Genomic DNA, 72,089 nt, shown 5'->3' with positions numbered 1-72,089 from the left:
TCGCCACGGGTCTCACACCCGCACCAGCTACGCCGTAGAGGGCAAGCAATCAAGGCCACGAGCTCCGGGGGGCCACCCCAGGTCGGCGGGGTGGGACACAGCCGGCAGGCAGGCAGGGTCTCCCAGCGAGGCCACACCAACACAAAGAGCTCCGCGATCTCACTTGCAGAGACGGCAAGGGGGTGCGAAAGTGAAAGCAAAAGTGCGGGGTACGCGACTCGCCAGGCCCAGCCCGCCGTTGTTGTTCACTTTGCCACTGGGTCACCCCCCAGCGCAAATCCGTGGTCCGGCGAGAAGTAGGCCGCAAACTTCAATCGGTGCTCACTCCGGTACCCGAAGTCCGATTCAAGAACGGGGAACGGGTACCACCTCAGCTCAGGCTCACCGACACAGTCCCCTCAACCGAGGCAGGATGAAGACAGGATAAACGTAGGAGGTTGCGGAGGTCCTCGGGAGCCTCGCACCTACGCGGCCATCTTGGTTGCGCGCTAGGCTCCTCCTGTTTTCAGAATATATTGCATTTCACTATAAATCGTGAAAGCAATTGCATTCATCACTTAACAGCGGGCAAAAAAAAAATAACAATCTCAAAGATTGTTTAAAAAAAGCCCAGAATCAATTCTCAGTTAAACATAACATTATCGAAATGCAAAATATTATTCATTTAAAATATCATCTAATAACAAAAACTATTTCTAAAAAATACCGTCTGACAATTTTCTTACAGAAGCATAATCTCAAAAAAAATATATCTCAAATAAATCCACAATACATCTAGTTTCCTTTCCTTTAGGCCAAATGGTAATTTTTGAAATTATTTTTTGATTAAATTTCCAACGATAATCCAATAAAATTCCAAAATTTAAATTGTACAGATGTTACCGATTCTCTCTAAAATTTTGGTTTCCGAAAAATTAATTAGGATTTAATTAAGTCCACAATACAATTGGATACCTTTCCTTTAGGCCAAATGGTAATTTTAATAATCTTTTTTGATTAAATTTCCAACGGTAATCCAATAAAATACAAAAATTTAAATTGTACAGATGTTACCGATTCTCTCTAAAATTTTGGTTTCCGAAAAATTAATTAGGATTTAATTAAGTCCACAATACAATTGGATACCTTTCCTTTAGGCCAAATGGTAATTTTAATAATCTTTTTTGATTAAATTTCCAACGGTAATCCAATAAAATACAAAAATTTAAATTGTACAGATGTTACCGATTCTCTCTAAAATGTTGATTTCCAAAACATTAATTAAGAATTATATAAGTCCACAATACAATTGGTTACCTTTCCTTTAGGCCAAATGGTAATATTAAAAATCTTTTAATTTGTAAATTCCAATGGTAATCCAATAAAATGGTAACATTGTTTTGTACAGATGTTGCCAATTCTCTCTAAAATTTAGGTTTCAGGAAGATTAGATAGGAATTTGCTAAATCAAACGGCAAACGTTGCTTAAAAACCAATTGACAATCATTACACATTGTCCAGCCTTTTTTACATTTTAGATAAACTGTGTAATGACCAGAAGTTACAGTAGGTCCATCATGGAAAATTATTGCAACTGTTACAAAAGTTTTTCCTGAAATTGATAATTGCTGTCCTGTAAACTTCTTTATTAAAGTATCCAATTTTGAACCATCAGCTCTACATCGTTGCATCATTAAAATTACATACTGTCCGTATTCCTTTAAAATTAACGTTGAAAACATGTCAGATTTACACTCACCGCATTGCATGCTATGATTAGCATCTTTAACTAATTTAGCAAAAGTGACTGTTTTACTCTCTGGCAATGTTAAATAAATAAACCTTTCAGAATCAACATTAGAGCCACATGTATTGTAACAGTTTACACAACTATGTTCCCATTTATAAGAGAGACCAAACAAATTTTCAATGTGTACACCTTCTTCTTCCAGTACCTGAAGAAAATACAACAAGAATTCATGTGCGTCTTGCTGTACATTTTGAGAAAACTGTGTACATCCTGAACATACATCTAAAAGTTTTCTAATTTCAGTAGCACTTTCTATTTGAGTTTTATCATTACTCAGCTTTTGAAAAAGGAGACTCAACTCAGAACAGAATCTTTTTCTCTGATTTACTATTATCTGCTCTTGCAAACTTTCCAGATAAAATGCAACATTCAGCACTACATTTGCATAGCAGTTGACACCAGAGCTATTTTCAAAATGACATCCTACAACCGCTTCTTCATTTTCCTTTTTCATTTTGCTTGCAATTACATCACTCCTCTTTTTTTCCTCCTCTCTACATCCTCATTACAGATATTCTCATTTCTCCTTTTACGAGAAACTACACGTTTCTCTAACACAGGATACTGACCTAAATGAGGAGCATAGGTTCTTCTTAATCTATTGTACTCCTTTACACAATTTGCATCAGCACTAACTTTTGAATCATCAAAGTCTATCATGAATAAACCAGATAATGTTTTCACTCGTGACAAAGCTACATGAGCCATACCTTCTTTGAACACAGTTGAACCAATGTTTACAAATGCACAATCTACAGTCAATCCTTGAGACTTGTGAATAGTTACAGCATATGCTAGAGAAAACGGAAACTGTTTCCTTTGTACATATAAGTCTTTCACAAGCATAAAACGAACTGTACAACGACAAATGTCTATAACTTCTTCTATCTGATCAAATTTTATTTTTAAACATTCAATTCCATCTTTTTTCTGATAATTAATATAACCCACAACTCTTCCCATAGCTCCATTAACTAAACCTTTTTCAACATCCAAATTTCTCCTTAAAAATACTCTACAGTTCATGCAAACATATAGATTTTTTTCTAATCCAGCAGTTTTGGAAATGTTCTTCTCTAGTGAATCCAATTTATTTTTCAGTTTGCCTGTTAATGTGATAGTAATTCTTCCATCCTGAATTTTGTCCACTGCTTCCAATTTCCTGATATCTTCCTTTTCCAATTTCAAAAGCTCCTCATTGAATATTGAGCATTCACGTAGAGTTGGCATTAAGCAGATGACACTTTTCTTTTCTGCAATGTTCTTGTATATCTTCTCTGCAACTATTTCTTCCTTTGGAAATAAATTATGTAGCAACCGACTCTGTAATGCTTTTGTGCCAGCTTCAGTGAGTAGTCCAATTCTGATATCTTTCAGAATACTTCCATATTCTTCATCGTTTGCTTGTCTCATATTAGTAGTAAGTTCCTTGTACTCAAAGAAGGACCAAATATTTGCATTACCAATGCTTCCCATTGACTTCTTTGTGTCTTCATGTGTCACAGTATTAAACACTGGTTGTCCTTTAACTGGAGTAAGCTGTAGAAGATCCCCAAAAACTATGACATGTTTTCCACCAAATAACACGTCATAGTCTGTCCTTGGAGTTTGCTGCATTCTTAAATGCACAAAGGCAAGCATTAAGTTTGATACCATGCTCACCTCATCAATAATGAGAACTTGCATCTTCTTCAATACTCTTGAAACTTCCAAGCATGCTTCTCCAGTTAGCTTGTGGTATTGTATTTTGTTCTCATGCTCCACTGGTAACATTAGCAAACGATGTAAGGTGATTCCTTTTATGTTATATGCTGCTAACCCAGTTGGAGCAGTAACCACACAAGACAAAGTAGAATCCGTTTTTTGCTGTAGGTAGCTTCTGATGACTTTTATTAGGAAACTTTTTCCAGTTCCAGCATGTCCGCTTACATACATCCTGATTGGATGAAATGATGTGCATGAGCACTCTTTTTTTTCATGTAGTAATCCGTGATCAATTTTGTTTCTGATTTCTTCATAAATTTGTTGCTGCTCTTCATTCAGTTGTCTTTCCAAATTTGGTAAGTCTATAAATTCTTCTTGAGCTTGATTCATAGCCGTTTCCACTTCATTCATGGCTATTGCAGCTTCATTTTCAACGATTGGTTGTCCTAGGGGATCTTGACTGAGTGTTCCTGAACTTTGGCTGTCTTGAGAACTGTCTCTAGCTACTTCAGCTGCAATTGTAGTTTCCTGTTCAATTTCTTCATTTAACATTTGCACATAAGTTGTGAATGTACTGCATTGTATGCTGTCTTTGCAAGCATTAAATGAATCTTCATAGCTTTGAAATTCTCCCAGTAGTTCATCCTCTGTACGCCATGGTTTAAATAGCTGTAAAAGAGCCAAGTAGTAAAATTCCTTTTTGTCAGTAGTGTCGCAACTCAGCTTCCTGTGATTTATCAAACTTCCTTTTGTTTGCTTCACCAAACATCCTTCCTCACCAATGACTTTATATTTTCCATTGTTGATGTCTTCTGCAGCTTTCCGTGAATAAATGTAGTTCTGCAGCACTTCATAGAGACACATGTTCTCCAGATGATGACTTCTCTTGGGATAATATGTGTCCAACATGTTTGATTTCAAAATATCTGTACTTTCTGGGTCATTCTCGGCCAAATATTCAATTTCTCCAACAGATTTCAGTACCCGATTTCTCATTGCTGCAAGGCCTAAACTTGCCCAAATTATTCTTCTTGATTTCGAGTAGAGACTTGCAGAAGATAACCTATCTGAACATTCGTAGGATCCAATTTCTCGATGCGATAACATCTTTAAACTGAAACTGTACAGCTTCTTACTGACAGTCTTCTCGTGAGAAATCTCTTCCCACATTTCTTTCAATTCAGTTTTTTCTGATTTAGTAATGTAAGACGTTACATATCGAGCAACAGCAATGGAATTGTCAGCTACATACTGTATATCCATGTTAGCATTCCACATGGATAAAATGACTGGGTTGTAGTCATTTATATTTTTTGATTCTTCTTTTCTTTTAAGGTTGTAGGTATTCTTAGGTGATTTTCTTGTAATAGTATGTCTCACAGAAGACATAAAACTGTTTACTCTTCCATTTGAAAGAACAGGTCTAGGAAATCCAAATCGACATTTAATGTAGTATTTACCTTTGCTCTTGTATTTCCGTCGACAGTATTTTCCACACCGATGACTTTGGAAACGTAAAACTTGCTCCTTTAACTTTTTCTCTTCTGTGCTTTTTGGTATAGCACATGTTGCATATTCTTCAATGAAAGATAACACTGCTTCATCAGTATCTGTTCCAAACTTTGGGGCATCCTAAATCCACAACAGCATATGAATATGAGGAGCACCTCTTGCCTGGTACTCTTTTCTCCAAAAGAAATCCTCTACTTCTCCAAGAGGTGGATTTTTTTTATTGCAGATGAAGGACATCATAGCCTCAAATCTATGATTGAAATATCTGCAAACAGTAACCGGATCCAATGAGCACAGTTCTCCAGCTGTCTTGTATTCGATGTTTTTAATGTTTGAGTTTGCCTCTCGTAGAAAATCCAGTAAATCATCCCAAGCGTACTCAGCACAGCTTAGGGTAAGGAACCATGTTGGTGTTCCTAAATTTCGTAACATGCATTTTAATTCACCATGGCGTCGGTACCAATATTCATTTGTCCCACGCTGACAAGCCATCAGATTGATCAGTTGTGTTTCCAAATGATCATCTCGGTGCTGCACTTTCTCCATAAAATCCTTAGCAGACACATTTTGTAAATGTACTCCACTTTTTAAAATGTGATTTACTGCATATGATAATGCAGACAAGTCGCTTTCAAATAAAAGATGAAATAAATAAGGAATACTTTGTCGAAGTCTTGGATCTTCTGCATATAGTCTTGTAGTCCGATACTCAGAAGCTGGAATCTGTTCTGGACGTTCATCGTATCGTCCTCCTTTTCCTGTAGGAAACAGCTGGGGAAAACATCGAGCTTCCAAGCTCTCCTCCCATACACTCACGGGAGTTCCTTTTGCTTTCTTCATCTGAAAGAGATCAATATTGTCTCCCATAACTTCTTTTGAATGAAGAGGATGTATGCTAAAATGTTCATACATTTCTTCTTCCTTTGACTTGTCCACTTTTTCAATTTGTCCAGTTGGTGTTTCTGTGTCTTCTTGTAAATCTTCTTCTTCTTCTTCTTCTTCTTCTATATAAATTGATTCATACCATTTGTTATTCCTTTTCAAATACAAATTTGCTCTTTGTACTTTCCGTACATCTACCAGCTCCTGCCAAATCGTCTTATTCTTTGTAGGTACACCATTAAACAGAATAACTAATGGTTCAGTTTCCAAAGTATCTGCATCAATAGTTTCCATATTTTTTTTCAAATCCAAGGGCAAATACACCACTCTACCTTTTAAACCTCTCAGTAAATCTGAAGGAGGTAATTTACCAGTTTTGGGCTCCATACGTACTATGGTCTGGAACGGATGAACACATTGAATAAGTATAGACTCATATGTATTTAATTCAGAAAGTTCGGCAGGAATAACATCCAATTCTAAATTATTATGTACAGCTCTGGTCGGCATTCTATTTTCCTCTAACTTTTTGTAACAGTATTTACAAATACGCTGATCTTCACCCAATTCAAAACAATTTTCAAGAAATATATATGTGGCAAAATCCTTCCACTTATAATTACCTTCATTTTCACTTTTTCTGTAGAGATCAACATTCCTGGTTTGTTTTCTATAATGAGTTCTGCGGCAACAAATACAAGTAACATTTGGTCTTTCATTAGAGATTATTGCAAATTTTGTTATGTGATCATTAAATGTCTTACTTACAGAGGGTTCTACATTCTCTTCCACTTCTTCCTCATTTACTGTGTCCTTTTCTGCACTGTCTTGTTCAGGACCAAAATAACAAAACTGAATTTCATCAATAACCTTCTCTACATCTGATACCGTTCCACGGAACAGAGCCCTATTCAATTCATCTAACTTTATTGCTGGACTTTTAGCAAAATACAACCGTCTCACAAACTTTCTCATTTCAGTATGATGAACAGCCAGCATCCTAAAATGATGAAAAACACTTTTACACACTTTTCTAGATAGACAAGCCAGAGAATGACCCTGCAAACCAGTATTCTCTCTCACTCTGCATGGATCTAGACTTTGAAGCACCTTAATCTTCTGTTTCACACTTTTTTTACTATATTCTCTTAGAAACTCACGAAATTTATCAATAGATTCCTGACGCACAGTGAAAATACTACTACATTTCCAAGTGTACACTGGGGCTTTAGGACGTCTCCCCATAGCCTCATCCGCCATCACTTGTACTTCATCTCTTGGAACCATTTTCTCCTTCTCCATTATGCAACCATTTTTCACTTCGTAAGCACGACCTCTGGTGTCAACTGCATGCAGCAAACTATTACTTTGAAAATAACTCTCTTCATTAAAAAAAGGTTCACTACTTGACCTATGCATCCATTCTCCTAAAAACACTTTACAAAAGTTTGTTCTTTTCACTACTCTTTTCCTTTTGCTTTGTGATTTCAGTACATTGACCATTTTATCTAATGTACGCATCCTATTCAAAATTAAAATGAATAGTTTCCTTTTTAATTCTAATCCCTTAGCTGCAATGGCTTCAATTTCTTTTTTTCTCTTATAAAATTTAGCCTTTTGCTTATATTTCTTCACATCCTTTATCAAATTGGACATAACTCTTCTCTGAAACATTTTTCTACGTATCTCTTTAAACGCTGTTTTTCTGTTTCAGTTAATTTTTATTGTTTCTGAAGGTATATTTGCATTAACTAAATGCTCAATTTTTTCCTGTTCTTTTCTTTTTAAAACATTCTTTCCAGTACAGACATTTTGTACATTTTTCCTTTTTTTGAAGATGTTCTTTAAAAAACTCTTTTGTCTGCTTACCAGAAGACTTTCTCTTTTTCCCAACATGAGCATCTCCAACTAACTTAGGTCCTCCAGTTGTCTTCAAATATAGTTTTTTTTTGTGGTTTTTCCTTAGTCTGGATTTTGTAGGCATCTTAAATTTTGTTCACTGCTCTTCAGCAATACCTGAAAAAAACTGTAAAAAAATTCCTTAATTTTATTTAAATATATTACTACATTTTTTATGATCTTTTCAAATCTTAAAATACTAAGTACCCCTTTCCTACAAGTAAAAATCACAATAACACCTTCACAAACTAAATATCTAAAAACAATTCCTGTGTGCACACAGAGTCATGGATTGAAATTAGGCAGAAAACGAAATTTCTTTGCCAATTTGAAAGCACACGTACTACTCTTTTTTTTGGCAAGTGATAAGTACTTTTACAGTCTGTCACATTTTGAATCCACTTTTCAGATTCTTAAAAAAGCACATGTCCAAACAGCTTTCTGAGACCAGCAACATGTGTAACCTGGGTGACTGACTACACTCCAGCAAGGGCAACCAGCCTTAGTGATGCTAAATGTATTTGCATTACTGACTGCAACCTCAAACCCCACTCCGTTGTGAATACTGTGCATGATTCCACAGGATAAGCAGCTGGCTGTGTGCTAAGAGTCTGCTTCTGCAGAAAAAAATAGCTCCCCCTTTCCATCTAATGCAAATGTAAAATCACCAGAGCAATACGCAATAAATCTCTGCCTGTAATTCCTCTTTCCACACAGAGTCATGTTTTCATGTTAGTCAGAATACGAAATTTCTTTGCCAATTTAAAAGCACACTTACTACTCTTTTTTTTTGGCAAGTGATAAGTACTTTTACAGTCTGACACATTTTGAATCCACTTTTCAGATTCTTAAAAAAGCACATGTCCAAACAGCTTTCTGAGACCAGCAACATGTGTAACCTGGGTGACTGACTACACTCCAGCAAGGGCAACCAGCCTTAATGATGCTAAATGTATTTGCATTACTGACTGTAACCTCAAACCCCACTCGGTTGTGAATACTGTGCATAATTCCACAGGATAAGCAGCTGGCTGTGTGCTAAGAGTCTGCTTCTGCAGAAAAAAATAGCTCCCCCTTTCCATCTAATGCAAATGTAAAATCACCAGAGCAATACGCAATAAATCTCTGCCTGTAATTCCTCTTTCCACACAGAGTCATGTTTTCATATTAGTCAGAATACGAAATTTCTTTGCCAATTTAAAAGCACACTTACTACTCTTTTTTTTTGGCAAGTGATAAGTACTTTTACAGTCTGACACATTTTGAATCCACTTCTCAGATTCTTAAAAAAGCACATGTCCAAACAGCTTTCTGAGACCAGCAACATGTGTAACCTGGGTGACTGACTACACTCCAGCAAGGGCAACCAGCCTTAGTGATGCTAAATGTATTTGCATTACTGACTGCAACCTCAAACCCCACTCGGTTGTGAATACTGTGCATGATTCCACAGGATAAGCAGCTGGCTGTGTGCTAAGAGTCTGCTTCTGCAGAAAAAAATAGCTCCCCCTTTCCATCTAATGCAAATGTAAAATCACCAGAGCAATACGCAATAAATCTCTGCCTGTAATTCCTCTTTCCACACAAAGTCATGTTTTCATATTAGTCAGAAAACGAAATTTCTTTGCCAATTTGAAAGCACACTTACTACTCTTTTTTTTGGCAAGTGATAAGTACTTTTACAGTCTGTCACATTTTGAATCCACTTTTCAGATTCTTATAAAACCACATGTCCAAACAGCTTTCTGAGACCAGCAACATGTGTAACCTGGGTGACCGACTACACTCCAGCAAGGGCAACCAGCCTTAGTGATGCTAAATGTATTTGCATTACTGACTGCAACCTCAAACCCCACTCGGTTGTGAATACTGTGCATGATACCACAGGATAAGCAGCTGGCTGTGTGCTAAGAGTCTGCTTCTGCATAAAAAAATAGCTCCCCCTTTCCATCTAATGCAAATGTAAAATCACCAGAGCAATACGCAATAAATCTCTGCCTGTAATTCCTCTTTCCACACAGAGTCATGTTTTCATATTAGTCAGAATACGAAATTTCTTTGCCAATTTAAAAGCACACTTACTACTCTTTTTTTTTGGCAAGTGATAAGTACTTTTACAGTCTGACACATTTTGAATCCACTTCTCAGATTCTTAAAAAAGCACATGTCCAAACAACTTTCTGAGACCAGCAACATGAGTAACCTGGGTGACTGACTACACTCCAGCAAGGGCAACCAGCCTTAGTGATGCTAAATGTATTTGCATTACTGACTGCAACCTCAAACCCCACTCGGTTGTGAATACTGTGCATGATACCACAGGATAAGCAGCTGGCTGTGTGCTAAGAGTCTGCTTCTGCATAAAACAATAGCTCCCCCTTTCCATCTAATGCAAATGTAAAATCACCAGAGCAATACGCAATAAATATCAGCCTGTAATTCCTCTTTCCACACAGACTCATGTTTTCATATTAGTCAGAAAACAAAATTTCTTTGCCAATTTAAAAGCACACATACTACTCTTTTTTTTTGCCAATTGATAAGTACTTTTACAGTCTGACACATTTTGAATCCACTTTTCAGATTCTGACAACAGCACATGTCCAAACAGCTTTCTGAGACCAGCAACATGTGTAACCTGGGTGACTGACTACACTCCAGCAAGGGCAACCAGCCTTAGTGATGCTAAATGTATTTGCATTACTGATTGCAACCTCAAACCCCACTCAGTTGTGAATACTGTGCATGATACCACAGGATAAGCAGCTGGCTGTGTGCTAAGAGTCTGCTTCTGCATAAAAAAATAGCTCCCCCTTTCCATCTAATGCAAATGTAAAATCACCAGAGCAATACGCAATAAATCTCTGCCTGTAATTCCTCTTTCCACACAGAGTCATGTTTTCATATTAGTCAGAAAACGAAATTTCTTTGCCAATTTAAAAGTACACTTACTACTCTTTTTTTTGGCAAGTGATAAGTACTTTTACAGTCTGTCACATTTTGAATCCACTTTTCAGATTCTTAAAAAAGCACATGTCCAAACAGCTTTCTGAGACCAGCAACATGTGTAACCTGGGTGACTGACTACACTCCAGCAAGGGCAACCAGCCTTAGTGATGCTAAATGTATTTGCATTACTGACTGCAACCTCAAACCCCACTCGGTTGTCAATACTCTGCATGATACCACAGGATAAGCAGCTGGCTGTGTGCTAAGAGTCTGCTTCTGCATAAAAAAATAGCTCCCCCTTTCCATCTAATGCAAATGTAAAATCACCAGAGCAATACACAATAAATATCAGCCTGTAATTCCTCTTTCCACACAGACTCATGTTTTCATATTAGTCAGAAAACAAAATTTCTTTGCCAATTTAAAAGCACACTTACTACTCTTTTTTTTTGCCAATTGATAAGTACTTTTACAGTCTGACACATTTTGAATCCACTTTTCAGATTCTTATAAAAGCACATGTCCAAACAGCTTTCTGAGACCAGCGTGTAACCTGGGTGACTGACTACACTCCAGCAAGGGCAACCAGCCTTAGTGATGCTAAATGTATTTGCATTACTGACTGCAACCTCAAACCCCACTCAGTTGTGAATACTGGCATGATTCCACAGGATAAGCAGCTGGCTGTGTGCTAAGAGTCTGCTTCTGCAGAAAAAAATAGCTCCCCCTTTCCATCCAATGCAAATGTAAAATCACCAGAGCAATACGCAATAAATCTCTGCCTGTAATTCCTCTTTCCACACAGAGTCATGTTTTCATATTAGTCAGAAAACGAAATTTCTTTGCCAATTTAAAAGCACACTTACTACTCTTTTTTTTTGGCAAGTGATAAGTACTTTTAAAATCTGACACATTTTGAATCCACTTTTCAGATTCTTAAAAAAGCACATGTCCAAACAGCTTTCTGAGACCAGCAACATGTGTAACCTGGGTGACTGACTACACTCCAGCAAGGGCAACCAGCCTTAGTGATGCTAAATGTATTTGCATTACTGACTGCAACCTCAAACCCCACTCGGTTGTGAATACTGTGCATGATACCACAGGATAAGCAGCTGGCTGTGTGCTAAGAGTCTGCTTCTGCATAAAAAAATAGCTCCCCCTTTCCATCTAATGCAAATGTAAAATCACCAGAGCAATACCAAAAAGCTTTCTGAGACCAGCAACATGTGTAACCTGGGTGACTGACTACACTCCAGCAAGGGCAACCAGCCTTAGTGATGCTAAATGTATTTGCATTACTGACTGCAACCTCAAACCCCACTCGGTTGTGAATACTGTGCATGATTCCACAGGATAAGCAGCTGGCTGTGTGCTAAGAGTCTGCTTCTGCAGAAAAAAATAGCTCCCCCTTTCCATCTAATGCAAATGTAAAATCACCAGAGCAATACGCAATAAATCTCTGCCTGTAATTCCTCTTTCCACACAAAGTCATGTTTTCATATTAGTCAGAAAACGAAATTTCTTTGCCAATTTGAAAGCACACTTACTACTCTTTTTTTTGGCAAGTGATAAGTACTTTTACAGTCTGTCACATTTTGAATCCACTTTTCAGATTCTTATAAAACCACATGTCCAAACAGCTTTCTGAGACCAGCAACATGTGTAACCTGGGTGACCGACTACACTCCAGCAAGGGCAACCAGCCTTAGTGATGCTAAATGTATTTGCATTACTGACTGCAACCTCAAACCCCACTCGGTTGTGAATACTGTGCATGATACCACAGGATAAGCAGCTGGCTGTGTGCTAAGAGTCTGCTTCTGCATAAAAAAATAGCTCCCCCTTTCCATCTAATGCAAATGTAAAATCACCAGAGCAATATGCAATAAATCTCTGCCTGTAATTCCTCTTTCCACACAGAGTCATGTTTTCATATTAGTCAGAATACGAAATTTCTTTGCCAATTTAAAAGCACACTTACTACTCTTTTTTTTTGGCAAGTGATAAGTACTTTTACAGTCTGACACATTTTGAATCCACTTCTCAGATTCTTAAAAAAGCACATGTCCAAACAACTTTCTGAGACCAGCAACATGTGTAACCTGGGTGACTGACTACACTCCAGCAAGGGCAACCAGCCTTAGTGATGCTAAATGTATTTGCATTACTGACTGCAACCTCAAACCCCACTCGGTTGTGAATACTGTGCATGATACCACAGGATAAGCAGCTGGCTGTGTGCTAAGAGTCTGCTTCTGCATAAAAAAATAGCTCCCCCTTTCCATCTAATGCAAATGTAAAATCACCAGAGCAATACGCAATAAATCTCTGCCTGTAATTCCTCTTTCCACACAGAGTCATGTTTTCATATTAGTCAGAAAACGAAATTTCTTTGCCAATTTAAAAGTACACTTACTACTCTTTTTTTTGGCAAGTGATAAGTACTTTTACAGTCTGTCACATTTTGAATCCACTTTTCAGATTCTTAAAAAAGCACATGTCCAAACAGCTTTCTGAGACCAGCAACATGTGTAACCTGGGTGACTGACTACACTCCAGCAAGGGCAACCAGCCTTAGTGATGCTAAATGTATTTGCATTACTGACTGCAACCTCAAACCCCACTCGGTTGTCAATACTCTGCATGATACCACAGGATAAGCAGCTGGCTGTGTGCTAAGAGTCTGCTTCTGCATAAAAAAATAGCTCCCCCTTTCCATCTAATGCAAATGTAAAATCACCAGAGCAATACACAATAAATATCAGCCTGTAATTCCTCTTTCCACACAGACTCATGTTTTCATATTAGTCAGAAAACAAAATTTCTTTGCCAATTTAAAAGCACACTTACTACTCTTTTTTTTTGCCAATTGATAAGTACTTTTACAGTCTGACACATTTTGAATCCACTTTTCAGATTCTTATAAAAGCACATGTCCAAACAGCTTTCTGAGACCAGCAACATGTGTAACCTGGGTGACTGACTACACTCCAGCAAGGGCAACCAGCCTTAGTGATGCTAAATGTATTTGCATTACTGACTGCAACCTCAAACCCCACTCAGTTGTGAATACTGGCATGATTCCACAGGATAAGCAGCTGGCTGTGTGCTAAGAGTCTGCTTCTGCAGAAAAAAATAGCTCCCCCTTTCCATCCAATGCAAATGTAAAATCACCAGAGCAATACGCAATAAATCTCTGCCTGTAATTCCTCTTTCCACACAGAGTCATGTTTTCATATTAGTCAGAAAACGAAATTTCTTTGCCAATTTAAAAGCACACTTACTACTCTTTTTTTTTGGCAAGTGATAAGTACTTTTAAAATCTGACACATTTTGAATCCACTTTTCAGATTCTTAAAAAAGCACATGTCCAAACAGCTTTCTGAGACCAGCAACATGTGTAACCTGGGTGACTGACTACACTCCAGCAAGGGCAACCAGCCTTAGTGATGCTAAATGTATTTGCATTACTGACTGCAACCTCAAACCCCACTCGGTTGTGAATACTGTGCATGATACCACAGGATAAGCAGCTGGCTGTGTGCTAAGAGTCTGCTTCTGCATAAAAAAATAGCTCCCCCTTTCCATCTAATGCAAATGTAAAATCACCAGAGCAATACCAAAAAGCTTTCTGAGACCAGCAACATGTGTAACCTGGGTGACTGACTACACTCCAGCAAGGGCAACCAGCCTTAGTGATGCTAAATGTATTTGCATTACTGACTGCAACCTCAAACCCCACTCGGTTGTGAATACTGTGCATGATTCCACAGGATAAGCAGCTGGCTGTGTGCTAAGAGTCTGCTTCTGCAGAAAAAAATAGCTCCCCCTTTCCATCTAATGCAAATGTAAAATCACCAGAGCAATACGCAATAAATCTCTGCCTGTAATTCCTCTTTCCACACAAAGTCATGTTTTCATATTAGTCAGAAAACGAAATTTCTTTGCCAATTTGAAAGCACACTTACTACTCTTTTTTTTGGCAAGTGATAAGTACTTTTACAGTCTGTCACATTTTGAATCCACTTTTCAGATTCTTATAAAACCACATGTCCAAACAGCTTTCTGAGACCAGCAACATGTGTAACCTGGGTGACCGACTACACTCCAGCAAGGGCAACCAGCCTTAGTGATGCTAAATGTATTTGCATTACTGACTGCAACCTCAAACCCCACTCGGTTGTGAATACTGTGCATGATACCACAGGATAAGCAGCTGGCTGTGTGCTAAGAGTCTGCTTCTGCATAAAAAAATAGCTCCCCCTTTCCATCTAATGCAAATGTAAAATCACCAGAGCAATATGCAATAAATCTCTGCCTGTAATTCCTCTTTCCACACAGAGTCATGTTTTCATATTAGTCAGAATACGAAATTTCTTTGCCAATTTAAAAGCACACTTACTACTCTTTTTTTTTGGCAAGTGATAAGTACTTTTACAGTCTGGCACATTTTGAATCCACTTCTCAGATTCTTAAAAAAGCACATGTCCAAACAACTTTCTGAGACCAGCAACATGTGTAACCTGGGTGACTGACTACACTCCAGCAAGGGCAACCAGCCTTAGTGATGCTAAATGTATTTGCATTACTGACTGCAACCTCAAACCCCACTCGGTTGTGAATACTGTGCATGATACCACAGGATAAGCAGCTGGCTGTGTGCTAAGAGTCTGCTTCTGCATAAAAAAATAGCTCCCCCTTTCCATCTAATGCAAATGTAAAATCACCAGAGCAATACGCAATAAATCTCTGCCTGTAATTCCTCTTTCCACACAGAGTCATGTTTTCATATTAGTCAGAATACGAAATTTCTTTGCCAATTTAAAAGCACACTTACTACTCTTTTTTTTTGGCAAGTGATAAGTACTTTTACAGTCTGACACATTTTGAATCCACTTCTCAGATTCTTAAAAAAGCACATGTCCAAACAACTTTCTGAGACCAGCAACATGTGTAACCTGGGTGACTGACTACACTCCAGCAAGGGCAACCAGCCTTAGTGATGCTAAATGTATTTGCATTACTGACTGCAACCTCAAACCCCACTCAGTTGTGAATACTGGCATGATTCCACAGGATAAGCAGCTGGCTGTGTGCTAAGAGTCTGCTTCTGCAGAAAACAATAGCTCCCCCTTTCCATCTAATGCAAATGTAAAATCACCAGAGCAATACGCAATAAATATCAGCCTGTAATTCCTCTTTCCACACAGACTCATGTTTTCATATTAGTCAGAAAACAAAATTTCTTTGCCAATTTAAAAGCACACTTACTACTCTTTTTTTTTGCCAATTGATAAGTACTTTTACAGTCTGACACATTTTGAATCCACTTTTCAGATTCTGACAACAGCACATGTCCAAACAGCTTTCTGAGACCAGCAACATGTGTAACCTGGGTGACTGACTACACTCCAGCAAGGGCAACCAGCCTTAGTGATGCTAAATGTATTTGCATTACTGATTGCAACCTCAAACCCCACTCAGTTGTGAATACTGTGCATGATACCACAGGATAAGCAGCTGGCTGTGTGCTAAGAGTCTGCTTCTGCATAAAAAAATAGCTCCCCCTTTCCATCTAATGCAAATGTAAAATCACCAGAGCAATACGCAATAAATCTCTGCCTGTAATTCCTCTTTCCACACAGAGTCATGTTTTCATATTAGTCAGAAAACGAAATTTCTTTGCCAATTTAAAAGTACACTTACTACTCTTTTTTTTGGCAAGTGATAAGTACTTTTACAGTCTGTCACATTTTGAATCCACTTTTCAGATTCTTAAAAAAGCACATGTCCAAACAGCTTTCTGAGACCAGCAACATGTGTAACCTGGGTGACTGACTACACTCCAGCAAGGGCAACCAGCCTTAGTGATGCTAAATGTATTTGCATTACTGACTGCAACCTCAAACCCCACTCGGTTGTCAATACTCTGCATGATACCACAGGATAAGCAGCTGGCTGTGTGCTAAGAGTCTGCTTCTGCAGAAAAAAATAGCTCCCCCTTTCCATCTAATGCAAATGTAAAATCACCAGAGCAATACACAATAAATATCAGCCTGTAATTCCTCTTTCCACACAGACTCATGTTTTCATATTAGTCAGAAAACAAAATTTCTTTGCCAATTTAAAAGCACACTTACTACTCTTTTTTTTTGCCAATTGATAAGTACTTTTACAGTCTGACACATTTTGAATCCACTTTTCAGATTCTTATAAAAGCACATGTCCAAACAGCTTTCTGAGACCAGCAACATGTGTAACCTGGGTGACTGACTACACTCCAGCAAGGGCAACCAGCCTTAGTGATGCTAAATGTATTTGCATTACTGACTGCAACCTCAAACCCCACTCAGTTGTGAATACTGGCATGATTCCACAGGATAAGCAGCTGGCTGTGTGCTAAGAGTCTGCTTCTGCAGAAAAAAATAGCTCCCCCTTTCCATCTAATGCAAATGTAAAATCACCAGAGCAATACGCAATAAATCTCTGCCTGTAATTCCTCTTTCCACACAGAGTCATGTTTTCATATTAGTCAGAAAACGAAATTTCTTTGCCAATTTAAAAGCACACTTACTACTCTTTTTTTTTGGCAAGTGATAAGTACTTTTAAAATCTGACACATTTTGAATCCACTTTTCAGATTCTTAAAAATGCACATGTCCAAACAGCTTTCTGAGACCAGCAACATGTGTAACCTGGGTGACTGACTACACTCCAGCAAGGGCAACCAGCCTTAGTGATGCTAAATGTATTTGCATTACTGACTGCAACCTCAAACCCCACTCGGTTGTGAATACTGTGCATGATACCACAGGATAAGCAGCTGGCTGTGTGCTAAGAGTCTGCTTCTGCATAAAAAAATAGCTCCCCCTTTCCATCTAATGCAAATGTAAAATCACCAGAGCAATACCAAAAAGCTTTCTGAGACCAGCAACATGTGTAACCTGGGTGACTGACTACACTCCAGCAAGGGCAACCAGCCTTAGTGATGCTGAATGTATTTGCATTACTGACTGGAACCTCAAACCCTAAAAGTATTCCTTATTTATACCAGTACACCTTAATTTATCGTAAAAACATAGTCCATATTATTTTACATGTTCCTCACATTTAAATTTCTCCCAAAACACAAAATAATAAACACAACTTCAACAAAAGGAATTCCAATTCTATTATTCATTTCTTAATTTACCATATACATCCCCTCTCAAACTCTAAACTCACCTTTAAAATTAGTTAGTTGTGAAAGAAATGTGGCACTCAAACAGCAGATTATCAGAGCCAGGATCTCTGTTCTGTACACCTCTCTCCTCTCAGCAGAACCAGATAATGGCAAACTTTCCCTCTCTTTTTCCACACATATACATGTTAATTTCAAATCTCAGTGCTTCCCACTTTTTTTCAAATGTAATCACACATTTCTATTGGTTGAAAACCAACCCTTTTCCAAAAGTACCCTTCCCCCAACTTGACTTCAGCCTAGTACCCTTCCCCCAACTTGACTTCTGCCTGCTACCATAGCAACAGCTCTTGAAACACTGCTGTGTAGAGTTAGGTCAGAAGTTCACCAAACAATGTTTCATTTCCAAAGAGCAGGAGTGCTTGACTTTTCAAACCTAACAGCAAATCCATAGTACTGTTCTTTGGTAACACATTTTTCTGTACCAATACAAAACATGCTTCTATAAATTTACACATACAGCCTAGTTTTTAGTGTAGAATGGTATGAAACAGCCAATGAGTTCATTTTATTTAAAAAAAATATGTATGCCTCCATTTCCAAACTGTCTTTCATTTCTTTTTCCCATTCTACTGAAATACACCTCCTGAGTGCATCCAGATCTCCTTGGAAGATGTGTGGATTGTAGGACACAGCTATGTCTTCTGGAGTGAAAAGTATGCAGAGAAAACAGGTATGGTGAGAGACCTTGCTTTGCCAAATGTAGACATTAAATGGATTGGTCAGAGAGGGTTAAAGTGGCACCAATTGATGCCATTGGTGAAATCCTTCATGCAAATCCAACACCCTGACCTCATAATAGTGCACTGTGGTGGCAATGACCTAGGCACTTTGACTGGGGTAGGTCTGGAAATGCTTATGAAGGAGACCTTTGCACAACTGTTTTCACTTTTCCCTAAAACAGCCTTTGTGTATTCTAACATATGCCAAAGGCAAAAATGGAACTGGTCCAATCATTTTTGTCCGCAGATTGACAAAGCAAGGAAGCACGTCAACAAATCTGTTTCTGCTTTCCTCCGTGACTATGGTATGGGTTCCATTTACCACAACAACTTGCGCTACGACATGCAAGACATTTATAGAGGAGATGGTGTACACTTCAATGATGAAGTCTTCCTCTTGAACCTTAGACTCTGCATCGGTACTTACTTGTAGGTACCACTAAAAAATCACTTAATAAACACAACGGCTCTTTTTAGAGCCCCCTAATATCTAAACACTTAAATCTGCATTTCATTTCATTTTTTATTTTATTTTTCTACCGTACGCGTACGGTAAGCTTACCGTACGCGTACCCCGCGATTTTTTTTAAAATTAATAAATGTTTTTTTTGTTCTTTTCTGTCCTTCTTTGACCCCCTTTCAAATGTTAGGGGGTCTGTAACTCTCTTCCTTGCCCCCTTTTCAAGTTATCTCCCTTTTTTTTCTGACTGAAACACACGAAATGGCGGCCGCCGCTTCCTGGTTTCGACCGATTCGAATGTTTACTAAGATCTATCAGCCAATCAGAATCGCGCTCGCGCACGTCACCGTACGCGTACGGTAAGCGCACCGTAAGCGCACCGTAAGCGCACCGTAAGCCGGCTCAGATATATATATTGATTTAAAGGCTATTTTCTCAGAAACTACTGAACAGATTTACACCAGACCTACAAAAGGCACTTCCTTGACCTGAGGACTACCTCTCTGCCAAATTTCAAGGAACTCTGTTCAGCCGTTCGGGCTGTAGCTGTGTCTAAAGGTCCTATGGAAAAATGCATGGGAAAAACGCGTTTTGGGACCCCCCTTTTATCTCAGCCCCCGCTTGACGAATCCCCCCGAGACTTTCAGGGTAGGAGCGGAGCGTAGCGCCCCACCTATTTTGAAAATTTCGCGAGGATTCGTCGTCCGGCGCCAAAGTTATTCAAAATAGAATGTTGCGCTTTTCCTATGGAAACAGGGTCCTAACTATAACTACCTACTGGCGACCGCCAGTAGGTAATATATTATATATATATATACACACACACATATTTTTATATATATATTTCTTTCCACAAAAAGAACAAAGAACAAAATTTACAAGGGCGTTATAGTTAGGAAAAAACATTGAGATGCAGGTGAGTGGGTGTGAGTGGCTATATGAGTGTGTGAGTGGCTGTATGGGTCTATCAGTGGATGTGTAGTGGTTTTGCGGTTGTGCAAGTTTCTGTGTGGCTCTGTGAGTGGGTCTGTTAGTGCCTGAATAGCTCTATGAGTGGGTGTGTGAGTGGATGATTGGGTCTGTGAGTGGGTGTGTGAGTGTCTGTGTGGGTCTGCATGTGGTTCTGTGAGTGGCTGTGTGGGTCTGTGAGTGGATATGTGAGTGTCTGTCAGTCTGTGAGTGGTTTCCTGAGTGGGTCTGTGAGTCATATGTGAGTGTCAAAGTGGGTGTGTGAGTGGGTCTGTGAGTGGATGTGAGTGCCTGTGTGTATCTGTGAGTGGGTGTGGGAGTGCCTGTGTGGGTCTGTTAGTGGATCTGTAAGTGCCAGTGTGAGTCTATGAGTGGGTGTGAGTAGCACTATAGGCCTTTGTATGGGTGTGTGAGTGCCTGTGTGGGTCTGTGATTGGATGTGTGAGTACCTGTGTGGGTCTGTGGGTGTGTCTGTGAGTGGTTGCGTGGGCCTCTGAGTGGGTGAGTAAGTATCTGAGTGGGTCTGTGAATGGGTGTACGAGTGTATGAGTGAGTCTTTGAGTCGGCGTGTGAGTGTCTGAGTGGGTCTGTGAGCAGGTATGGGAGTGTTTGTATGGGTCTGTGAGTAGGTGTATGAGTGAGTCTCTGAGTGGGTGTGTTATTTTCTGTGTGGGTCTTTGCGTGGGTGTGTGGGTATATGTGAGTGGCTGTGTAAGTATCTGTGTGGGTCTATGAGTGGGTCTGTGGGTGGCTATATGGGTCTGTGAATGGGTATTTGGGTGCCAGTATGGATCTGTGAGTGGTTGTCTGAGTGCCTGTGTTAGTATGTGAGTAGCTGTGTGGGTGCCTGTATAGATCACTGAGTTAGTGTGTGACTGGGTCTGTGAGTGTTTGTGTGGGACCATGAGTAGATATGTGAGTGGGTGTGTGAGTATCTGTGTGGCACTGTGAGTGGGCGTTTGGGTGTTTGTGTGGGTCTCTGAGTAGGTTTGTGAGTGTCTGTGCAGGTCTATGAGTGTCTGTGTGTTTCTGTGAGTGGGTGTGTGAGTGTCTGTGTTGGTCTGTGAGTGGGTGTGTGAGTGCCAATATGGGTTTCTCATTGGGTGTGTGAGTGTCTGAGTGGGTGTGTGAGTGTCAGAGTGGGTCTGTGAGTGGGTGTCTGAGTGTCTGTATAGTTTTGTGAATGTGTGTGTGAGTGTCTGTGTGGGTCTGTAAGTGGGTTTGTGAGTATATGAGTGGGTCTGTGAGTGGGTGTGTGAGTTCCTGTGTGGGTCTGTCACTGGGTATCTGAGTAACAGAGTGGGTCTGTGAGTGGGTGTGTGAGTTCCTGTATGGGCCTGGCACTAGGTGTGTGAGTATCTGAGTGGACCTGTGTGTGTGAGTAGGTGTTTGAGTGCCTAAACGAGTATGAGTGTCTGAGTGAGTGTCTGAGTGGATCTGAGAGTTGGTGTGAGAGGGTATGAGTGGGTGTCTGAGTGGGTGTGAGTGTGAATGGGTCTGTGAGTGGGTGTGTATCTGAGTGGGTCTGTGAGTAGGTGTGTGTCATCTGTGTAGGTCTGTGAGTATCTGTGTGGGTCTATGATGGGTATGTGGGTGCCTGTGTGAGTATGTGAGTGGCTGGGTGAGTGCCTGTGTGGATCTTTGATTGGGTGTGTGACTGTGAGTGTGTTTATTATTGTGTGAGTTGGTCTGTGAGAGGGTGTATGAGTTCCTGTGTGGGCCTGTCACTGGTGTGTGAGTGTCTGAGTAGGTCTATGAGTAGGTGTGTGAGTAACTGAGTGGGTCTGTGAGTGGGTGTGTGAGTGTCTGTGTGGGTCTGTGATTGGGTCTGAGAGTACCGGCATGGTTCTATAAGTGGGTGTGTGAATGCCTGCATAGGTCTCTGAGTGGGTTCATCCATGCCTGTGTAGATCCATAAATGGGTGTGAGAGTACTTGTTTGGGTGTATGAGTGGGTCTGAAAGTGTTTTTATTTTCAAAGTGCATCAAGATTTGCAAAGCCATTGTTGAATTTCAGGGGCGCCGCGCTAAGCCTTGTGGTGGCTCTGCATATTCCTGAAGTGGGGAAAAGACCCTGATATAACTTAATTTTACATCAATCCCTCTCACACTCCTCTAACCCACCCATGGGATCAGTGTACCTCTACCCTAACCCCTTTAATCATTTTGCAGATACATTTTTAGACCCTGGGACTGTTCCCTGATACGTAAAATGGCAGCTGTAACCTCCCGGTCAGGTTGTTGTCAGCCAATCATTATGTTGCTGATGGCATATGACTCTGTGGAACCTCCACAGGGTATCCTCGGAGGGTCAACATCCTTAGATATCTATATTTCTTTTTCCTTTAATAACTCCGCAACTACTGAACAGATTTACAGCAAATCACAAAAAGGGTTTTTTCTGGACCAACATCTACCTCTCTGACCAAATGTAGTGTAATTCCGTCGAATAGTTCAAGCTCTTTGGGAAATTGCATGGGAAACACACAATTTTTGACTCCCCCATTTTTCTCAGCACCCGCTTGACGGATCACTTCACACAAGGTGTGTATATAATGTATATATATATTCAGAAACCTCTCTACTCCATTTCAAAGAGAGTAGCGCTCGAAGGCAGGAATTAAGTAACTATTTAATGGCTTTGGTCATTTCAGACACGGTGACCAAACAAAAGACACATTTTGGCTGGATGAAAGCCTTTGTCAATCTAAAGAGCGCCATTTTGAATACTGGCAAATAAACATAAATAAAATACTTTACATTTCGTGTTGCAGATATCAATTGCTTTTTAACATATTCATATTGCTCTGCAATTATCATGTATAAAAACATTTTGGCATTTCTATCTTCCTTTGCATTGTGCAAAAATGCTCAGTTTAAACATTAGTTTGATAAAAAAAGGCCCTTAATACACAGCAAATGCCTAAGAGCAGCGCTATACTTCATAGTGTATTCCACGTTAAATACTGCCATTTTGCATCACCGTAATTGCATTAGTTAAAGCAGAATTACAGGCCCAATAGTCCAAATTAGAAATCTTCTCACATTCTTGAAAAGAGAGTTCAGTCCCCTAATGCTTCATATGGCATGATTTTACAATACCTTAGCAAAACTGGAGTCTTCCAGGCCATAAGAGGCTGTGCGGGGTTTCCTGCCCCCACCACTTGGCTCTGCTTTTGCAGTGCCCAGCTCCAATCATCCTGAAAATCCTTGAGTGAAGGTAATGTGCACACAGAGGGACACGATCCCCGCCAAGGGAGTATTCAAATTCCCAACGCCGAACCAGCACCTCCGCCTCAGTCCTCACTTCTTCTCCGGTCTTTCTCCTGTTTGGGGGCATGCCTGCTTCAATATTTCACACAAGTTGCGGTTTTCACTTGTGTGCACCTAAACGCTGGTGGTGTTAGACATGGCGCTACCGCTAGAATCGTTAAACACTCAGAAACCTCGCAACTCCATTTCAAAGAGAGTAGCACTCAAAAGCAGGAATGAAGTAACCTGGTTAATGGCTCCGGTCATTTCAGACACAGTGACTAAAGAAAAGGCGTTTTTTGGCTAGATGACAGCCTTTGTCAATCTAAAGAGCGCCATTTTGGCGTGACATTTATACTGGTAAATAAACATAAACAAAATACTTTACATTTCATGTTGCAGATATCAATTGCTTTTTAACATATTCATATTACTCTGCAATTATCGTGTGCAAAAACATTTTGGCATTTCTATCTTCCTTTGCATTGTGAAAAAATGCTCCGTTTTAAGATTAGTTTAATATATATATATGACTCAGGGTCACCACTGGGTAGTTACAGTTAGGACCCCATTTGATAGGAGGCAGCATTTTTTGGTTTGTTGATAACATTGACAAAATTTGAAGAATCTTTGTGAAACTTTCTCATCCTTCCTGGAAAGTTTTCGGGTGATCCATCAAGCAGGGGCCGTGTTTTTCCCATGCATAGGAACATTGAACATCAATATCACAAAAACGGCTGGGCGGAACAATAAGAAATTTGGCAGAAATCTAGGTCTTGGTCCAGAAAGAGTGTATTTTATTTGGTGTAAATCTGTCCAGTAGTTTTAGAGAAATTAAGTTACAGGATATTTGCATATTTAATGCCATGGAGAATCTACGGATCTGACAGATATCAGGATAAGATCTGATTGGATGCTACCGCAACATGGTGGCAACCATTTTGAGACGAAGGAACTCAGCCCCCGTCCTGAAACAAAGTAAAATAAAAAAGTATAGTGGAGCAAGGTGGTGGGCAGTGGAGGTGGGCTTGGAGTCCTAGAGGGACTGGTAAAAAATAGTTTGAAAAATTCTACATGGGACCATGGATCCACAGGGGATCGGCAGCCCCAATTTTAAGAAAAGCCACCCAGGGTGGGTCAGGGCCCCATGTTGTACACGACCGAAGGACATGCGCTGCAGGGGGGTGGGACAACTAATCCCACACCTTGAAAGGCCAAAGGCCATGCGCAGTGGGTGGTGGGGGCCTTTGGGGATTTGGGCACCTATGTGGGTTTGGCCACGCAAGGTGATGGACTTCTTACTTTGCATTAAAAAGACATCAAAATATACTGAAAAAAACAAAGGTTAAAGTGACGCTATAGTTAGGAATTGTAATAATATCATACTTTATGTTTAAAAAAAGTAGAAATTCACTGATGGTTTAGGGGACATTATAGTTAGGTGAAAATGTCTGTTTAAACATACCATTTTAAAATAACAAAACCGCTGCTATTCACCAGTTATGGTTATCTCATGTAACTATAACTCATGCCCTAATGTAACAATAACTCGCACCCTCACCATGCACTGATGGTTACCTCATATATTACATCACTCACAATCATACATCATTTAAAATATCAGTTTCAACATCTAAAATGACATCATTGTTGAGAACACTGTGCATGGTGGGGTTGTGAGCCATCACCTCCAAACCTAAACAAATCATTTGCATAAACAAAGAAGAGTTCATCAATACTAGATACCAATAGTTTTATCCGTCAATGTATTCATCATTATAAATATACAGAAAAATAAAGAAGTAAATGAACAAATGCCCTAAAAAATCAAACGATAAATTACTACAGCATGTTGGTGATGTATTCCATAAATTAGAGACTATTCAATGTATCAAAACTATATTCTAACATAGATAACATCTGATATGCTTATGGAAGTCTATTAACGCGCATCCCGGGCAATGTCCTGATGGAAACATCTCAATAAATATATAACACTCATTACAAACAATGGGTAGTATTGCATACAACTGAAAATGTAGGCCTATGCATATAATGTCTGGCCATGATAATTCTCATTCAACTCTCTGTGTCAGTAACTGGAAAAATCAGAGTGAGGGTAAGGTGTAAAAAAGTATTAGAAATGTGTAAACACAACTATAGCATGGAAGCCAATGGCACAATAATGACTGACCCCCCCTCATTAACCGTATTAGTTATCTTAAAATCAAGTTTTCAATGGGCCACTACCATCTCAGCTCATATCTATAGCAAGGTGAGATGAACTCACAAAATGAATCTCTAGTGGATCTATTTAAGTGTAAACAAATATGTGTAGAATCGTCTAATTAGATTCCAAATAGAGCCCAAGTGGGCCTATGCATGTCCTTGATAAATGAGTACTCAACTAGGACCCAAAATAAGCATGCAATAATGATTACACTAAGGGGAAAGTTCCTTATATATATTGTGATTCACGATGGGGAAGCAAATGGTGAAATGCTACTGAGAATGGATCTAGCTTCAATATTAGACCCTAAGAAAAAAGTATTATAAAAAACAATTAGACAATCATGTGAAATCCAAGATAAACCAGGAGAATGCTTTATAGTATGAGACAATACACCACTGACCATATACCATATTTATTTTATGTCTTACAGTCCCTACAGGTCATGATGTTTCCATATTTACTATTACCACAAATATGTTTTAGACCACTTTCCACCTCAGTTGAGTGAGAGCTATGTGTGAGTATGTTACCCAATGATATGAACCTTCCTACATGTTATAGATGGTCTCATGGGTAAATCATGTCCTATAGTCATGTCTTTTCTTAGAATTTGCAAGGCTGTGTTTATTATCCCTCCAATTGTATTGGTCTGTTTATTGTAAATGGTAATCAATCTAATGTCAGTATTTTTGCTAGTGTTCTAGTTGTCCCTAGTAGAAAATAATAGTTGATTCATATTAACATCATGCACTTTGACACTAGCTGTTCCTAATGACTTATTATTGAAACCTCAGCTTCTAAATCTGCTCACTATCAGGCACATTCATCAAGCTGAATTGCGGTTGCAAAGGCCCTTTGCGACCGCAATTTTTGCATCTGGGATGCATCAATCCCAAATGCAAAAATCGCAATTTGAAATTGCATTTAAGGAATCGCAAGTTGCGATGCCTTAAATGCAATGCAAGATTGCATTTACAATAGCGATTTCGCTATTATGGACTGCTAAATACAGGTTATTGCAACCTGATGGTATTTAGCGGAAACTTTGAAAAATGCACTAAAGTGCATTTTTCAAAGTCTCAGGTTACACACACACATGCGGTACAAAAGGGGGTGGTGATGGGCGGAGTATCAGAACCAATCAAACACTCACACCCAGTCAACAGATCTGGGTTTGATCCATCACCGTTCTTTAGCCCACTCTGCCACCCCAGTTCAGACATGGCCATATGCAAATCAGTCTGACCCTGTGCCTCATGGGAACAGTCCAGCCCGAACTGCCAAGCCATGCCTTCCCTGGACCGGAAACAAGCTTCCTAGGACCGGTTTCCGGCATTTCAGCCGTGTTCAGCCAGGCTTGCTTGAATCCAGTGGCACACACATGCCCTTGGGGTGAGCTGTATTCCCAAATATGGGATGGAGACCGTTGCCTAGTGTATCAGATAGGTCTGCTTCAAAGCAGCCAGTTCAACAGGGGGGACATAGATATTGAGGGCTTGTGACTTGTGGAGGTTCATGCGGAATCCCTACGCCTCACCAAACTCCCTCTAAGAAATGGAGTAGAGTCTCTCAAGGATCATCTAGCATCAGCAAGACATCGTCTGCATATAAACTGATCAGATGTTCCTCCCGCCCAAAGGGGACTCCCCTGATTCCCAGGTGGCCTCTCACTCTTTGCGCAAAAGGCTCCATGAATAGCGAGAAGAGGAGGGGAGACAGCGGGCAACCCTGGTGTCTGCCCCGGCATATTGGAAAACACTCTGAACCCCTTCCATTCACTTGCTCCGAGGCGACCGGGGTCCCATAGTTGCTGAGGACCCAAGAGCGAAATAGCTCCCCCATATAGAAATGGGCCAGTGTCGCCTCCAAATAGGGCCAGTGAATGTGGTTGAATGCCTTCACAGCATCGACCGAGAGCAGCATGCTTGCGCCATCGCTGCAATTGGCTGTATCTATGATGTGGAGGAGTCATTTGGTACTATAAATGCCCTGTCTCTGTGGGATAAAGCCCACCTGATTGGGGCCTACCAGGCCCTGCATTAAGGGGTGAGGCGGGCTGCCAGAATCCCCGTAAATAATTTTGCATCCACGTTGAACAGTGAAAAGGGGAGATAAATCGCACATGAACGTCTGTCTTTTCTGGGCTTAGGGATGATGACAATGGTTGCCTCCAGCATCGAGGGAGGGAGGGTGGCTGCATTTGAGATGGTGTTGAAGAGCCTCGAATACAGAGTTGCGTAGAAGTTCCTGAACCGGGCTGCTATCGGAGAGGGCCCTTCAATCAGCTCCCTTTCTCCGGACAGCAGAAAGTCCACTCTAGTAGACTGTCTTTGGGCTCGGAGCTTATTAGCCAGGAGCCTCTCGCATTTGTTCCCATTCACGTAGATGAAATGTTTTAGGTGCAGGAGGGAATATTCTGCCCTGTCTTTGTCCAGGACTTCAGCTGCTTCCTGGCGGCCTCTAGCTCATGCCAAATCCTCGGATCCCCTGTGCGGTGATAGATATATTCTAGTTCGCGGACCTGCCTCTGAAGTTCTGTCCTCTTGGCCCTTCACAGCTTATTCTCTGCCGCAGAGAGCAATATCAACTCCCCCCTGATAACTGCCTTCCGGGCATCCCAAAGAATTGACACGGGTGTATCGGGGGTGTCATCGAGATCAAAATAGTCAATAATAGCTCTATGAATCTCCCGCACCACCTCCAGCCTCCGAAGAAGCATCTCCCTGAGTCTCCACTGGATCCCTGAGTAGGGGACTATGTACATTGAGAAGGGGCACCGAGTGGTAGAAAAGGGATCTTGGTTCAATCTCCACTGACCGGAGCAGTGACTGGAGTTCACGGGACCCCAATTAATAATCTAAATGGGCATGAGATTTGTGGACATGTGAGTAGAAAGTGTAGTCATGGGTATGGGTATGTAGAACCCTCCACAAGTCTGACAGATCCATCTCCCACAGCCAGACCCTCATTTGAGAATGCCACTGTACCGCCCTCCCTGTGGGTGGAACAATCCATATTGTAATTGAATACCAAATTAAAGTTGCCCCTTAGTAAGACTAATCAGTCCTGTGAGGTGAGGGTATCTTCTATGGCAGTCCAGAGGAAGTGTTCCTGGCCCTTGTTAGGGGCATAAAGGGAGCCCAAGGTAAGTGTCTGGGTGCCCAGCTGTATGATATATACCAGTAGACGTCCCTTGAGTTCCAACTGTCTAGGACCAATCGACCTCCAGAACCTACATGAAACTAAGATAGCCACCCCAGCCGCCTTAAGACCCATTGAGGAAAGATATTGGTGTGGGAATGCCCTAGATTTTAGCCTATGCCAGTCCCCTGCCAGCAGGTCTCCTGGAGGAGGCAAATGTCTGCCCCGGTGTGCTCCAGACATGAGAGGACAGTCCGCCTCTTGACAGGGTTATTAATTCCCTTCACATTCAGGGAGATCACTTTCAAGTAGTCACATGTCGTCTTAGGGTGAGTGCGTGACTATGCTAGAGTCTACCTCCCAGTCTTGTCGCACCCCACGATGTAGGCTAGTGTGGAAGGAAACCCCCGGGCATGAAAGCATCAGCATGCTTAGAGTTAGAATCACATGTTCTGGAACCCCAACCTGAAACATAACTAACAGAAAAATAGAAAAACAAATGGAACAAGGTCCCTGGAAGGGTTGAGACATCTGGGACAGAAGCCACTCCAGAAGGGAGACGGAAATTGGGGTCCATGGTTGGCCAATCTTTTCAATGATGGTCCCCCCTCTCACGGTCCCAGAAAGCATCTAACATGCACATAGGCAGTGGTAGAGGAGCTGCCCCAGTGCCTCAAATGGCATCTAGCGACGCTGAGTTCCTGTAAGGCTCTTGTGGACTGCATTCCTCTCCTGGGCCATCGAAGCTGGGTACAGCCGTGAGAGGTCCCTGCCCCGAGATTTCCACTGCCAAAGAAACCGCAGACTGGCCCCGGGGCCCAGCGCTGCCGAGCCATGCTAGGGTCCCTCTGGGGCTTCAATCTGAAGCAGATCACAGGCCGCCCTGATGGAGCGTGGTTGGTGAAGTTTCCCCTCCCAGGTGAAGATTAGGTGGAAAGGATGACCCCAGAAGTATGCGGTGCTATGCTCATGAAGAAAGGCTGTCACCAGACGAAATTCCCTCAATTTCTGTAGCATGATCAATGAGAGATCCTGGAACAGCTGAAGTGGATGGGTGCGGAATTGCACTGAATTGGTGTCTGTGGAGGATCCGTTCCTTCAGGGGGAAGCTGTGGACACATGCCAGGATGTCCGGAGGGGGTGAATTTGCGGATCTAGGGAGGCCAACTTGATGGACACTATCCAGCCGGATGTTAGGTGCCTGCGTATCTTTGAGGATTTGGGCAAAGAAGGCAGTGACCTACGCCACCATGTTCCCTGCATCTGCGGCCCCAGGGGCCCTTCTGATTCTGATGATGTTGCACCACGATCTGTTTTTGAGGTCTTCAGCATGGGCCTGGAGATCGATCTGCTGATCCGTGAGGCGGATGAGTTCCCGCCTCAGCTGTTCAATGTCTTTGACCCTGGTAATTTCGTGATTTTCCAGGGTGTCCACTCTATCTCCGAGATCTCTTTCTGGACCCCTTGCAGGTCCTGCGCTAGGTCCTTCTTAATAGAATGTAGAGACTGCAGGTAGCTGCGTGCAACCAAAGACTCTCCCCCAGCCTCATCATGGGTTGGCGGCCCGCTCAAGGGGCTAGAACTCTCCAGCAGCAGGGAAGTGGAGGGCATGTCTTTTAGGGAGCAGTCCTTCTTGACGCAAAGCGCTGCCATATCTCTTCCTATGATTAGGCCTCAGCCCCCCCAACACCAAGGCCGGTGCCAACCACAGTAAAAATATACGGAAATCCCTGATCTAGGGAGAAGCCCCGCCGCCTGTCCAGAGCCCCAACACTAAGCAAGAGGGAGGGGCACAGCAAGCCGGGTTTCAGTGCCAGACAGAGGAAGGCACATTTGACAACACTCCAGCACCAAGGAGTCCCTCCCTCAGACGGCAGTGCCATTTGTGCAGTCTGAGTCCCTCTGGGCAAAATATTCTAGGCTGGGTTCAGGCCCCCCCGACTGTACCGGTGTACTGCTCAACTAGGATGGCCCACATAAGCCCAGCCGGGCTGTCCTAATGGAGGGGGGTCTGCGCTCCCCCAGGACTCAACCCAGCAACAGAGCACTCCGCTTGCAGCCCACCCCCCACCTCTCTCCTCTGTTCACTCACTAGCCTCCGCAGGGCTGCACCAGAGGATGCTGCCTCGAGGCATTCCTGCAGTCCAAATGCCTTGTGGTCGCTGGGCCTAATTCAGTTCAGGCCCAGAACCAATACTCTGCAGTCCAATCCATCCATGGCCTCTGGAGGGAAGGGAGAGCGCTTCCTCCACAAGCTGCCTCCTCCATACTTTTGTGGGTGGGTGGCACTGCCTAGGCTGCCTGCCTGCCTCACACTGCCGATTCTGCTATCGGTGTGGCCTAGAGGGCCATGGAATCCCTCAGCCCTCCTCAGGCAGCGGCGGCAGGCCGCAGAGATGGCCGACTTTGAATCTCCAAGGTCTGCTGTGATGCAGGAGGGGTTTACCCCCGCACCAGCCATTCTCTACTGACCTCTCGTATCTCCAGGCCGAGTCTCACCTCCCCCTCCGAAGCCCACTGCAAGGGCAGCGCCATCAGTCTCTGTGCCGCCCTGGCCGGCAGCTCGAACCTCAGCAGGCCGCAGCAACGCGGCATCTCTGTCTAACTTGCAAGAACCACTGCGGGCCAAAAATGAGTTGAGGGCCCCCCGAAGGCTCCTAGGAGTCTGCTCCACCTTCGTATGTGTTTTCCAGGGCGGCAAGTGACATTGGAGCCGAAGTGGAGGTACCTCAGAGCACATCAGCTCATTCCGTCATCTTGGCCATGCCCTCCCGTTGTGTTTAAAGGTCCAATTTTTGCAGACTTTCATGTATCCATTTTAGTTATGTTTTGTTTCTTGATTTGCTACTTTGCAAAATCCATTGACTGGTAATTGTGTAGATAGTTGCTCATTAGTTCCTGATTCGAATAAGCCCATTCCTTTTACTTGCACTTCTGGTTTTCCATATTATCTGCCATTTGGGTGGAATTGTAGTTTTCTTCATTGGCTGTTGAGTGTTGACAATGATTTTTGTCTGCTGGTCCCGGCCTTGCTTTTGGCCCTTTTTTGACTAAGTGTGCATTGTGTTTGAGCATGGGGATAAGTTCTTGATCTTTGCGCAAAATCAAGGGAGCCAATGTGCACCCCCTTTTCATGCCCATTCACCATTTGCTGTTGTAGTTATTTTGCGATTTCAAACAATTTTCCTTCCTCATATCAACTTTGTACATAGAATATACCTTTAGGTTTCTTGAACGCCTTAGGTAGCCTTTTTCTTCCAAGCACTGTGATTACAAGTAGGGCATACAGGTTTCACCAGAAGGGATACTGCACCACCTGATCGCAACTCACCTGGGTGTGGGAAAACTAGTCACAATTTTAGTGGGTGTGGAAATGCACTAGGTAAATCCCCGGGTGGGGCTATGGGCATCAGCACAGCCCAGCCCCCATCCAACACCTGCAAAGGCTGACAACAGTCTTCCATGACCCAATACCCTCACCACAGTACAGTGATCCTCCAGCTCTCATTTACCACTTACCAGTAAAGGCTTCACTACTAGGGGGTCAGGAACTCGCTGCAACTGAGTCCAGGAGCTGGGTGGGGAGCATTTTATGTACCTGAAGCTGACATCAGGAGGCCAGCAGTCTAGCCCATGGATTCACTCTAGGGCCCTGGTTTCAAGATGAAGTTGCAGGTCCAGTTCTTCCTCCTCAGAGAAGAGGGCAACAGGTCAGCACAGCAGTTCCTTTAGAGCAGCATTTCAGATGAGTAGCAGTCCTTGTAGCAGTACAGCAATCCATCTTTCTGGCAGAGTATCCACAGGTCCAGATGTGTACTGAATAATTGGTGCCTGAAGTCCTTCTTTTTTACCCTGGTGCCCTGTTTCTGGAAGGCATGTCCATGAAAATAGAAAAAAACGGTAGCGGTTCTATTTTCATGGACATATGCGATGCGTATCAGGGTACCAAACAGAGCTGTTTATTAGCCTCTTCGGTAAAATGCCGGAACTTATTGAATTTGACTGGCGAAGAAGGACTTTCGGACCATAAAAATTATGAAGGACGATTAGGTTAAATACTCCAAAGTGAACAATTGCCTGAAACTATCTAAAGCCCTGATGAAGTTCCAGGAGTGATTGGAATGAAACGCGTTGGCTGGATTTTATTAGTTTGTTGCGGAAGAAATACAGTAAAGGAGATATTTGAAATACGCAATGGACTGTTACTACTCTCTGGTGCACCTTTCCATTTTGTTTTAATCATATCTATGTTATGACTGACCTTAATTCAGACCCATTTGTGCTTTTAAGTGAGCTTTATGCTAATTCCATGTCGATATGATCATTATGATTTTGATTTTTAATCACATTTTGTTTTCGGTATGATTTTAATAACAAATCTTCATCGTTGCCGATTTATACATTATTTTAAAAAGGGTTATTGAACTGGCTATGATATTGATGTATTCACAATCCTGTTCTATTAAGGGACACATTTCCTAATTTTTTCTTGAAGTAAACACTGCCCTCGATTCAGCGTAGGCGCAAATGTTGTCAACAGTTGCAGGTTTACAAAATAATAATACTAGGAAAAAGATGCCTTATTATTCGTATTTCATTAAAGCCGATACACTTGGAAATAATGCAGTGTTTTTGCAAAGGAATAGTTTTTACGTATCTGGCCGGCATGTATTTTCTGTATCTTTGCAGTGTGCGCCTGTATAGTTTTTCTATCAATATTTTATCAGGTTTTCAATCCAGACAGTGGATTAGATCCGAGCTGAATAAATTTACGATTGTGGGTCAGCCCGGAGGGTACATTCTTGGTTTAAAGCATGTGTTACTGAATCCTCACTGACGTTAGAACACACTGTACAACACTTCAACTGTCCTCGGTGTCATTGTCCTTAAATAAACCCTGCATCTGCTTCCTCGGAGCCTACAGACTCTAATTTCTGATTACAGCTGCAATTGTTCGATCTAAATTAAGCCCAGTGGCTTGGGGAAGAGGTGGCCCCTTTGTGTTAAAAGCTTAAAAAAATGTGTGAGTTTGAAATGTTTATGAATGATACAGGTATCGATCTTGTATAGTAATAATTGTGAACAGTGTAATTTGTGCACAAGGAGATTGTTTGCAACCACTATCGCAGTACTTGTTGTTTGGGTTAGCCTTACAAGAAATGTAAATTAAATGTAAATTGATACTTGTATAGCACACTACTCACCCGCAAGGGTCTCAAGGCGCTTGTACGAATACTGCTGTGGAACCCATCCTGGCTTTCCCTGTGAGGCGTCCACTCCTAGGCACCCCCAAGGTGGAGGCCAGGCATCCTTAGCATTGTGGGGGCCATTGTGGAGATTAAGCAAGCTATTGCCCAGAGTTGCACTCCATGATTGGAATGGCACCGAGGCGAGAATTAGCAGGTTCATGGAATTTTTTAGCCCAAGACCCACCGAGGCGGGGAATTGAACCCTGGTCCCGGGCTAGACCTCTGCATCAGGGTCTGCTGCTCTAATCATTGAGCCACACTTCTCCACAAGAGTATCAGTCAATCAATCAGGGGTTTTATAAAGCGCGCTACTCACCCGTGAGGGGTGGGGGGGGTGGGTGAGTGCAGCTCCGGTTCAGGAGAAAAGCCAGGTCTTGAGGTTCTTCCTGAAGGTGTGCAGGGTGGGTATGAAGTGCTCCTTCAGTGAAAATCCATACATTGCCGTCGTTACGTGGCTCAGAACCGGCACATTTCTCTCGACGCATTGTCGCTGCCACAAGAACCGAAGACATCGCATCGCCGACTGCGTCTCACATCCCCTCAAGTTTCTGATGCAGCCTTGACTTGCGTGGCTTGACGACAACTCATCGCCTACATCTAGTGGCTTGACGATGACACAGTCAGTCAGTCATACATCTTGATTCGGTTCAAGGGAACCATAAAAGTGAACAGGTTAAATAATAAAATCATGATAAAAAAACAGGTCACAGTGCAAATGCATAAAATAAAATTGACATTTGATTAAAACAAACCTGAGAAAACTAAAACCTCTAAATTGTCCATAAAAGTTCACATGGAGGGTCCGCCAAGTTGCTCAGGATGTCAGTCTGGAAAGAGTTATACTAGCTTATCAATCGATATTATTTGGGGCTACGTAAAACCAAAATGGCAATGCATACCACTTAGGCAAAACTTATTATATAATAGACTGCACACAAAACCTGGGAACGGGATCAATTCAAATAATCCATAATAAAATTAAAAAATATCAATGTTTAAAATGCTGTACCTAATGCTAAAAATGCGGCAGTTGTGTTGAGCCAATTATATTTCTGAGAATTTCTGATTTTCAAAGCCCCACTGATAAAACTAGTGAGAGCAAAACAACAACATTTTGATTCTAATTGTAAAAGATGGGATAAACTTGCATTATAACTTCTAAATGACAGCGAGATGGCTGGAAGAAAGGACCTTCAGGGTTGAGAATAAAACCTGCAGAAAAACATAAAATGGGCAAAAGATTGATTGGTGATGCCATCACAGGGACAAATGGGTGATCTGTGAAACCATGAACCCTGTTGGGGGTAGGCTACCAAAGGGTGAACCGTGCCTAATCTTAAACGGGTAAGGTAGAGCCTATGTTCTATGTTAGTGACCCAAAGGAGATATTTGTCCACCCCCGCCTCTTGTTTAACACCTAAATAGTGCGAAATTGAGACTGAAGATTGTTGATTGCGAAATCTCAGCTGGGATCTATGCTGGAATATAGCTGTTTTTGTCTCAAATTTTGTACTTCCAGAGAGTTTGTTTAGAGAGAGAAAGAAGTAGGGAAGATTTAGTTCGAAAAAGGGTTTTCTTACATATGGCGACCATGGAATGCCTTTGACTTGTTCTAATTTTAGGCAGTCCTTCAAAATCTCCTTGGTGAAGGAACAAAACAGGAAGTCCAAACTTTTATCCACAGGAGCAAAGGTGCAGATAGAACTTTGTCTTCAAGAAAAGAAAGGCTGGATTCCAGATGGGTTATTAATCTGGCAGTGCTCCTTAGGGTGGTTAACAACCTACAAAGAAACGTATTCTCTATTGTTTGTAAAGGACCAGGAAAAGTGGAATATGTACCATAACATTGCATGCGTTTACAACGCATGTGCCTACAATGCGGTCGTTACAACAACCGCGTTGTTTCATCGCAGTACATTACACCGCAAGTCGTTCCAACGACTTGCTCTAGATGGCGCGCTGGACTTAGGAATAGGAATCGTATAATTTACTATTCCAACTCCAGTGTGTGCAACAGTAGGGAAGGTACTGGAAAAGTAAATTACACTATTCCTTAGTTTAGAGCACCATCTAGAGCGAGTCGTTGTAACGACTTGCGTTGTAATGTACTGCAAAGTAACAACGCGGTCGTTGTAAAGGTAACACGATGTAATGACCGTGTTGTTAAGGTTGTTTCCCGGAATAGTGTAGCCCCAGATTCCTTCCCCATCGGTTCCCAGAGGAATGCACTTCGCCTTGTACAAGGTGATCAGCTACTGAATCAATTAGAGACCTAATTTCTTTGAAAAGTAGAATAGACCGCCTATTACCCCCTCCATCTTACCTACTCTCTCAGCCAGTAATTTCTCCCATTTAAATCTGAGGAAAACAGGATGTCAAGATTATTAAAATTTAGCACTCTAGTGATTGGAAGCCCAGCAACAGAATGTAAACGAGAAGGCGTCTTTTTGGACCCACAAATCATGGTATAAGATTTGGTGTGATTGATTTTCAAATTTAAGTCCTTCATAAAATCGTTCAAAATATCCAGTAAGAGCTGTAGCCCGTTCGCGGTACGGGCTAAGAAGGCTGCGTTATTGGCATAAAGAAGCACTGGGACCGCGTGGTTCCCAACCCATCGGAGATCTTTACCTTTTGAAAATCAGTATTTTCTCTAGGATGTGAATGTAAAAAAGAAAAAGAAAGGGAGCCAGAACACAGCCCTGTCTGATGCCTTTGTAGCAAAAAAGAAGGGGTTACAGTCACCGTTGGCGTCAAAACGACATGTGTTTTTGTTCCTTCGTGTAATCTGCACAAAAGGCCTATTAAAGCTCGGTTTACTCTAGCTTTACCCATCATTGTCCAGAGCTTTTCCCTGTCAATCAAGTTAAAAGCGCTGCACAAGTCCATAAAGGCCAGATTGATGCCCCCCCTCCCCCCGGCCTGGATGTATTTACCAGAGATCATGAGCAGGTTAAAAGATTGTACAACGGTACTAATCCCAGGGTGGAAACTGAATTGGGCCTCCTAGAAGAACTTTGTGTCGCTAGCCCAGTCCTCAACAAGGTAGAGGATTTCCCTTCCCATGAGCTTAGCCGATGAGTCCAGCAAGGATATGGGCCTGAAACAAGTGGGTGAATTTCTATTGCCTTTTTAAAACATTGGCACTATTGTTGAGTCCTTGCAGTAGGATGGGATCTGGCCTAATATTACACAACAAAAACGTTTGTTAAAAGAGGCGCCCAGAATGCTAGATTTTGTGTAAAACCATCAATGGGTTCCCCATCTGACCCTGGTGCTTTTCCTGAGGAGGACTTGGAAATGGCTAGCATTGTTGCATCAACAGTGAAAGCCAGAACTTTGTCAGTGGAAGGGCGGACTGTGTATTTGTCTTTGGATAAGATAGAGTTATCAAAGATTTCTGAGAAGTGGTGCAACCATTGGGCAGCTGGAATATGACATTCAATCATAGGGGAATTTGGAGTCACTAAAGTAGGGTCGCTTGACAACTTCCCAGAAAGCTCTGGAATCGCGTAATGTGCTTGCCCTAAAAATATCTTCCCAGGCCTGGTCCATCATTGCCTGCTTCCCGGCCGTAGCGGTTGTTGTTTACTTGTTCCTAAGGGATTTAATTTGAGCAACATTACGTGAGAATTCTTTAAGTGATTTTAGGGCTGCCGTACATTTGGGGGAACACACATTTTTTTTTTTCCAGGTCAGAATGTTAATAAGTCTTGATAAACAAAGTATGAATATGCAAAGCAGACATATTAATTTATTACAACACAGAAATAGCTAGGATGCAAGATATTCCTAATAATAACATAAATAAATGCATACATAGGGGCATCCCCGGTGAAGAAAAAAAGAAAAAGTTTAAATATATATATATATATATATATATATATATATATATATATATATATATATATATATATATATATATATATATATATATATATATATATATATATATATATATATATATATACAAATTTAATTAATCAATGATATAATGTGTTAAATTCTAGCTGAGACCCGTCCAAATTGTATCAAATTTTCTGAGAGAGGAAATGCCTCTTGCTTTGGCAAGGGCCCTTTCTGACTCGTATTTTGTCTCAGAACCAACCACCATTCAGTTGCCTTAGGGGGGGCATCAGAAATTCAAACGCAGGCCACACATAACCGGGCACAAACTATCATTATTGACACTACATCCGCTGAGGTGTTCCGCCGATAAGGTGGAAGCCATCACAGCAGAGCAACAGAGGTGCTTATCCCTATGATTGAAAAGCCAGAGAGTTACCGGCAGGCACGGACAGCAGTACGGGCTTCAACTCTGACTGCTGATTGTTGCCTATGGTTTGGACACCTGGTTTTATCCCTGAAAGCATTGGGACCCCATAGAGATTATTGCTGGCATATAGTATAAAAGGCAGATAGTCTTGAATTATTGCAGTTTCAGATTAATAGAATGAACTGATCTATCAACAATCTCCAACGCACTCTGCATATCTAGGACATGCACAGTTGTCTCGAGTTGCAGACTCCACTTTGAAATCAGTAGCAGATTATCATCAGTTACGTGCTGACAAAGATCCTGAAATACCAGGCTTATCGTTTGTTTCCAACCTACTTTATAAAGACAGACCATTAAAACAGTATCTTCAAGATCCATCGGATAATTGCAACATGTCAAGAGATAATCTCTCATTTACAAATATTTAAAGAAAAAGTGCCCATGACTAGCATGTAAACTGGAAAAAGAACAAACACCATTCACATCATACACCTGCCCAATAGTCTGTACCCCATATCGAGCCCAGGCCTTCCCGTTTGAATTTTGAAAAAATTATGGGACAGCAGGATTGTCCCACAGCGGCGTTACTTTGTTAAAAAAATTAATTAATTATTTTTTACACATTTCCTGCCAAATACGAATAGTATCCTTCATGACCTTAAAGCGGACCCTCTTGGTATAAGAAAAGTCTATAGTCTGCAGCCAGCGCTAATTGATAGCAGAGATCTACTGGGTTGGCCTAGAATAATAGAATACACAGATGCCCGGATGTATGACGTTACAACGCACACTTTTACAACGCATGCACTTACAACGCATTTTTTACAACGCATAATCCATTACAACGCACTACACTTACAACGCATGACACTACAACGCATTTTTAAAAACTACCATTACAACGCATACCATTACAACGCATAATATTTAATTGCATTTAAGGTAAGTATTAGATAGTATAGGGGTAAAAATTACTTTTCTAACTCTAGGGGGTGCAACAGTAGGGTAAGTGTTGGATAGTATAGGGGTAAAAATTACTATTCTAACTCCAGGGGGTGCAACAGTAGGGTAAGTGTTGGATAGTATAGGGGTAAAAATTACTATTCTAACTCCAGGGGGTGCAACAGTAGGGTAAGTGTTGGATAGTATAGGGGTAAAAATTACTATTCTAACTCCAGGGGGTGCAACCGTAGGGTAAGTGTTGGATAGTATAGGGGTAAAAATTACTTTTCTAACTCCAGGGGGTGCAACAGAAGGGTAAGTGTTGGATAGTATAGGGGTAAAAATTACTATTCTAACTCCAGGGGGTGCAACAGTAGGGTAAGTGTTGGATAGTATAGGGGTAAAAATTACTATTCTAACTCCAGGGGGTGCAACAGTAGGGTAAGTGTTGGATAGTATAGGGGTAAAAATTACTATTCTAACTCCAGGGGGTGCAACAGTAGGGTAAGTGTTGGATAGTGTAGTGTAATATTATGCGTTGTAATGGTAGGCGTTGTAATAGTATGCGTTGTAAAGGTATTTTTTAAAAATGCGTTGTAGTGTCATGCGTTGTAATTGTAGTGCGTTGTAATGGATTATGCGTTGTAAAAAATGCGTTGTAAGTGTAGTGCGTTGTAACAGTTGCATTGTAAAGGTTGTTCCCCCAGATGCCCTGAGAACGCATCCCAGAAAAACAACTTAAAATTGGGAAGTTGGAGCCCACCTCGTTTATACAGAAGTTTCATAAGTCAGATTGCTCATCTCACTCTCCTGTAGCCCCATATAAAACTTCAGATAGTTTCTTCCAGGTGCCTAAAAAAACCGTCCTGGTCCTGTAAAGGGATTGCTCCAAAAAGAGAGAGTTACAGCAAACAAATGATGGACGGAATGCTGACAATGCAAACATTCTCCCCCAGTCAAAAGATCTGGGTTAAATCGATCGTTCTTTTGCCCACTACGCCACCCTAGTTTGGACCCAGCCATATGTAAATCAGTCTTGACCCTTTGCCCCATGGGAACAGTCCAGACCGAACCACCAGGCCAGGTCCTCCCTGGGCCGGAAACAAGACCCCATGGACCGGTTTCAGGGTATGTCACCATTCTTCAGCCAGGCTAGCTTGAATCTAGTGGCGCAGTGAGCAAGGGACCCACGTCTGGGCATACCCATCCCACTTAGGGTGAAAAGTGTTACAGCAAACAAATGATGGACGGAATGCTGACAATGCAAACATTCTCCCCCAGTCAAAAGATCTGGGTTAAATGCATCGTTCTTTTGCCCATTACGCCGCCCCAGTTTGGACCCAGCCATATGCAAATCAGTCTTGACCCTGTGCCCCACAGGAACAGTCCAGACCGAACTGCCAGGTCAGGTCCACCCTGGATCGCAAACAAGCATCCGGGGACCGGTTTCAGTGTATGTCACCCTTCTTCAGCCAGGCTAGCTTGAATCCAGTGGCGCAGTGAGCAAGGGACCCACGTCTGGGCATACTCATCCCACTTAGGGTGAAAAGTGTTACAGCAAACAAATGATGGACGGAATGCTAACAATGCAAATATTCTCCCCCAGTCAAAAGATCTAGGTTAAATCTATCGTACTTTTGCCCACTAAGCCACCCCAGTTTGGACCCAGCCATATGCAAATCAGTCTTGACCCTGTGCCCCATGGGAACAGTCCAGACCAAACTGCGAGGCCAGGACCTCCCTGGACCGGAAACACGCATCCTGGGGCCAGTTTTAGGGTATGTCACCCTTCTTGAGCCAGGCTAGCTTGAATCCAGTGACACAGTGAGCAAGGGACCCACGTCTGGGCATACCCATCCCACTTAGGGCGAAAAGTGTTACAGCAAATAAATGATGGACGGAATGCTGACAATGCAAACATTCTCCTCCAGTCAAAAGATCTCGGTTAAATCCATTGTTCTTTTGCCCACTACGCCGCCCCAGTTTGGACCCAGCCATATGCAAATCAGTCTTGATCCTGTGCCCCATGGGAACAGTCCAGACCGAACTGCCAGGCCAGGTCTTCCCTGGATCGCAAACAAGCATCCGGGGACCGGTTTCAGTGTATGTCACCCTTCTTCAGCCAGGCTAGCTTGAATCCAGTGGCGCAGTGAGCAAGGGACCCACATCTGGGCATACCCATCCAACTTAGGGCGAAAAGTGTTACAACAAACAAATGATGGACGGAATGCTGACAATGCAAACATTCTCCCCCAGTCAAAAGATCTGGGTTCAATCCATCGTTCTTTTGCCCACTAAGCCACCCCAGTTTGGACCCAGCCATATGCAAATCAGTCTTGACTCTGTGCCCCATGGGAACAGTCCAAACCGATCTGCCAAGCCAGGTCCTCCCTGGACCGGAAACAAGCATCCTGGGACGGGTTTCAGGGTATGTCACCTTCTTCAGCCAGGCTAGCTTGAATCCAGTGGCGCAGTGAGCAAGAGACCCACGTCTGGGCATACCCATCCCACTTAGGGCGAAAACTGTTAGAGCAAACAAATGATGGACGTAATGCTAACAATGCAAACATTCTCCCCCAGTCAAAACATCTAGGTTAAACCTATCATTCTTTTGCCCACTACGCCGCCCCAGTTTGGACCCAGCCATATGCAAATCAGTCTTGACCCTGTGCCCCATGGGAACAGTCCAGACCGAACTGCCAAGCCAGGTCCTCCCTGGACCGGAAACAAGCATCCTGGGACCGGTTTCAGGGTATGTCACCCTTCTTCAGCCAGGCTAGCTTGAATCCAGTGGCGCAGTGAGCAAGGGACCCACGTCTGGGCATACCCATCCCACTTAGGGTGAAAAGTGTTACAGTAAACAAATGATGGACGGAATGCTGACAATGCAAACATTCTCCCCCAGTCAGAATATCTGGGTTAAATCCATCGTTCTTTTGCCCACTACACCACCCCAGTTTGGAACCAGCCATATGCAAATCAGTCTTGACCCTGTGCCCCATGGGAACAGTCCAGACCGAACTGCCAGGCCAGGTCCTCTCTGGACCGGAAACAAGCATCCTGGGACTGGTTTCAGGGTATGTCACCCTTCTTCAGCCAGGCTAGCTTGAATCCAGTGGCGCAGTGAGCAAGGGACCCACGTCTGGGCATACCCATCCCACTTAGGGTGAAGAGTGTTACAGCAAACAAATGATGGACGGAATGCTGACAATGCAAACATTCTCCCCCCGTCAAAAGATCTGGGTTAAATGCATCGTTCTTTTGCCCACTACGCCGCCCCAGTTTGGACCCAGCCATATGCAAATCAGTCTTGACCCTGTGCCCCACGGGAACATTCCAGACCGAACTGCCAGGCCAGGTCCTCCCTGGATCGCAAACAAGCATCCGGGGACCGGTTTCAGTGTATGTCACCCTTCTTCAGCCAGGCTAGCTTGAATCCAGTGGCGCAGTGAGCAATGGACCCACGTCTGGGCATACCCATCCCGCTTAGGGTGAAAAGTGTTACAGCAAACAAATAATGGACGGAATGCTAACAATGCAAAAATTCTCCCCCAGTCAAAAGATCTAGGTTAAATCTATCGTTCTTTTGCCCACTAAGCCACCCCAGTTTGGACCCAGCCATATGCAAATCAGTCTTGACCCTTTGCCCCATGGGAACAGTCAAGACCGAACTGCCAGGCCAGGTCCTCCCTGGACTGGAAACATGCATCCTGGGACCGGTTTCAGGGTATGTCACCCTTCTTCAGCCAGGCTAGCTTGAATCCAGTGACGCAGTGAGCAAGGGACCCACGTCTGGGAATACCCATCCCACTTAGGGCGAAAAGTGTTACAGCAAACAAATGATGGACGGAATGCTGACAATGCAAACATTCTCCTCCAGTCAAAAGATCTCGGTTAAATCCATTGTTCTTTTGCCCACTACGCCGCCCCAGTTTGGACCCAGCCATATGCAAATCAGTCTTGACCCTGTGCCCCATGGGAATAGTCCAGACCGAACTGCCAGGCCAGGTCCTCCCTGGATCACAAACAAGCATCCGGGGACCGGTTTCAGTGTATGTCACCCTTCTTCAGCCAGGCTAGCTTGAATCCAGTGGCGCAGTGAGCAAGGGACCCACGTCTGGGCATACCCATCCAACTTAGGGCGAAAAGTGTTACAGCAAACAAATGATGGACGGAATGCTGACAATGCAAACATTCTCCCCCAGTCAAAAGATCTGGGTTAAATCCATTGTTCTTTTGCCCACTACGCCACCCCAGTGTGGACCCAGCCATATGCAAATCAGTCTTGACCCTGTGCCCCATGGGAACAGTCCAGACCGAACTGCCAGGCCAGGTCCTCCCAGCACTGGAAACAAGCATCCTGGGACCGGTTTCAGGGTATGTCACCCTTCTTCAATGAGAACGTTGCATTGTCAGAAAACTTTAAAGAAGTTCAAGAACATTCTGACTTATTTTACTCCCCCTCCTATCCTTAATTACAGTGTAGGCTGGTCCCTCCATCCTGGAGGGATATAGTATGACCCCCCTCCCCAAACCCCTCCTCTCGCCTAGTCCCACCTCCCTGTGATAGTGAGAAGGGATCATCCCAACCCTCTGGGCTGTCGCTTCCCTGACAGCCCTGATGGGGGCATGGTGCTCAATGCCACCCGTGGCTTTCCGCCAATCACCAGCCCCAGCGCTCAATCAGCAGTGAGAAAACCAAAATGGGGCAAATACCAAATAACACACAGAGACACATGTGAAAAGAAAGAGAGTGGAGGTAATACTTGTGGAAGAGAAAAAGAATAAAGAAGAGTACATCAGTAAAGAATCACTTATTCGTTATTCTTGAAGCGAGTCCGAGCCTGAGGCATCAGATACGGAATGACATATCAGTACTCGACTCTCCTTACTGATCTTGAGTCAGGCCAGCTCTTGGGGAATACCTGTGCCTCGATTGCCTTCAAGGGATCAATAATTTGACCCAGCTTCTACCGTCAGTCCATAGTGGATTTGCAGAAATCTGAGTGGGCTATGATCGACATTGCACCTACCATGACAGGTGTAGTGGGGCATGCTTTAAGAGAGATTGCCTGTCTAAGATGCAAGTTTCCAAAATAGATTAAAATTGGACGAGGCCACATGGACTTGGAATTATCCATATTACAATTTAAAAGAAGATGGTGAGCACGTTGAATCGAGCGTCCCAGTCCATCAGACCCAGGAAGGCTTTGCCAACCAGTTTCATGATGAATTGACGGGGCTAAGCCCCCTCCCTTCCGGTAGTCCAAATATCCTCAGGTTATTTCTCCTCTGTCAGATCTCCATATCTTCAACCTTGTTTTGAAGGTACTCCAACTGTCGCTCATGATTGCCAATTGATTTAACTGTAGCTGTCCCCACCTCCTCAATGTCAGAAATGAGTTGTTGTAACTCGGCAACCTCCTTGGTGAGGCTGGTGATCTTTCCCACCATTTCTGACAGTGTTTGTTGCATTTTCAGATTGTTTGCCCTCGCCTGAGCGTAGTATGACTTTGCCTCAGAACACTGAATCTCTAGCATTTGCATAATTGCCAATAGGGATAGTTCTTGGGGGTTTTCCTCAATACCAGTTTCCTTATCAACCAAAGCAGCAGATAGTTCGGAGGGAGCGCCACAGGATACATCTGAGTGTGATTGTAGATGAGTATAGCAGCTGAGGGGAGATTGTTTTTTAGAGGTCGCTTTTTCTCAGCAGCAGCCACCTGAACTGCTGACAAATGGGAGATAAGCGCCTTCACCTCACCCTTGGATGTGACCCAGTTCCTGAGTGGGCTATCCTTTACCCCAGAGGTTCCTATCTTGTTTGTCTGCCATTGCCTCAGTGTTTTGCCAGTTTGGTGCATTCTATGCGGCCCCATAGACTTCCGCCTACTATTATCCCTGTCCATCAAGGCAAGCCGGCCCCCTTCCTTATGGCTGCCAATAAAGCATCCTCGGTGCCTGAGACAACAATAGGTAAATCGGGGGAATGGGGTGGCTCATGATCACATTTCTGCATATCCAAATCGCTGGGCTGATGCTCTAGCCCTAGCCCAAGCCTCTCAGAGTTTAAACCCCCAACCACCACTTCCTGATCCACAAAATAATCTGAAACGGTACTCAAAGATTTTGCTGTACACTCCAATGCCTGATAATCTACCAAAGGGATAGCATTTTCATTCATGTGGGGGAGCGTGGTACACAACCTTCTGTGAGATCCATGTTGGGGCTGGGAGCCGTTAGCTAGAGAAACAGCAGAGAAATCCACAGGCTCTGTCTAGCGACCACTGCCTTCTTTATCAGTATCTAAAGGACTGTAAGAGACTACAACATTCCCTTCAGCCATGGCTGCTGCCATCAATCCATCAACTAATGGAGAGTCGCCTACAGCTGGCTGATTTTTGGCTGCATGCTGTAGCTAGTCCTTCGCTGCTCAAGATTGCATCACTTTCAAAATAGGGCACCCAACATGCAACCTCACCGAACTTGTTACCTTTAAATAGACCTCTTACTCCTTACTGCCCTCATGTTTCTTGGCTCCCATATTGCTCCCCATGGGAGCTCCGTGGGTTCCTCACCCAAATGCAGCACACTTCCCTTTTGTGGTGCTATACTGCTAAATATACTTGACTCACTCTGGAGCTGGAGAGAACAAACAGAGGATCCTCGTGGACAGCCAGTTAGTCTCTAAAAACCTTGTGCCCTCAGGGCACTATTGAAACGAAGCAGTGGCATCCAGCATCCAAACACGAAACCAGCTGCTAGGTGCTTGCAGCAAAATCGGTGAGGCTGCTCCCTGTCAATATCACTCAGTTCTGCTGGCTGACCAAGCAGGGCACATGAAAACAAGAGTTCTCGTAGCGGAAATTGGGAGCACAACTAGGTGTACACCCCCGTCTGCATGGATCAATCTGGCACCCGGAACGGAAAAGCCAGAAAAGCATAGCGGCTGGTCGGGGCCAGGCGTCTACATGCATCTGCACGAAGAAGTTTCACATCTGGATGGCCGGGCTGAGCTGGGAGCTGGAAGTCCGTAAGTCCGGCAGTGGTCAGGTGCACGGCAGAGAGCACTCCCTCATTGGCGCGGTACAAAACCATTTAAAAGGGCAACTCTCTTTTGGTTTAGTCTGAATTAAAAATTGGTTTGCAGCTTGGTTGCAGATGGACTCGAAACTCTGGACCACGTCAGCAGGGTTTGCAACCTCTGCAAAGCAAACCATAATGTCTTGGTGCCTCTGAGAAATGATCCATAATTGTTCCATAATTTCCTGTGATCAGTTTTGGCTCATTTAAGATGGATGTTCTAACTAGCTGAAAAAATTATTTCAGTGGGGCAGTTTGACCCCGGATGTTTAAAGGTTGGGCCTGAAAGTACCAAAAAGATTGGATTGTGATTGCCAAGACTGGGGACTTTGTGTAAGAGTCTAAAACATATGGTACTAAGTGCAGGGAAAGGAACAATTACGGACCCTTTTCCTTTGCTTGTGGGGCACAGGGACCCCTTACCCTTTGAAAAATTGACGACAACACATCTCCAACTTGTGCGGTTTGGAACCAACGCATCGCCTCCTTTGCTTGAGGCATCGTGGCCTCACCGATGACCCGATGACACAACAAGGTGCTTTGCAGCGGTTGTTCCCTGGATCTGACCCTCGCTCCATCGCAGTCACCTGAACTTTTGGATTATGCAAAATATTTCAAACATCCCCTAATGTTTTCTTCCAATACTGCCTTCAATTTTGATACATCAATAGGTCTCACCCTTTACTGACTAGCAGATGGTCTCTCTGCAGATCCTGTTTCCTTAGTCTCAGTAGTTTCCTCAATTAATGGGGCCTGAATCTCATTTTCAAATGGTGCTGTTTCCTCTTGTGCAATTGGAATAAAAACAATCCTTCTCCCTTCTCTTAAGGACTGAACATTTTGTGGTGGGGTTCATGCAACAATTTGTGAATTTTGTGATGTCGGGATAAACCGTGTTACGGCTACTCCCCCTACGGCTTCTGGCTCTAATGTTTATTAATGCAGTTGTAACAGGTTTTGCCAATGTCTGAGCCAAGACAATTTGTGACACACTAGTGCAGGAACAGTCACAATAGATGCTATAACACCTGGAATATTTACAGTAGTGGCTGCTTCAGCCAATGCACCTGCAATTGAATGTGGTGGAACAGGGGCTGTTGCCACTATTCCACTAGAGGTTGTAGCATTCTCTGGACCTGACAATGGAACAACATAAGGTGGTGGACGTGAGGACAACAGAGATTCTGTTGTGAACAGAAGAGGGTCCACTCCAAGTAGTTTTAATATAGGATTATTCCAAGTTTGATGTTACAAGGTAGAGCCCCACCAGGTGCAGCCTTCCTGCTGCTCAGCCCATACACCAACTGACATTCTCACTCATCCAACATTCCACAGTCACCTCTCACACCAACATTCCATTCCACAGTCACACTGGCTGAGCAGCAGTTATAACACATCTCCATTCCTTTGCAAGGAACAATGAAACTCTAGAATAATATAACACAGTTCAAATACGTAGGCATGGAAATAAGAGGTGGGAAAGTTCCATGCAAGCAAATAAAGTGAGGAGGAAGAAACAAGGGAGAAACAGGAAACAAAAGTAAGACACACTCATGCCCCATCTCCCTTTGTACCACAACAAAAAGTCACACAGACTCCCACACCACAGACAGCAAACAAACCGAAATACGTAAATCATGCAAGCTGGCCAGGCAAACACGAGGAAAGTACAAGGGTGGCAACAATACGGTATAGGAGAGAACCAACCAAAGAAACAAAAGGAAATAAAAACAAGTAAAAGGGTGGAAGACAGCCGCACAGAAAGCAAGCGACAAAAGAGCTTCTCTTCACCCAACCAGGAGCATGGGGAGAATCCCCAGAAACACAGCAAATCTCATAGTTGGTGAGCTCACACAAATAGAAAAACAGTAGAAAAGGTAAAAAAAACAAAAAAACAAGCTACACCACAGCACTTCCCCCAACACCAGTCGGGGTGGAATGTGCGGGGACACACCACAAGGCACAAGGAATATGCAGAGACTGCAGCACATACCCCAGCACTAGCTGGGGTGGAACGTGTGGAAACACAGCACATGGCACATGTAACACGCAAGCACTGCAACACTTCACCCAGCACTAGCTGGGGTGGGATGTGTGGGAAAACACCACATGGCACAGCAGAGCACTCAGAACATTAGCACTTCCACCAAGACTGGTTGGGGTGGAATGTGTGGGAACAAACCACACGGTACAATGGAAAACGCAGGAACTGCAGTACTTCCCCCAGCATTAGCTGGGGTGGAATATGTGGGAGGGGGTTCCACACTGAACTTGTAACAATGCAATGGAAAAAACAACTCCAAGCAGTAGTAAAAAGGCAAAATACTACTTTTCAACTTTGTTCAAAACCTAACAATCCTCACATCTCATGCAACACAATTCAAAGACCAACCAGCTCACAGCACTTTGAAAAACTAAGACTCATAAACAGGCACACACCCCACAAACAGTACAGAAACTCATACTTGTCTCAAATAGTACTCTGCCAACGTGCGGGAAAGAAGAAGAATAATCAACAATGCAGCACCAAACCCCCTGCATATCATCATAAATGGAAGTCCTTTCAGAAATAGGAAACATAGTACACACCCAGCGCAGCAATAATTTACAATATGCAGAACGTTCAAAAACTGTAGGAGAACAAGTCACATAAAGAAGGGCTCCATGGACACAAAGGGTGAGGAAAAAAACAAGAGAATGTAAAGTTAGATTAACTTTGAGTATAGAAGATGTCACCGTAGAGAAATGAAAATCCAATACTTTAACTGCACCAAATGGAAAACGGTTGAAAAAGGCAGGAGTTCCATTAACAGCAAACGCACCCCACGCGATACCTGACTTTCCATAGGGAAACAGCAGATCCTCGTGATGCCTATCATTTCCAAGATTGTTTGGCATAGAAGGCTTGACTCACAGACCTATGCAGGAGGGGTAGAAGGTTTACCAAAAGGAAAACAGTAACTGTAGTGAAACACAAGGATCCACTGCATCGATCCATTGTCCTTGAAATAAAAAAAACACTTGTTGAGAGAAGAACGCTGATGCTGATAGAGGCCCAACAGGGAGACCATGCGGGAGACTTCTTCAACCTCATTATAACTTTATTGAGATACAAAAACGTGGTTGGCAGAGGACACTTGGAAACAGGAACAGCGCAGCTCCAGAGTATAGGTGGTGTCTCCAAACGCTAGATGGTGACACGTTTGTGACGCTGAGCCGGATGGCACGCTGTGGCATGTGGGCATCTAGAAGCAGCAATAGACATTGAAGTGGAAGGAACGTGCGGGGAAACCATAGAGATATCGCAGAACTCTACAATGCAGGTAAGGCTGCACGCACTCTGTATGTCAGCTCGAAGCAAGTTTGAAATGTCAGGCAGCGGTTCAACTGCCATGGCGGAGACAGAGGCAGTGCACATCAAAACTAGAAAATACACACAGGGGAAAAGCTCAAATGTAGAGAAAGTACTCACAGCATATGTACAGAACACCAGCATGAGTCCTCCCCATATTAAATAAAAGTACTAAATCACCAGGTGTGTTGATCTTGATGACTCTGGGGTGCCAGTGAGTTGAAAGTCGGAAGCGCTGGTGTGTTTCTCCAAAGTGGTGGCACGTGAGGCTGACATTAAGGCAAAAAAATAATAGGTGAGGGCACGCAGCTGGATTGGATCTGGCATGACTGAGTGTAGCCAGAAGCCAGAACTGCGGGGTAAAGTAGATCACTGGGGAGGCTGAAGGATGCAGAAACTGGTCACTCTTCTGGGAAACTGCACTTCTGGAAGTGCTGTCCCAAAGTGGCAGGACAAGGACCACTGTCCCTAAGGATCAGGAGAGGGAGCAGGAAAGTAGAGCAGGAACTGGCACACTAAGGTTGGGGCGACCGATGTAAAGGTCACTGGTGGGGCTCAGGGGTGCCAGTGTGCTTTTAAATCAGTAGCTTGTAGTTTCAAGAAGTTCATTACCTTGAAGTTTCTTCAGACTTCAAATTTCAGTAGTCCATCAGGTGGCACACACAGGTTCTTTTCTAGATCGTCACCAAAATGTTGTGAACAGAAGAGGGTCCACTCCAAGTAGTTTTCATGTAGGTCTATTCCAAGTTTGATGTTACAAGGTAGAGCCCCACTAAGAGCAGCCTTCCTGCTGCTCAGCCCATATACCAACAGCCATTCTCACTCATCCAACATTCCACAGTCCCCTCTCACACCAACATTCCATTCCACAGTCACACTGGCTGAGCAGCAGGTATAACAGATTCTCTGTTGTCCTCATGTCCACCGCCTTGTTGTAAAATGCAATCTCCAAAATCACTATCAGTATCAATTTTTCTTGCAGTGTCCTCATCTTCGTTTCCCTGCTTTTGATTCTTTTTAGGCTTTTCTGTACATTCTAGCTCGTTCAAGTACACATTTTCTCCATCTCTGCTGTTCTTTATCCCATTTAGCATCAGCATAATTATGATTTGTCCTCTTTACTCTATTCTGATATCTTTCTTAATCATTGGTATGAGCTGCATGCTCCCAGGGATTCAATGCTTCATACTGTGCAGGTCTAGGAGCTGATTTCACCCAATTATTTTTTCTCTTAAATTTTCTATAACCTTTAAATCAATAATTATGGGCCCTATCTCAATTTTGCGCTGGAAGGTACCTCATAAACCAACACCAAGACCTTAGCAGACTAGTAATACCACAATACCTCCTATCTATTCCAGGATCTTGGACTGCACCGAGTATGATAGAAAATTTGAACCGCTCATCTTAAAACACATATGCACAGCTAGACCACAGACATTAACAGAATGCAAGACCAATAACTTCAACACAACAATGCAAGCTGAACACAGACAATTACAATGCACAATCCTATTGATACTCAGTCCACCTCTTCGGAACTGCTAACTCCTTCAGTCTTCATGTGCAGCCTATGGATTTAAGGGACATTGGCAATTCTAACTTGGGCAATTGTTTAAAATGTTTTGCTTATAATCGCCAGTGAAATTAACTGTCAATCTGCTACCACTTATTGTTGTGGGATTCTTGTATTATGATCTTCAAGTATAATCATTAAATAAGCCCTGCAATTGGTCGTATGAACCTTTGTTTGTCGACAAGGAGAATTGAAAAGGAGCAATCATTTACATCAAATACCATGTACAGGGAAGACCATTTGGGACTTCACAAGAATCGATTAAGAAAGTTGATGTGAGTTAAAGAGTTTATTAACAATTAATTCAGATCGATTTAGCCGTTCAGTAAGTATTAATATTTAGTCATCATCATTACAGATTCAAATAACCCATAAGTCAGTATTTCAAAACAAGATAACATACCACATTAGGAAGGATCACAAATAAAACAGAGAACATAAAGCAACTGTGTTCCATAAAGGAATTTCTTAATCTAAGGTAACAGTAGTTTAAGCATTTGAATTCAATTCTTCAATGAGCAAGGTAAGGTGTCAGAAACACAAATGAAAGGTTCTGATCAGAAACATAGAACTTAAGCAACGGAGATAAGCAAAAGCTGAAAAAAGTATTCTCAGATATAAATCAGCAGACATACCTATCCCCTAATTGAAAGACAGGAAAAGCTCAGATGGGGTCTCTCCTGGAAGAACTGCTCTATGAACACACACTAATACAGGCTTCTCCAACGAGTGGCTCGTGAGCTACTGGTGGCTCACCAGCTCCCTCTACGTGGCTCACCTGTGTGCATTTCACCCCACTAAGTTAGAAGCTTTTGCTTGGCTGAATTAAGATATAATAAGAATGAGAGTGTGTTTGAAAGACGAAAATGTGTGTATGTTCAGAATTAATAAGCCGACCTTTAGAAAACAATGGCTCAATTTCCAAAATATATTTAAAGCAGATATTTGAGTGATAAATTCTGTGTCATTGGGCATATATATAATTGATACAGTAAGCTGGCTGCTGGTGGCATTGAGTTATCTTTTACCCATGGAGAGGCATTTGAAATTGACAAAACTGTTTATATGTCATCACTGGAAACCCTGCCTGAGATAACCCTGCTAGTAATCTTGCATATGATGTAATGTTGTGTGTGTGGTCACTATTACAGACCTAATAATATTAGTGGCTCTGGGTGATTTTAATTGAACAAACGTAGCTCTTGTTACCGAAAAAGTTGCAGACCCTGCTCTGATATAAATCTGCCAAAAATTTTCAGTACCATCTGAAACATTTGTGTACTCAGCAACAAATTAATTCTCAGTAAACTCTGGGAGCAGGTGAACTCCCTAGCTTCTCACATCTTAACAATAGGCTACAGAATCACGTCCTCGAAACAATACATCATTCACATCTTGCAGTTCAGAAAGTTCTCCCCTCAAGTTGCGTTTCCTGCCATCTCCTCTCTTCCTGGTGAGAACCTCACTATCAGTTGTTATACATAACAAATACCTATTCACTAACAAAAGAAGGCTTGTGGAACTATACAGCATCTGCAGTGGAAAAGGGGAACATTTGGTGCAAGACAACAGTTTAATGCAAAAACCGGCTTTTTAAACCTAACTTATAAAATCCAAGTTAACATATGGCATCAGTAGTCAGGCTAACTTAAGTCAGTACATTACAGGCCAGATTTGGATGTTGGGCATAAAGCCATCCGACACTCTGTCGGAGGCTTTCTGCCCGCCCGAGAATTTCCCTCTGACTGCCGTATTATGATGATGGTGGTCGGAGGAAAACCCGTGGGGTATTCTGCTCCTCTTCCAACGGGCTCACAGATGCCGTCAGAAGAGGAGCGGAATTGTAATGCCTTGAATGACAATGGAGCAAGCCTCGGCTCTGCCGTCAGGATTACAATGTCGGTTTACAACAGCCTATCCATGTTTGTCTTTTTGACATGGAAAGGCTGCCGGAAAGTAACTTTGGGGGCCCCGCACCCTGGCCCTCCGCTATGGGGTTTGGGGTGGCACTAAGCATCTCTGCACCGTGTGGCAGGCACCGCGTGTGGTGCCTGCCACACGGTGCAGGGGTGTTTGCAAACATCCATTTTTCAATGGAAACTTGTGCTGCGGGCCTTTTCTGCGGGCCATTTCTGCAAAAATGGATGTTTGCGACTGCCCTATGGTTGGTCTCATACTAATCCTGCAGTCGGAACCGCCGACATAAGGTCTGGCAGTTCCAAACCACAACAGTCCACCTGACATCGTAATGAGGCCATATGTTACTTCATTTGCGTGCTTGCAACAGCTAAATATGATTACTTACTACAAAAGTGCATTTATGATACGTGTGTTATTGAGCATAACATTTTGCACTTTCCAATTAAATGTGTTTCATTTGCAGAATGAGGAAATTCCCTCTATTAGCTGCCTAATTCAGCCCCTGGTTTAATGATCAAGCTGAAGTTAAGCAAATTATAGGAAGATGAATATCAATTGCAAATTCTTATATGCAATAAAGTTTTTTTCCTGATAAGTGTTAAAGCAAATTGCTAATTAATAAAACAAAATGACAAGTGGCATGAATAATTTGAATATGAAGCAAACTAGCTGCTCTCAACAGAAGTGTATTTCCTTAAATTGACCAGATTAGACCCTTACTTCATCTTGAAATTCAAAACATAACAGCGTTTTCATTCTGTGTCCACATGCAGCAAAATATGCACTAAAAATTGAATGCATTTTCTTTCATAATAAGATGTTGTTCTTGGTAAGCGCTAGAGGTAGTTCGCCTCTCAAATGTGACTGTTAAAGGTTCTTCCTGTTCTTCCTGCCTGAAGCTCAGTGGGGCTATTCATCAGTCTATCGTTTTTAGGTCTCGGCTGTCGAAAGCAGAGCATGCGCTGCTCTCGGCATTCGAGAGCTTCTTGGAATCAAACAGATTCCGAAGCTCTTGGAGGCGGAGTTGAAGCCTCGCCCATCTTTTTAATTGGCCAGCGTCATCTTAAATGCAAAACGCTGGCTTCTGATTGTAAAGAAGGCTTCTTAGTCCCGCCTTGTTGCCGCCTTGTCTCCTTTTGGCCATGCCCACCGGGATTTGATCTTTTACCGGCGGCGTGACACTCTCTCCCTCATTAGGTGGGACACACTTTTTTCCCACATTCGGCTTTGGCAGCCGCGTGTTTATTTTCCCATCGCATCCCATCCTGCAGATTTTAAAATAATCACATACTACATAAATGTCAACAGTTTAAGTTCATTGCGTGTATATATATCTGAAGGTATCCTAAAAATGTGGCGGGGACCCTACCTTGTATTACCGTCTTCTAAGCACTTTCTCCTTGTGCTCAGTTTTCTCTCGGAGGTGCTTTTCCACTTTGAGAAGCCCAGCAGCTAGAATTACTTAAAATATGTCACCTGACTAGTATGCAAATCTTTTTTTGCTTCAGAACGGGTACGGTGTTCTGTTATTTGAATAGGCAAATCGAGAAGCCGTTTTTAGGTCTCGGCTAGCGAAGGCTGCGCTTGCGCAGTCTCGCTTGCGAGATTTAATGACTTGGAGAAGAGGGGCTTGAACCCGCCCCTCTTCTCTCCTCTTCTCCATTGGCTGGCCTCTTAAATGCTGGCCAGCCATTGGAGAAGAGGCTTGTCTCGCAAAACAAGCCCCGTCCTTTTCGGATTCGGGGGCGTGTTTTTTCGTTACTTTTCGCTGGGCGTGTTTTTCTCTCCCCCAGCCAATGGCAAGAGGAGAGAAAGGAAAACACGCCCCCGAATCCGAAAACGCTGCTGCGTTTCTCCGAGGCATTTCTGCTTGACCTCGGAGAAAGGCAGTGGTGTGCTTGTTTAGGGAATGAGCCTGTGGATGCAGACCGCAAGGAGACAGACTTACGTGGTCGGTTTTTCATGGCGGATTCCAGCCTCCTACGGAGCCTGCACTTCTTGGCCAGGGAATCATGGCTCTGAGGGTGGTGCTGAGAGTCTCCCGGTCCCCCGGAGCTCCGCCTAAGGCGCTGCTGCTGCACTGGTTCGGTCGGGGCGTAGAAGCCGTTCTGTAACTGCTGTCCATTAAAGCAGGAGGAGGTTGGCACCAAACTTCGGCCCGGGGGCTCCTCTGCACCGTCCCCCATTGCAGCAGCAACTGTCCCAGGTGGGGTGCGAGTGACGGGACTTCCGGCGGACATCTTAGAAAGGAAATTTTCCGATGCATTTTAACGGAATTATTTATTTGAAAGAAGGGCATTTGCCGCTATTGATGTTACTGCATGATGCGTGTCTATGTTCAGAAGCGTAAATTGGACATACATTTCCTACTTTGTTTGTCGAGGTAGGCCTACTATATATTACAAAATTTGCAAGTGGAATGTATTTTTGTATTAAGATGTTCCACAGACGGACTTTGTTTTCGAATTTGATTCCTGTGATTTCGCTTACATTTAGTTACAATACAGGCAGGGAGGGATCCAAAGAACCATAGTTCACTCGTTCGCTTGTAGATGTATTCACCACGTCTTTCTTTTGTTTCCATGTCCATGCCTTCCTTTAGTTGTTCAAATGACGGGCAGAAGATGACATAAGATCTCGGTTCGTATTCAATTGTCATACATGCCAACATTTCAGAAAAGCAAAGTGGGAGATTTAAAAAAAAAAAAATCGGGAGAAGGGGCCTTCAACCAGGTTTCTGTCATGTATGGACTTTGGAAGTGTGCTGCTGCAGGATCGGACATTTGAAAGCAAATTCACGTCTTTTTTTTATCACCTTTCAGAAGCATGGAGCGCAATGGCAGGCAGAGAAAGAGGGGGATGCAAGAGTTTGCACTGGCCTGGCAGGTTGTGGTCAGAGCATACACCCCTCCTCCTCCCCCGTCAGCCCGGGCCGAAACAGCTTCGGGCACACACACAGCCGCCGCCCACCCCCCTCCCAGTACTTCACAGAACATTCGCTTGTTAATGAGGCTTTGTTGGTGTTTCACCTCTTCTATACCTCCTGCATCGCAATTCAGACTATTGCTGGAAGAATTAGCACGTTACACAATACCGAGCCCTGTCTGCTGAAACCCCGAGGAACCGGGTTTTTGCTTGCAGGAATCGGGAGGCTAGAGACTAGCCTTGAAATCGGTAGTCTCCCGCCTGAATCGGGAGTGTTGGCATGTCTGAATTGTTTAAGGGGCAAGGATGATGCAGCGCACATTCCCAAATCTTATTGGTGAGGGTGTGGTGTATTTTAGAGCAATACCGATTGGATTCTTAACGATAGTCCTTGAAGTGCAGCTGTGCAGGTGCAATCTCCATGCATACCATAAAATAATTTTTCCAGTACAAATATTTTTATTCCCACGGTTGTGCTACTACTGTAATTCAGAGCAGTGCAGACACATTTATACCATTCCATATTACAGAAAGGCTTTGGTATAAGGGTACAAATGTGAAAATCGATTGTGGAAGCGTTGCTGAACATAGATAACACTTTTATTTGCTGATAAATCAATTTACGTTTGTCGTTAGGATTTTAACATACAAAGCATTTTCCTTGAACAACCCTTTATCAAACAAGCATTGGCAAAACCACCAGGTCTCGACTGCCAGAGAGCTATTGGCTGTTTCAACGTCTTCGTGAGAGAGCTATTGACTTTTTCAGTGTCTTTAAGTCATGTTGTCACAGTGTCGTCTGTTATTATGGTAAACATTGGGAGCGGCAGATGAGCGTTCTTATATTTGGGGGTATGTTCCCGGCGGGGCGGTGGAGAGGTACATTGGATTGGATCCGGGGCTTTAAGTGGGCCGGGTCCAGTCGGTGCTAACAGCAGGTGCTTAGACGGGCCGCTATTGGGCTGTCCGTTTTTGCCCTTATCCTCAGGTTGAAAAAAAAAAATATTAACTCTGCAGCAGTACGACCCTAAGCTGCCTTAGATGTAACTTCTTATAGTTCTTTTACAGTCTCATTTTTTCAGAACGGACGCATTTTCAATATGCTCTGCAACGTAGCCATGGTTGTTGCTTATTTATCTTATCTATGTATCAAACAACCATTTGCAAAACCAATAGTCATGGCTTGTTACTTGTATTGTATATTTGGGTGCGATAACAGAAGCATCAAAATACCAGTCGGGCTGCACACTGTGCTAAGCACAGATTTTCAGTTTACTTATTTCTAAGCCACGTCCTTAATTACATCGGCCACGCCCCTGCGAGAGACCCCCCCCTTTGTGTTTTTCACCCCACTTAAAGCCCTGAACTGGTTCAAACATAGTAGAACCACGCATATCACGCAACTGACCCCCGCCCCTCTCAGCCGATGTCATCCTCAATTGACTTTTTTGCATCATCCACATAAGCTACTTGCTTCCCTTACACTTAGCTGGGTACCTTTAGTTAGTTACACATTTTCCTTCCTCTGTGTGGGTGGCTCTGTGTGTGTGGGTGGCTTTGTGTGTGGCTCTGTGTGTGGGTGCAAATGCAATAGGTCTCGCATTTGAGAGAGATTAAGCTATTGACATTGTAAATAACAATGCCGTTTCTTTAAATGTTTTAAAAACAAAAACATAAACAAAAATAATGTCATGATCAATGCCAATAGCTCTAACTTTAACAATGCCGAGACCATTGCATTGTAAATGCTTGTTAAACCTGCCACGCAGATGCTACAGTTAAGCAGCTCTGAGCAGGCTGCACAGTGGGGTTTGTCCTGCGCATTTTCATTTGTTCCAATTAAGAGCGCAGATGAGTAAAATTTCCCGAGCCGTGGATGGAAAGACATTAATGAAGGAAATGTGACCCTTAAAAAGGAAAGGTGTGGGTTATTGCGTAGCTCGAGAACTATTGCCACACACACCAGACTTGTGTCCATGTGGTGTTGTGAGTGTCCTGTTTTAGGATATTGCTTAGACCTGGGGCTTCAGGTATTTCTAAGTGCTTCCAGTTTTGGCCAAATAGGGAGCTGTCACGCCAGGTGGATTCGTGGAACAGTAGAACCCACGAGGGACCCACAGTACTCGTTTAGGTATTCTCATGTGCCTTTGTGAATTTCTACAAAGCATCCAAAAATGTCAATGTTCACCTTCTGTTAGTACAAACAGTAAAGTGCTCTTTGCAGTTTTACTAACTGAGAGTTGGACGTTTAATGGGCCGATTCAAAAAGGCTGATAGGAGCACAGAAAACGTACTCCTACAGTTCTCTTAAGTAGTCTCTTACCTGCCTTTGAACTGGCCTCAAAAACTCTACAATGGGAATATTCATATACATTTACTACAAATAGAAAGGACTCTGTCTCCTTTGCACTTTAACCAATGGGGGACTATGTTGTTTCTTGCCAATTCACAAAGGCATGAAAGAGTACCTAAAAAAAAGTACTCCTGTACGACTACTTCCCATACTACACAAACACTTAAGTGAATCCGGGAAGGATCGCAGTATATGGTCAAGCCAGGCTGGGAGGGATCGATTCTAACCCTGACCATCTGATTCTACAGCCGATAACTTCTCCACGAGGTCACACCTTCACTGAAGTACAACCAAACCATAGGTGTTCATTCTGCAACTAATAACGAACAATTACAGAAAACCTACAAGCGAGAGTTGAAGTTAAACAGCAAAGCACACAATTCACCCGCAAAGTTGTACGGAAGTTGGACTCTCCTACTGGCAAGAAGAGACTCCTACAAACCAGCTTTGGGCAGCCTTTTCTCAAAGTTGAGCGTAGTGCGTTGGACCAGTTCAGTTTAGAACCAATCTGTCAACCACAAACTGTAAATACCTGCTCAGCAACCTGTCCAGTGGAAGAAATCCTGAGCAAACCAAGAGACGACCTGAAAAAAGCTGACCTTGCTAACTGACAATGTACTCAAAGTAACCCATCCGACAAACTAGTCCTTTTTCGGTCGTTAAACTCACCTATTCTCATCAGAACTGAGGGGTGTATCCTATGGCTGTTTTATAAAATGCATTCCTATGTTTTGTATTTGATATGACCGTTTGACTCTATGGTTTGTTGAACTAAGCGTTTTGCTAATTATTTTTCACTGTTATCAAACAATCCAAAAGATGTACATGTTTATTGTACGAAAATCCAGCCAAAGCCATCAGAATGTAACTTAAATGTCCCAAGTTGATATCTAGTAACAAGCATTAAAAATGCAATAGGTCTCGCCTTTGATTAAGTTAAAGCCATTTGCTTTGCTATACAATACCATTAGCAAAGAAAATGGCTTTAATTTCATCAAAGGCGAGACCTATTGCATTTTCAATGCTTGTTTTAAATGTAATAAGATTCATACCCTCACATCTAGTTACTCCTGGTGAGATTAGGACAGAGGATGATTTATTATTACGGGATGATGATGATGGGTACTGTTACAATATATTCTGAGTTAGGATTTTCTGAACCTATGTATCATTTTGCTCACCTCATGCTGACAGTATGGTTTTTATTGTTAATTTTGCTATAAAGGAGGGGTCATTTTGGACCTGAGCCAGACTTGCTTGCCCTGATTCTTAGAAAGCAGACTCATATCTATCTTAAGGCTGACCTCAAGTCAGACCTCTTTGTTTATGTAAGTGCGCTTTCTTCTAATTCACTGTAGATATGATCATTATGATTTTGCTTGAAGAGCCACATTGTGTATTTTGTATGATTTTAATAATAAATCCTTATGGATGCCGACGTATACGTTGTTTTAAAAAGGGTTATTTAACCGGCTATGCTATTTGATGTATTCACAATCCTAGTCTAGTAAGGGGCACATTTCCTCATATATTCTTGAGGACAACACCCCCCTCAATTCTGCGCAGGCGCTGATATTGTCATCAGTTGCCTGTTTACAAAATATTACTACTAGGAAAAAGATTCCCGATTATCTGTATTTTATTAAGGCCGATACACTTGGAAATAGTGCAGTGTTTTTGCAAAGGAATGCTTTTTATGTTTCTGATCTGCATGTACTTTCTGAATCTTTGCAGTGTGCACCCGCATAGTGTTTTGTATCAATAATTTATCAGGATGTCAATTAAGCCAAGACATGGGGTTACATCCGAGTTGAATATTGTTTGCGGGTCAGCCCGGATGGGTTTACATTCTTGGTTCCAAGCATGTGTCACTGAATCCTCTCTGACGTTTGAACACGCTGTACAACACTTGAACTCTCCTCTGTGTAATAGAGGAAATGCCACAAGCAGACCTCAAATAAACCCTGCATCTGCTTCCTCAGAGCCTACAGGCTCTAATTTCTGATTACAGCTGTAATTGTTCGATCTAAATTAAGCCCAGTGGCTTGGGGAAGAGGTGGCCCCTTTGTGTTAAAAGTTTTAAAAAATGTGTGTGTTTGAAATGTTTATGAACTATATTGGTATCGATCTTGTAGTAATAATTGTGTCCACAAGGAGATTGTTTGCATTCACTATAGCAGTTCTCGCTGTTTGGGTTACCCGTAGAAGAGTAAGTACATCTAAATATTTGGCAAGTGATGGATTGTAAATGGATGGTGCTCCCAACAGAGGAAAACAAGGATTTGGATGTGACCTGTTTCAAAGGGGATTTCTGGCAGGAATCCCTCCTACTTTGGATCAGCGGAATGGTAAGAAAAGGGGTGTAAACTCACCTTTTCTCTGGTTACAGGCTCCAACTTCATCCTCTTTTCCTTCGCCTAGGTCCCCCCTTACCTGCTGGACCTTCACCGCAATGGACCGGAAGCCAGTTTTGACAGACCCGAAGATATGTGTTAGTGATGTGTACATGTATACTTTACAAGGTGTGTGTATGTTGGTGGGGTGCAATGGAGAATGTACAAAACATGCTTACTACACATAACCTACATACACATATGTACACATACACAACATATGTGTTTTACATTAAAAAATAAATCCCACTTACCTGTCTCTCCACCACCACAGTTGTCCCCCCCTCAATACTCTGCCGACAGGACACAGCCAGCCCGACAGGAACATCCAAATCTGCTCTGTGGACCTCACCGTCCAGACGGCGACAGCTCACCAGCACAGAAGACCTCCACAGCGGCAGTCTTCTGTGTATCACATATGCATCTAAATATGGCAGACTGAAGACCATCTGCTAGACGGAGTACTTGGGCCCGCCACCACGGCGGGACGTTCGCCCAGATCTAAAACTGGCCCTACGATGCGGACCCTGCACCTTTAAGTTCTCTGTTCATCTCTTGAGAGGCCAAACAGATGCTACCAAAGAAACTGTTGCATATAGTTCAGGTGAACTGAGTGGTGACACACTAGTGAAAGCACTTCCTCTCTGCACTACAGAAGTTGATAAGCTGCTGTAAAAGTGGCACAATATTCCACTTTCTATATACAGACGAACACATTTGCTTAAAATATCCTTCTGCTTAAGTTCACACTTTAACTCAACTGTGTTCTATGAAATTTCAACAAAAAAGATATTACTAAAATACATTTTAGTAGTTCAGTTTGTGCTTCAAAGGATATTCAACTTACCTGGATGAAACTAAGGAAGGTGTTAGACAAAGGGAGTCTGTGTTTGCCATATTTCAATTACACTGTTCAGTCTTTCAGTTAAAAAAAATGGGAATTGATTGTTTCCCGAGACCAAACTAAATGGGATCTACTTCTGCACGCAGTGGTGGAGAGTTTTCTTTGAAGTTTTACGAGTGGCAGCTAAGATGTGGTATGGTGCAAGAGTGAGGTTAGAAACTTCAATGTGGCCCCTATATGGGGCTCTCCCAGAACTCCAGCATGTTTCAAAAGATGTGCTTAGTCTGCTTTTGTTGGATAGCATCAGAATACAGTGTAGGGAATATCTAAAAGAAAGAATAGCAGGATGCTTGTCCAGGTTTAAATATGTACAATTGGCTAAAGAGACATCAGGGGTGGGTGACAGCTGGACTTTGTGCATTCCCTCTAGACAGCCACACACAATGGGAGCTTATGTGTGAGTTGATGGGCCTTATGGGCCATTAACTACCTTAATGGAGGGCGGAGCTGTGTCCTGTCCACACACAAAGGGCTGCATAGCCATTGTAGTGAGTCTGGAGTAAGGGCAGGGACTCTGTACACTTCAAAGGCTTCTCTTTGAAGTATCCACCACATCAAAGGCACAAATGGGTATAAGTACTGGACCTCTGACACCACCAAATCAGTACATTTCTGGACTTGTGGATACTCCGTCAGGAAGAAGGACTGCTGTGCTGTTACATCAAAGACGTCCAACTATGCACTCCCAGCACTTGGACTCTGCCATCTGAGAGTCTTGCCCTGACATGTGGTGCCAATCCAGTCCTGGGCTCTTGGAAGTGGGTATAAAGTACTGCTTCTGTGAAAATCCATGCATCGCCGTCGTTGCGTGGCTCTGAACCGGAGCCTATCCCTCAATGCATCACCGCTGCCACAATGACCGAAGACATTGCATGCCCGACTGTGCTTTACATCACCTCCAGTTTCTGATGCATCCTTGACTTGCATGGCTCGATGAGGGTGCATCGCCTATATCTTGTGGTTCGACAATGTCACCTCTCTGACTTGTGCATCTGAGAGCCGATGCATCTGCTCCTCTGCTCCAGGCATCGTGCACTCGCCAACGACACAACAAGGTACTTTGCAGCAGGTTGGTCCTTGAATCTGACTCACGCTCCCTCATGGTCGGCCGGAACTTTTGGATTTGACCCGGTCTAGCATGGCCAGATAGCTATGGGTGGTGGGTTATGCTTTTAAGCACTGCATTTCAGTTCATTCTTTAAAAATTCATAACTCCGGTTATATTTATTGGATTTTTGTTACTTTAGTCTTCTTTTGTTCAATAAATTAGGCTCTACTGTTCGAATCAGGTGTGATATCTTTTTGTGTGATGATTTCACTGTTTTACTGTTTGAAGTGTTGGACAAATACTTTACACATTGCTTCTTAAATTAAGCCTGACTGCGCTGTGCCAGGCTACCTGAGGGTGAACACAGGTTATTTTAGGGTGTGTTTCTGACTTACCCTGACTAGGATTGTGGTTCTTGTTTGGACAGGGTGCATACCTCTGCCAATCAGAAACCCAATTTAAAACACTAAGCACGTGCAAAACTCGACAAAGCATTAGAATCACATGACAACCAGGAAATACATAATTGCTGTGAGCCAAAAAAAGGAAGTTGAGCCCAGAAACATTATTCAGTTGATGTGTGGCAGCTTGACCCCCACTTCCTGCAGCAGGCAGTGGTGAAATAAACAGGTAGTCAATTCCCTTCCTGGTGCAAGGAAAAGTGTATATACACAGGGCCTCATTTATGAGATCCTATTGGCACTTTTGCCCCCACCAGACCATCACTTTTTTGACGTTCAGGTGGTGCAATGTGCCACCGCATATTTATAAGGCCACGTAAAGCCACTTTACGTGGCTTTTAAAAGCCTTATAAAGATTTGTCCCTTTCACGCAGAAAACTGCGTGAAAGGGGCGTTCCATGGTTGTTGGTGTGGGTGCTCCCACGCAACACCCATGGAACTTGACACATTCCCAGATTTACGAGTCATTGTAAACCTGGGAATGCCTCAGAACCTTACGCCACCCCAGGGGTGGCGTTAGGGAGGTGCAACAAAGAGAAATTAAAACATTTCTCCTCGTGCTTTCATTTTTCTATGTGTGGTGCAGCACACATAGGCAAAGGAAAGCGCCTGAATGGATTGATTTTGTGCAGAAAGGATCCCTTCCTGCACATAATCAATCCTCCCCGCAATTCAGGCACCCTTGCACCATGGTGCAAAGGTGCCTGCGTTGGCGCACGGCAACCCATTGTGCGCCGCATCATATAGATACAGTGCATTCCATCTCCTCTAACTCCGTCCCAGCACCATGGAAATGTGCGATGGTTAGGGCCCTTTTGAAAAAACCCACCTTGGACCAGAACAACTTGGCCAATTTCCGCCCCATTTCCCTACTTCCCTGGATGAGCAAACTGCTTGAAAGGCACATCAATAATATCTTAGTGGACTACTTAGAATCAAATAGTCTGCTATGCGCCTCTCAGACGGGTTTCCGCCCGCAGCATGGAACTGAAACTGCTCTCCTAGCAGTGACGGAAGAAACTAGATTGGTGCTGGACCGGGGAGGAAAAGCAGCCATCATACTACTCGACCTCAGTGCCGCGTTCGACACTGTCAACCATGCCACACTGCTACACCGTCTGAAAGGCATGGGCGTGTCGGGCGCGGCCCTGGAGTGGCTGACCTCCTTCCTGGACGAGCGCTTCTTCCAGGTGTTTGAGGGCAAAGCAGTCTCCCCTAAGCAACCACTTAGATGTGGGGTTCCTCAGGGCTCCTCCCTGAGCCCCACACTTTTTAATGTCTATATGCGACCTCTAGCGGAGATAGTCCAGCCCTTTGGCGTGCGTATTGTCACCTACGCGGACGACACCCAGTTGGTGGTCTCTCTGGACCACACTGAGGAGCCGTCCAACACCCTGGGCCTCTGTCTAGAGGCCGTTGCTAAGTGGATGCAATCGTCCTGTCTTAAACTTAACGGGGAGAAGACAGAGATTATGCTATTGGGTAACCCTTCTCCGACCATTTTGACATCAATTTGGCCCACCTGCCTTGGTGCTCCCCCCCTCCCAAACCGCAGATAAAGAGTCTGGGAATCTGGCTCGATAAAGCGCTGGACTTCTCGGTCCAGGCTACCAAAACTGCCTCCACGTGTGTCGGCCTAATGAAAATGCTCCGCAAAGTACTCCCTCTGCTTCCTTTCCAGGCGAGGAGAATCATGGTTCAGGCCCTGATACTCTCCCGCCTGGACTATGGAAACGCGCTATATCTGGGTGCCCCGGCTTCAGTGACCAACAGGCTCCAAGTCACGCAAAACTGCGCCGCCCGATTATTATTCAACATCCCCCGCTGGCAGTCAGCCAAGAAAGCTCTAAAAGAATTGCACTGGCTCCCGATGGCTGCTAGAGCACAGTTTAAGGCTATGTGCATTGTGCACAAATCTTTCCATCAAACAGGCCCTGCCATCCTGTCCCCCTTAGTTGTGCCCTACGCTCCATCCAGAGCCCTTCGCTCGGGATCATTGCACCTAGTTACCACTTCTAAAATCAACAAAGCACGTTGGGGCGGCCGTTCCTTCTCCCATACTGCTGCGAGACTTTGGAACTCCCTCCCCTTAGCCCTCAGAGAAAACAATAACCGGCTGGCTTTTAGGAAAGCTTTGAAAACCCACCTGTTTGCAAAAACGTGCTAATCTCACCCTGCGGCCCGCCACAGTGATCAATTAAAGCGCTGCGAGGCCTCCGGGTAGTCTATGCGCTATATAAATATAATTTTTCATTTCATTTCATTTCATTCCTGCTCTTTCCTTTTGCCGTAGGGCAGCGCAACAGGAAGGCATGCGGTGCTGCCCTACGGCAAAAGCCCATAAATAAGGCCCACAATCAGTTGCCATCCTCTGACCATGAAAGAATGGGCCCAACAAGACACCATGGCCGCACCCACAAAGGAACCATACATTTCTAAATGAGAACGTGAGGTGGTGGGAGAAGAGGAGGAGATGGAGGGAGAACACGTCATGGGACACCTCATGGTACCCACACCACCAAAGATCAGGCGCAGACTGTGGCAGACAATCATTAATAAAGTAAATGTCGTCTCCATCCAGCCACAGATAGTGGAGCACTGCCAAAGGGTGTTAAATGACCTGACAAGCAGGATTCCAGACTTGCTGGCAAAATATTGCAAGAAGAGCCTGGCCTCAGGAGGAACACCATCACTAGTGCTGACATTTGAGGCATGGGGAGACAGTATGTGGCATCAGAACTACTAGCACAGAGTTCTGTAGAATTGAAGAGCCAGATGAGGAAGTATCTCATGTAAACTTTGCAACAAATGAGTGTAATCTAGGACATACAAGGGCACCTTTTAAACTCTTGCATCGTGTATCAACTTATACGAAAATCCTTTCTTTTGAACTTAAATGTAAGAATATAGTAATGGGTAATGTGACATCTTAATTAACATTCTATGCCCTTCTACCTACATACTTTTTTTAATAGCACCCGTAAGGGCAAAAAGGTGTTTATATAAACTCAGCCACACCCACTACCACACCTGTGGCTACAGGCTGGTGGATTAAGGTTAATACTATTTATCAACACTGTATATACTTAGAACATCAAATATTTTTAGATACTGTGACTTGTATTACTGTACATGATTCTGTATGTGCAGCTCACTCAGTCATTTGTGTCAGTTTAGGTATTTGAGTGGGCTTAGATATGGGTGGCCTATGCCACCCTGCATTCTCACTATCCTGTCACTGCTTCTCACACATGGGCCAAGCTTTGCCTCAAGACAAATCTATGCCCAGCTAAAGTTGAGGCCAAAACAAGACAAGGTGACACATTGTGCAGCATGCAGCACCTGTGTTTGATTTGACGCAACTTCTCTGCTGTGTAAGCTGGTGCTCGACCCCTTTGGGGTGCATATTAGAAACAATGCTTTAGCATTCCAGATGCATGCTGAATCACGCTTAGCTTTTCTAGAATGTAACTTACTGCATGAGTTGTAGGATCATGGGCAGATGTCATCAGCCAGTCATGCAATGTATACCCCGATATATCTGCATGGGAAGACTAGGTAAGGATGTTTTCATTTTTCTCATACTCACAATAGACATTGCCAATATATCGGTTATCATTTTCACGTGGGTCTCATATTAAGTAAATAGCCTTTGCAACATTGTGATATAATATGCTATATTCAGCAGGATAATTGTCTCCCTGTAAGATTTTTGGGTACAGATTAGATTATATGGTTTCATACACACGTGTAATCACATTAACATATGGGTTCCACATAGCTATGTTTCCTCTGACAAGGCAGCATTACTGTAGTCAAATACCATTTGCAAATTTGCACATGGTATGTTGACATGGTATGTGGTATCGTGCTGTTTCAAAGGATTATTGAGTCGTTTATAGATCCTGGGAAATGGGCACACAATGTGCATTTACTAGGTCCAGATAACACCACATTTGAATATCAATAATTGCCACATCTTCTTATTATAATATATCTCTTTAATTGCTCTGGGTGCTACAAGTGCCACATGTGTACCGATTACATTGGAAACTGCACTTATGTTGTAAAATGTAGCCTTTATAGCATTAACTGTTTGTGGGTCTGTTGGAAAATGTATTTTACAGTGGTGAATCCATTACCTTCTATAACGCCTTTGAAAAAGTAGCCTGTGCTAGGGCAAGATGACTTTCCACTGCGTCCAGAAATTGCAGGATAGCCAAAACGCATACCATCCTCAACATTTGTATGAGGAGGTGGCGGCAGTTTGTATTTGAATGTTGCCATCTAAGGAATTCCTTTCTGCACCCAGTAGGCTGTAGGTGGCAACCATGTCAAGTTGATAGGTTGTTAGATTATACATCCCGGACATATTCAGTGGATTCAGGCATCCCCTGGGCAATCTAGGCCATCAGTAACAACTACTGAGTGCCTCGAGCTTTTGATGTTGGAGCTGGTGCTACACTTGTAATTGCAGTTGCATCTCCATAAATAATAGATTTACTTCCTAAACTCTCAAGTTACTCAGGGTCAGTGCTTCAGCCAGTGTGTTGTTTGCCAGAGAGTGAAAGAGAAACTGTGGTCTGCACTTACATATGGGTCCCTGTTAGAACTGGGGGTCTCTAGTTGGCAGAGGTAGGTACCTTTGACCAAATAGGGACCCTTGCTTCTAGTCAGGGTAAGGGGCTACACTTCCAGAATAACCCATGCTCACCCCCTTGGTAGCTTGGCACGAGCAGGCAGGCTTATCTCAGAGGCAGTGTGTAAAGCATTTGTGAACACATACAGTAATACAGTGAAAACACTACAAATGGACACCACACCAGTTTAGAAAAAAAAAGAAATCTTTACTAGACTTAACACAAGACCAAACGACAAAAATCCACAATACTGTAATCAAAAATAACTTTAAAATGGTAGAAATAGCTTACTTCACTGTAGATGGTAAATGCAACACTTAGATGCATCACACAAAACAAGCAAAAGGGTCGCAAGGAAGTTGATGTGCCGTTTCTTACACTCAGGGGAGTGGATGCGTCGGTTCCTTACTGCTGAGCAGGGGAGTTGAGGCTTGCTTCCTTACTGTTTGGGGAGTTTATGCTTCGTTTCTTATTGCCGCCCCGTGCTGATGCGACAAGATGGCGCCTCGATGCGATGCGACGATCCGGTGTGATAAAATGGTGTCGTTGATGCAAAGCGCCAACGTTGGATGCGATGAGTGCATGCCCAACAGCCGTGCGGCGAACTCGGTAACTTCTGAGCAGCGACAGGCCCTGCGACATGCTTCTCCGGTGATGCGACGGCGACCTCTGCGGCGGGGACACAGTTCTCCGGTGATGCGACACGCTTCGTCGGTGATGCGACGGCGAACAGCTGCGGCGGCGACACGCTTCTTCGGCGATGCAACGGCAACTGCTGCGCGGCGACATGCTTCTCCTCGTTGCGTCGCGCTTCCAGCGACACGCAGTCTTTTCAGAGGGCCCAAACAACAGTAGGCACCTCTCTGCAGGTAGAGTTCCCAGCAAGGAAATTCAGGGGGAGCTGTGGTGAAGTTTTTGTGTCCCTGAGACTTCAGAACAGGAGGCAAGCTTGGCTTCAAGTCCTTGGAGATCTTCCTCAAGATAGTATAAGTACACACAAAGTTCCTTTTCTCCTTTCCTTGGCAATAAAGTAACTACTGCAGGCCAACCCCAACAGCACAGGGGCAGTCTCCTCCTTCAGCTTCCTTGGTTTTCTCCTTGGCCAAGGTTTGTCTTGATTTCCAGAAGTGATCTAAAGTTCTGGGGTCTGGGTCCCCCTTTTTATACACACAAATCCTTTGTCTCTGAAGGCAGAGAGTCTCTGTACCTAGTCCAAACCAGTTCTGGGTGCATTCTGCAAGTGCACAACTTCTTCCTTTGTCAGTGTGGGCCAGGGTCATCAGACGCACCACAGGAGGTGGAGTCAGCATTGTGAAAGGGAGACCCACGCCAATGGTGACAGGTCCTCCAGCTGAAATGTGGCGAGAACTACCCACCCCTTGGGAGTTCTCTTCACTAAGGCGGAAAAATCAGGACAGACCATCAGCTTTGGCGTGTTCTGCACCAGGGCAGTGTTCCACCGTAAAGTCCATCCCCTGTAGGGAAATGGACCACCTCAACAGATTTGGATTCTCACCCCTCATCTGCATCAACCATCTGAGGGGCCTGTGGTCCGTCTGAACCCGGAAGTGAGTCCCAAACAGGTATGGTCTCAACTTCTTAAGTGCCCAGGTGACAGCAAATGCCTCATGCTCAATTGCACTCCACCTCTGTTCCTGTGGAAATAACCTCCTACTGATGAAGGCTACAGGTTGGTCTAGGCCCTCATTTATCTGTGAAAGAACAGCCCCCCGGACATGCTCTGAAGCATCTGTCTGTACAAAAAACTCTTTAGAGAAGTTGGGCGCCAGAAGCATGGGCGCCGTGCACATGGCAGTCTTCAGGGCATCAAAAGCTTTCTGACAGGTGTCAGTCCAGTTCACTTTCTTGGACTGCTTCCTGGAAGTCAGCTCTGTCAAGGGTGCAACTATGCTGCCATACCCCTTTACAAACCTCCTGTAGTACCCAGTGAGTCCTAAAAAGGTTCTCACTTCTGTCTGGGTCTTGCCACAATGGTCTCAATCTTGGGCTGTAGGGGCGCCCCCTGGCCGCTCCCAACCTGGTGTCCCAAGTACACCACAGAACCCTGCCCGATCTGACAGTTACTCGCCTTGATCGTGAGGCCGGCTCTCCGCAGCGCCATCAACACTTCCCAGAGGTGGCGCAGATGTTCATCCCAACTGGCGCTGAACACTGCACTGTCATCCAGGTAGGCGGCACTAAAATCTTCCAGTCCAGCCAACACCTGGTTGACCAACCTCTGAAAGGTGGCAGGGGCATTCTTCATCCCAAAGGGCATGACCCTGAATTGATCGTGCCCATCTGGTGTGGAGAGTGCTGACCTCTCTTTTGCCCCATCAGTCAAGGCAATCTGCCAGTACCTAGACGTTAGATCAAATGTGCCGAGGTACCGGGCAGCCCCTAACCGATCAATGAGCTCATCAGCTCTGGGGATGGGGTGCGCGTCAGTCCTGGTGACTGAATTGAGCCCTCGGTAGTCTACACAGAACTGGAGTTCTGGCGTGGCATCCAGTGCGGCAGCCTTTGGGACCAAGACCACTGGGCTGGCCCAAGGACTGTTAGAGGACTCAAGGTAAGCATCTTAGCGACCTCCTCCTTGATGCAAGCTCTCACCCTGTCAGTCACTCTGTAAGTTTTGTGCTTAACAGGAGGACTGTCCCCAGTGTCTACATCATGGACACACCAATCAGTGACACTGGCAATCAGGGAGAACAGATCAGAAAGCTGTCCCAACAACTGGCGAGAGTCATTCTGCTGCTCAGGGGTCAGGGTGGAAGAGAGGTTTACACCATCCACTGACCCATCTTGCTCTGTTGCAGACAGGAGGTCAGGAAGAGGCTCGGTCTCCTCCTCCATTCCATTATCTGTCGCTAGGAGCATGCCCACTTCGGACCTCTCTAAGTGGGACTTCAGGAGGTTGACATGTAGGACCCGCAAAGGGTTCCTGGGAGACTGCAAGCCCACCAAGTAGGTGACATCGCTCTTGCGCTCCACCACCTCAAATGGTCCAGTCCACTTATCCTGGAGCACACAGGGCTCTATGGGGGACATGACCCAGACTTTCTGACCAGGCTGAAGCTCAATCAGAGTGGCATTCTGATCGTACCACTGCTTCATCTCTTCCTGGCTGGCTTCCAGATTCGCCTGAGCGAGTTGCCTGAAATGCCGGGTTTGGTTTCTGAAGGCCAGCATGTAACTGTATACATCCTGGGGAGGTTTCCTGGGAGCTTTCTCCCAGCCTTCCTTTACCAAACTCAGAGGTCCTCTCACAGGGTGACCATACAGCAGTTCAAAGGGGCTGAACCCTAAGGACTTCTGTCAAAATAAAGGAAAATGCCTCTGACACCATAAGTCCGTTTTACTTATACCTCAGCGGTCTTCTTAATTGACCCTGGGTTATATTTATTTACATTTTCACACTGCTTACTTTGTTTATCGAAAATAAAGTTCCTGCCACATAGCACATCAGAACATCATCCTCTTGATTTTTATACAACACGAGCTGTTTGCATAACAAATAACAAATACAAGTGACGTGAAGACTATTTACATGATATACATATGTGTAATTCGTGACCAAAACTAAACATTCCCAAAAAAATTAACTTTTTAGCTTAATGCAGTCCTACTTATCAGAGAGCCCAAACAACAGTAGACACCTCTCTGCAGGTAAAATTCCCAGCAAGGAAATTCAGGGGGAGCTGGTGGTAAAGTCTTTGTGTCCCTGAGACTTCAGAACAGGAGGCAAGCTCAGCTTCAAGCCCTTGGAGATCTTCCTCAAGATAGTAAAAGTACACACCAAGTTCCTTTTCTCCTTTCCTTGGCAATAAAGTAACCACTGCAGGCCAACCCCAACAGCACAGCACAGGGGCAGTCTCCTCCTTCAGCTTCCTTGGTTCTTCTCCTTGGCAAAGGTTTGTCTTGATTCCCAGAAGTGATCTAAAGTTCTGGGGTCTGGGTCACCCTTTTTATCCACATAAATCCTTTGTCTCTGAAGGCAGAGAGCCTCTGTACCTAGTCCCAACCAGTTCTGGGTGCATTTTGCCAGTGCACAACTTCTTCCTTTGTCAGTGTGGGCCAGGGTCATCAGACGCACCACAGGAGGTGGAGCCAGCATTGTGGGAGGGAGACCCACGCCAAAGGTCTAACAGTCCCATTGGCATATGGCCTTCAGTTGTACTGGTTATGTCATTTTTATCTTTTATTTATC

The sequence above is a fragment of the Triturus cristatus genome, chromosome 8, assembly GCF_964204655.1.
Source record: "Triturus cristatus chromosome 8, aTriCri1.1, whole genome shotgun sequence".
NCBI classification, from domain to species: domain Eukaryota; kingdom Metazoa; phylum Chordata; class Amphibia; order Caudata; family Salamandridae; genus Triturus; species Triturus cristatus.
Note: the sequence above shows the minus strand (reverse complement) of the source record.